At 51.8% G+C, this 69,903-nt stretch overlaps 3 protein-coding genes and 2 long non-coding RNA genes across 6 annotated transcripts in view; 4 read left to right on the top strand and 1 right to left on the bottom strand.

Moving 5' to 3' along the window:
• The first annotated feature begins 7,636 nt into the window (after positions 1-7,636).
• Positions 7,637-21,501, top strand: Scrt2 (scratch family transcriptional repressor 2). Its single transcript, XM_052723742.1, has 2 exons — positions 7,637-7,931; positions 18,812-21,501. The coding sequence occupies exons 1-2, from the start codon at positions 7,799-7,801 to the stop codon at positions 19,618-19,620; spliced, it is 942 nt and encodes a 313-aa protein (XP_052579702.1). The 5' UTR covers positions 7,637-7,798; the 3' UTR covers positions 19,621-21,501.
• A 7,676-nt stretch (positions 21,502-29,177) lies between these two features.
• On the bottom strand, positions 29,178-31,355 carry LOC128101036 (uncharacterized). 2 transcript variants are annotated; one of them, XR_008214978.1, is made up of 2 exons: positions 30,749-31,355; positions 29,178-29,437 (listed from the first exon to the last, which is right to left on the bottom strand). It is a non-coding gene; the product is annotated as an uncharacterized LOC128101036 (long non-coding RNA). The 2 variants fall into 2 exon arrangements; XR_008214979.1 differs by having other exon boundaries at positions 29,803-31,355.
• Positions 31,356-31,361: 6 nt separating this feature from the next.
• Positions 31,362-36,509, top strand: Srxn1 (sulfiredoxin 1). Its single transcript, XM_052723743.1, has 2 exons — positions 31,362-31,689; positions 34,335-36,509. Exons 1-2 carry the CDS (start codon positions 31,483-31,485, stop codon positions 34,536-34,538), a joined length of 411 nt encoding a protein of 136 aa, XP_052579703.1. The 5' UTR covers positions 31,362-31,482; the 3' UTR covers positions 34,539-36,509.
• Positions 36,510-42,561: 6,052 nt separating this feature from the next.
• Positions 42,562-60,620, top strand: LOC128102016 (uncharacterized). Its single transcript, XR_008215299.1, has 3 exons — positions 42,562-46,223; positions 48,942-49,139; positions 55,479-60,620. It is a non-coding gene; the product is annotated as an uncharacterized LOC128102016 (long non-coding RNA).
• A 7,859-nt stretch (positions 60,621-68,479) lies between these two features.
• Tcf15 (transcription factor 15) overlaps positions 68,480-69,903 on the top strand; it is a 5,750-nt gene continuing 4,326 nt past the window's right edge. Inside the window, exon 1 of the mRNA XM_052724324.1 lies at positions 68,480-69,050. Within this exon, the coding sequence (XP_052580284.1) occupies positions 68,538-69,050 (513 nt within the window). The 5' untranslated portion in view covers positions 68,480-68,537. The remainder of the gene's footprint in view (positions 69,051-69,903) is intronic.

Genomic DNA, 69,903 nt, shown 5'->3' on the forward strand with positions numbered 1-69,903 from the left:
CGAGGCCAGCCTGGGCTACAGGGTGAGTTCCAGGAAAGGCTCCAAAGCTATACAGAGAAACCCTGCCTCAAAAGGAAAAAAAAGTGGGTTTGGGATTCACAAGGGTAAAGTAACAGAGATGTTCCTGTCTGGGGGCAGAAGTGAGGTACAAAGAGGCAGGTCCCTGGCCGGGGTAGTTGGTTTGTTAGTAGTGGCAGAACAGATTTGAGCCCAGACCGCCATGCCTTTAGCCCCTGTGTGCCCATCCCTCTGCTTCTGGTGTAGATAACAGGAAGGCTGGAAGGTGAACCATGGGGACATGTGAGGGGGTCCTGACACCTTAGGAGTCATCTGCCCCACCAAGTTTGGGGTCAAGTACAGGTGAATATTGGTAATCTCCAGAAACTGGTGGAGTCCAGCTGGTGTGTGAGCAAAGTGGAAAGCAGGAGGCAGAGCCAGAGGTGCTGAGCAGGGTTGATTCCTCTGTGCCAGGAATCCTGGGAGTTCAGAAATGCCGACTCTGCAGCCCTGGCAGCCGCCTTCACATCTGCCAGGGATGGTTCTGAGCTCAGCTAGTGGGGAAATGAGGGAGGCAGGAGAGGCCATCCCTGGTGAGAGCCAGCCTTGGCCTGGCAGGGAGCCCAGGTAATCCGGAGAAAGCATGCCGCTGCCCTGTGCCTCAGTTTCTCCAGCTGTCAAATGGGGATGAGAGGAGACGATGTCAAGATCTGTGAGAGTGCTGAGGCAATGACCTGATTTACTTTCAGGCTGACCCTTCTCTAAGTCTGACAAAGCAACGGCGACCCTGGGCCTCAGTCTCCCAACGTGCAAAAGCTAGCAGCTCAGTCACACAGCTTGAAGAGGCAGTACTGGGGTTAACATTCGGCTTGCAATGCCCCAGGCCCATGCTTTGAGCCTCCAAACCAGCTCACTTGCTTTCATGTGAAACTCTCAGAGTTAAGTCTCACACACTCATCCCAGCTGGTGCAGAGGCCTGTCCCAGGTCCCTTGGCCCCCAGAGCCCGGCGATTAGCCTCCTACCAGCCAGTCCCTTCCAAAAGACCTCGGCAAGGTGCTGAAATGTGAGCATTTCAGGAACAGAAGAAGAAAAGGCACTTTGCGGGGGAGAGTGGGGGGTGTCTCTGATCCAGTGATCTCCCAACGCTAAGGGCAGCATAAGCGTGCAAAGCACAACCTGGCCTTGGCTGAGGGTGAGTGGGGGCGTGGTCACAGGAGGGAGTCTTTCATTGGTTTGTTTGTTCACTGAGCTCCCATCCCTTGCCCAGCACTGGGCCAGTGGTGGGGATATGGTGAGGGGGAGGGGGAGGGGCAATCTTTGCAGGAGTCCACCCACTCACCCAGCACTGGCGTTTTGAGACTTTCACAGAGAGGCTCTGGTGATTTCTGTCAGCGAGGCTTTGCAGCTAGGCAAACACACGGCAGGTTCTCTGCTGGGTCAACTTGGGCAAGTTTTGTCACCTCTCTGAGCCTTGGTCCCTTCATCTGCAAAATGGGGAGAGTGATAGAATGATAGAGTAAGATAAGCAGCACGGAGGGCTAGTTTGGGCTCCTGGAGTACAGTAAGTGCCCGGGAAACATCTGTTTGTATTATTAGCCATGTTCTTCCCTCCCATGTCACTCAGCAAAGAGGAAAGAGAAGAGGGCTCTAGGCAGTGGAAACAGAATGCATAGGGTCTTGAGGTGGGAGACACAGGAGCTTGGGGGACACAGGAGCTTAGGGGACATGGGAGCTTCAGGGAGTCTAGGACCCTGTCATACCCAGAGCCACCCTAGTCAGCTCTTTCCTAAAGTCTGTGAGGAATCTGAAGGTCTGAGCCAGTATGAGTGAAAACGAAAGAAGTTCCCAGAAATCTCTGTCCATGTCTTTACAGCTGGAGAGGAGGCAGCGTGGTGGAGAGGTGAGGGCCCAATGTCTAGAGTAGACTGCCTGGGGAGAATCGTGAATCACCATGTATCGGCCATGAAGCCTAGGGCAAGTTATTTACTCTCTCTGAACTCAATTTTCCTTGCTGTAAAACGGGCCCAGTGATATCGTCTGCCTTCCAGGGTAAGTGTAAGGATTAAGTACCATTTGCAAAGTGCATAGGTCTGTCCCTGGCATGCAGCCTAGAACTCTGTGTTTACAAAATGAATTAAGGAAAGCATGAGGTCGCTGTAAGGTGATGCCCTTGGCTTTTTCTCTGGTGTCAGCTCTCTGAGACCCTCCATTCGCAGCCCCTTCAACATCCACCATAGTGTCCAGTGGGGGCCTGGACTCAGGACTGACCTCTCAGTCCCAAGTGGGATTCCTCCTCCAGAAGTCAGGCTTGCAGGACTTCCTCTGAGCTGCCCCAGCCGGAGCTGCTCCGCTCTGGTTTTTCTTTCTTCCTCTTCTGGCTTCCCAGGGCCAGACCACCACCACCCTGTGGGATGCTCTTCTCCCGTAGTCACAGATGCTACTCCAGCACCTCTCCTTGGCTTCCCCTCCACCCTCACATCTGTTCCTGGGAAGACCCAGAGAGACACAAGCAGGAATAGATAGCATCTATCAGCTCTTCAAAGCTGGGAGGTCTGACTTCGAGATACTTCCAGTCTCATCCTTCTCCTCCTCTAAGGAGCAGGGTCTGGATAAAATGCACTTGAGACATGGGGCAGAGTACACGGAGCTTCCTGGAGAAAGCGCCATCAGTGCAGGGCGGATGCTTCTGTGGCCACTCTCCTCCTTGGAATTCATACAGAATTCCATTATCAGCTCTGGACAGCAGCTCAGGGACCATGTTGTCCCTTTCCCATTCAGCAGACAAGAAAGCTGGGGCCCAGAAGGGAGAAAGGATGGAGAAGAGTGTGGCAGGGGCCAGGCTCCCAACCCCCATGACTATTCCTTCTGACCCCTAGAGTGACAGGTGCAAACTCCCCAATGCCCACCCCCTTGTCACAGCTATGCAGGGTGACCTCAGAACATACTGCCAGCCATCTAAGGTCACACAGCTGAGACTCCCGTCCAGATGCAAGGCAGGACAGAGGGAGATGCTGGGAGGACAGAGCAGGCTGGGCAGGCAGCTTGAAGCTAGATTTATACCAAGCCTGAGAAGGAAGTGGGTAGTGAACCACATAGACATGGAACACCCTGCCCCCAGCTTCTCTGCATAGAGACCAGGAGACCTTAAGCCAGTCATTCACCCAAGTGTGCAGAACAGGCCAGGAACAGGGCCTTCCCCCAGGAAGGTGTGCCAAGGCTCAGATAAGTGAAAGTGAGCAAAGCCCAGATAGACTGTGCCATCAATCACTGTGGGCCAGGCTTTGTTTGCTCTGAGCGCTGCACCCGTGTGCTGACATTTGGTTATCACGGCAACCTTGCAACAATGCCATTGTGTCCAAGGCAAAAGGACAGTAGGCTATACTTTACTGAACTTCACTTCTTTAATTTGGAAGTAAATAGAAATGCTCAAGAGGAGTGTTTGCTGAACTGAACAGTCTTTTCAGTCTTTGGAGAAAACACAACAAGGATCATGAAAATGACCTGAGTTCCCGCAGCCACCTTCCTTTCTGTGCCTGTTTGTTTGGTCTTGGGCTCATTTCCGAGAGAGTTCTGGATTCTGCATCCTTCACGTAACATAAAGCCATGTGCTTCCCAATATGGTCATCCCCATCCATAGAGGATGTCTTCTTGGAAACCCCTCTCCACTCAGGCCAACTGGGATTTTCACCCTGACTTTAATACTGCAGCAGCTGCCCTTGGGAACAGAGCACTTTTTCATTCTATGTGATATGGGGACAAACCTAGGAAGCTTGTATTGGGAAACCCAAGGTGGAAGGCCCTTCTTGGTGTCCTAGTGGTGAAGCTACGCCACCACAGTGTAGTTCAGTATATTCCATCATCCTGAAGAGGCACTTTGCACCTCAGGTCCTCAGCTGGTTTCTTCTTAGCTGCTCTCGTAGCTTCATCTCTGTTGCTATGATAGAATATCCTGATAAAAAGCAAGTAGGGGGAACTGGAGAGCTGGCCCCACAGTTAAGAGCACTTACTGCTCTTGCAGAGGATCTGGGTTCAGTTCTAGGGGATCCAATGCCCTCTTCTGAGGGCATACACACAGGCAAAACACTCATACACATAGAGTTGAAAACAGTAACAACAAAAGAAAGTTAGGGAGACAGGGGGTTTTATTTCAGCTCAAAATTCCAAGTTACAGTTCATCATTACAGGGAAGTCAAGGCAGGGATTTGAAGTAGCTAGTTATACCCAGAGTCAAGAGCAGAGAAAGAATCGAGTGTGTGAATGCTTCTCTTCAGCTTACTTTTTCTGCTAGTACATGGTCCAGGACTCAAACCTCCAGCGGGCTGGATTTTCCCACATCAATTAATGCAATTGAGGAAATCCTTCATAGGCACTATCAAGGCCCAAGATGATCTAGACAGCTCCTTACAGAGACTCTCTCCAGGTGGTTCTAGAGCACACCAAGTTGACAATAAAACTAACCATCACACCTGCTAAAGATGTGTGTGTCACCTTCCAAGTGGGATCTTAGCCTCAGCTGGATTCTAGTGGACTGAGATGCATCACTTCCATGGGGGTTCTACTGGTCAGTGAATGGATGGGCCACTCTATGGCCTGTCCAATTTGAAATCCTGATGAAGGAGAATTCAGTTCCAGCTCCTTCCAGACTTTGTGGACCCTTAGAGCTTTGGTAAGCAATCTGGGTTCTGTTCTGCCATCTCTGAGACAGAAGGCTGGAGTGGCATGGGTGAGCCTGTTGGCACCCACTTGTTTTATGTATCCTCGGTGCCCTGGACACTCATAGAGGAGATTAAGTCCAAGACCCAGCACAGAAAAAGAATACAGCTATACCGCAAATAAGGGCCACACCATACAGATAGTTTCTTCTATCTGTTTCTTCTATCTGCAGAGTAGCCAATGCTACTCTGCAACCAACAGGGCCATCCCGTCTCAGGCTCAATGTCATACCGCTGTGCACTCATTCAGCACTCATTCTGGGCTTCTTGAGAACCCTCTGCAATCTGGCCTTATCACCTCCCACTTCTTGTCATCCCTCATCAAGTCCAAGCTTGTTGTCCCAGAGCCTTTGAACATGGGATAGCTCCTGGCCCTGTCATTGCCTGGTTTTCCTATGGCTGGCTTGCCTCTTGGCTTAAGAGGTACCTCTCCTATGAGATCTTTGCTGGCTCCTTGTCTAAAGGACCCACCAGCCTCCATCATCTCTTGTTAGGTCCCTCCCAGCACCAAACACCTCTTTGAAAGGACAGTTTTGACTTAAGCACTCCCTGTTCAGTGTTCTTTCACTGTCCTTTAGATATCAGCTCCAAGACAGTGGGGACTAGGAATACCTACCTCTGAGTGCTAGGTCCTTCAGGCACAGCTGTATAAACAGAACCTGACTGTACCGAGCACTTCCTATATTCCAGTCTAACACATCACCAGTCTAATTCCTTCATAGGTGACAGCTCCTACAATGCTCCTAGCAACACCTGAGCCAGCAACAAGTATTGTTTCCACTTATAAATGCAGAAACTGAGGCACATATCAGCTGGGCAACTTGCCCAAGACTCTACAGCTATATGGAGGGCTGGGAACCTGGGCACACGTTGTTGAAAGTATGCTGTGTCATAGATGGGCCGTCCTTGTCTTCACAGGCTCAGAGACTGGTGGGCAAGCAGGTTTTGTCCACAATAAAGGAAATCAAGGCCATCATCTATAGGATATGCCACCTCAGCTAAGTCATGAGAACAAGTAGGGTTAGCTGGGGCAAAAGACACTCTGTCATCCTGCACAAAGACCAAGAGGGTAGCCAGGCTGAAGAGCTGGAAGCAAGCTCCTTAAGTCTGGAGCACAAGATGATAATGAGGACCATGAGTTGAGGTTTGTGGTTATCTGAGGGTGAAAAGTAATAAATAAATAACAACAACAAAAATAATAAAATAAAGTCCCAAGGGACAAAACAGAAAGCAGTATGACTAGGAAAATAAACAGGGACTCCCAGATTATGCAGAATCTTGGCAAGACCAGGTACCCAAATGTTACTGGGAGATTTCTTAGCCACACTTCCAGGACTGCCATAGCCCTTGACTTCGTGGTGCCAGAGGACAGTTTGGAAACTGCTGCTGACTCGCTGGCTGTGTGACCTGGTCTTTCACTCCCAACTGGCACTGGAGGACCCAGTCCCCAAGGACATCCCCACTCCATCAGCTTTGCATCCATAATAGATGATATCGGCCAGGAAGAGCCCGGCATTCCCAGAGGCCGATGCTGGGACTCCGGCACACTGACCTTACCCCACATTTGCTCTGCCTGATCCACCACCCCCGGGTTTGCCTGGCTGCCTCTGAACAAGAGACTGAGCTCCCCAGCTCCTTAGTCCTTCCAAGGCATGAGTGCTCCCCCAGGTTAGGATTGGATTGCCGGGTGGGGTGGGGGGGTCTGCTTAGATCCTTCCAGAGACAAAGGAGCTGACCTGCAAAGAGTTCCAGCAGGAGCCCCGCTTCCCCTCCCTTCCCCCCTCTCCCTTCTCAGTCCACGTGTCTCTATTGTCTGCTCCCCCGCTTCAGGGAAAGACACAGCCTCGGATGTGTCAAAACCACCACCCCCCGGCAGCAGGGAAATTAATTACTGGGCGATTTTCACTTCCTCTCACAGCGCTCGCTTGAGCTAGGCACTGGAACAGGACCGGCTGAGTGAGGCCCGCATCGGCATGGGGGACCCGCTCCTTCCACCAGTTCTGGAAAAGAAAGTTGAATCCCAAACCCAACAGGGGGCTCTAGTAGAAGCCCAAGCTGGGGGCAGGGAGACTTCTAGTTAAATCTGGGCATCCACACTGCCACTTTGGAACTGGGGCAGAGGGAGCCGGCTACAGACAGAGGGTGGTGGCTGGCGGACTCACTCTTTTCATCCCCCTCCCCGAGGCCCCCTGGGCCTGATCCCACCTGCGCGGGGCGCTTACCCTTCAATCTCCTTGTCTTCTCCCTCTATTTCGCACCTTTCTTTCCCTTTCTTCGCATCCCCCAGAGGGTGTGTGCGGGGGGGGGGGGGGGGGGTGACTTCCTTTTTATGTGTCCTGACCTCTCTTTTTCTCCTGCGGGTGCCTGAGTGTGTGTTGCCACTTTCTCCCTGTGCCTTTCTTGTCTGTTTCTCTCTCCTGTCTTTTTGTCCTTCTCTTAGTCTCTCTCTCTCTCTCTCTCTCTCTCTCTCTCTCTCTCTCTCTCTCTCTCTCTCTCTCACACACACACACACACACACACACACACACACACACACACACACACACACTCGCGCACACATTCTGATTCATCTGATTCATATTCCCTCTCTCTCTCTCTCTCTCTCTCTCTCTCTCTCTCCCCCGCCCCCCCCCCCCGCCTGTGTCCCTCTCACTTTCTCCCCTCCTGCCTGTTCGTTCCTCTCCGCGCCTGGTCTGCCCCCACCGCCGGTTCAGGGGAACGTGTGCGGAGCGATTGTCCTGGGGGACATTTGATGGATTAGAGCGCTGAACAGTTCTATTGCTGGGGGACCACCTGATCTCCTCCAGCCTGCGTCCCATATAAAGCCGGCAGCCGGAGTGCTGAGCACAGCTCCAGCGACCGCCAGTGTGCGCGCCGCCGCCGCCGCCGCCGCCGCCGCCGCCGCCGCCGCCGCGCCCGAGCGGCACCCGAGCCGGAGCCGCGGCCGTCGCCACCCAGCCGGCTCCGCGGCCGCCCGCCCGCTGGGAGCTGTCCAGTGCTGAAGCCCGCGCCGACAGCCAATCGCGCCGGCCGGCCGCCTCCCCCACCGGGCCGCCAGTGCCCCGCGAGCCCCCCGCCCGGCGGCACCATGCCGCGTTCCTTCCTGGTGAAGAAGATCAAAGCGGATGGCTTCCAGTGCAGCGGGGTGCCAGCCCCCATCTACCACCCCCTGGAGACTGCCTACGTGCTGCCCGGCGCCCGCGGGCCTCCAGGGGACAACGGTGAGTGGGCCCTAGGGGAGAGGGGGGGGAGCTCCCCAACTTGGGCCGCAGAAGGGAACCCCGGAGGAGACGTCCCTGGCCGAGTGCGCCCCTGGGACTTACTGAAGGCCTGCCGGGCGGGGCTGGGGCTAGGTCGTACAAAGGAAAGTGGCAGGGTCGGCGGATCCCGCAGCCACGCGCCAGCCGGGACTTTGAAAGTTGTGGCCCTAGAATACGGCTGGAGTGAGGGGGTGACAGAGAGAGGACGCCCCTGAAAAGCTAGTAGGGGCGGCTTGGAGTGCCCTCTCACTGTTGAAGGAGAGAGACTGGGGGCCTGTGTGATCCCTGATGGGAAGGTAAGGGACCAGGACTGCGGGTCCCTGGGGAGAGGAGATTGGCTCTCTGGGGAAAGTGGGAGCACCCCGCCTCCCTTCAACCATACTCCCCCTGGCAATGCCAGACAAGTGCTCTCCAGCCCTCTTCTCTCCAACTCTTTTGTTACCCTCTGCCACATGCCTGCCAAAGGCTGGGCCTGTCCTAGGGACTCAGAGGATGAGATTATTGGAAGAGGTTCCCCCAACGTGTCTCCTGGTCCACTGGACTGCACTCCTCCTCTCCGGCTTCTCACCCCCAACAACCAAACCTGCTGCTCCTCTGAAACCCTCCCCGTCCTACCCCACCCCCACTCCGCATCTCTTCTTAGAGCAAGTTCTTATAAAGGCGAAGGATTCGGGGGACAAGAGAGGTCATTCAAGCCCCAACGGGGGTGACATTCTGATGTCAGGAGAAGGGTGCTTCTGTGAGCCAAGGGGCTCGCCAAGGGGGCGATGGTAATAGCACTCAACAGCCCCACCAGGACAGGTGTCTGGGAAGGAGGAGTCACTTCGGTAGTGAGACATCTGACATCACAGGGGTGGGAGAAGAAGAGAGAAGAGCAAGGCACTAAGAATGAGTCTGAACTGGGAACTGAAGTGGCAGGCAGGAACCCGGGAGGTTGGGAGCATCTCCTAGAGGACTTCCAGGCACTCAGCCACATGCCAGCACTCTGCCAAGCCAGGTAGAGAAGGTGCTGAGCCAAGGGCTCTGTGACCTCATCAAGGTCACAGAAGTTAGGCAGCAATCGGAGCGCTTCTTAGAGCCCCTCAGCCTCTGGCCCCACTCAGCTACCCGTAGAACCCTCCACTCCTTTGCCCACATCTTCCACTCTGCTGTCCTCTTTTCATGACCTCCAGGACCTTGGGGTGGAAGGCAGAAGCTCAGGGAGATGTCTGGGCTGAGGGCTGGCAGGACCGCGGGTGGACCTGGCGTTGTGCCAAGGCTGGGGACCATGTGCTGGGAGCCGGTAGGAAGTGAAGTCTCCAAGGGTCTGGGATCCATAGGATCCCTTAGGAGACTGACATAAAACTCTCCTGAGGCCCCTCTTGATCCTGTCCCTGAGCCAGCTGAGGAAACCCAGAGAATTTCACAGCCAAACTGCAGGCTGTTCCTCAGGAGGGAGGCAAGAAATGCCTTGCATTGAATTTGGTCCAAGCAGGCTTTGTAAAGAACCTCTGCGTGAATGATGTGGAGTACAGATGGAGATGGAGGTGTTTTACAGAGGTCCCGTTAGGTTTAGCAGCCTAGAACCACTCCTGCCTTTGTCCCTTTCCTAAAGGGATCTACTCCCTGGCCTCTGGGAGACACTGGAGCTGCTCTAACCACATGCCTGGCTTGGGACTCAATACAACAGCTCTGGTCTGTGACTTGCACCGTGACCTTGGGCAAGTGCCTTCCTTTCTCTGGTCCTCGGCCTCCCCAGCAGTGCAAGAGTTTCGATGTTATGAACTGAACATCCTTCCAACTTTGACAAGCTCGGTTTCTGTGGAAGGTTAGCTGATGGGGGGAGACACTGGCTCTAAGGGAATGCTGGAGTCCACTGTCACTGTTTTCTTGAGGCTCTCTTCACCTCTATGAGAGGGGAAGTTTTCCCAGATCTGGTCTCTGCCAGCTGCCTCGTGGTAGAATAGGGTACCCATCTTGCCCTGTCTGCTGTGAATGGCCAGTGTGGAAATCAGGAAGGATGGCCCTCTAGCCTTTCAACTAGAAAACATAAGGTCTATTCGGTCTTGTTTTTCAAGGGCCTCTTCCCTCGATGGGGTGTGGCCAGACTGGGCAATGAGGGCTCCCTGAGTGGGTAAGTGTTCTGAGGGTCCTCAGAGAGCCTGCTGGCTCCTGGTGGCCCGTTGTCTCTCCGCTCTGCCGGAAATAACCTTGCTGAGCATTTGAGGGAAGTGTGAAAAATTGCTGAGCTGACGATTTTCCCCCTCTCTCCCAGCGTGTGTAAGTGTGCTGGGTAAACAAGGAGAAAGAAAGGAGGAGGGAGATGAGGAGAAAGAGGGAGGGATGGAGAGAGAAGGAGGAAGGAGGAGGGAGGGCCCGGGGCTGGAGGTAGTTCCAGTTATTAGAAAGATCCTCTTACAAGCCATTTCTGCAGCCTGGGCTGCAGGGTCAGGTTGAGGCTGGGGGGTGGGGGCCAGGAGGGAGGGAACTGAATGTAAAAGTCAGAGGAACAGGCTTCCTCATAAAGGCATAGGACCCCAACTGAGGTGGATCCCAGCTCTGGGAGTGCCTAAAAATTCTAGAGAATTCCTGAAGAATCCCACACACATCACATACATGCACAAGCTCCCTCCCCCTCCCCACTCTCTTTTTAGCCTCTAAAGGTAAACATCATGTGTACATGGTTCCAGACCGACTCCAGGCCTACAGAACCTCAATAGAGAAGGGACACCCCCTCCAAGTTGGAAGAACTCAAGAGAAAGTCTTTCAGAGCTCCCAGAAGAAAAGAGACAAGGTCCTAATTCCCCCAGCTTTCATCAAGATGCACCTTCCCCTTGGTCCTGTGTCCCCTCTACAGTTGGTTTTCTCCAGGGAGCCTTCTCCTTTCTCTGTTCCCAGGGTGACTCTGAGCATAGATTTATCTCTCTGAGAAGTGCCAACCCCTATTCTCCTTCCTCCTCACAAAAACGTAGCCTCCAACTCTACCAAGCCCACCCTCTTAGCCCCAGAGCCCATTGCTCTGTGCTGGGACTCTGCAGTTAGGAGAAGGCAGCTGCTTACTGTCTGCGTATCAGTGGTCTCTGTGGACCCCTGCCAAGGACGTCCCCTCTAGTGCCCACCTCCCTTCATGCTTGTCTCTGACCTCCAGCTGGGAGCCAGGGCCCCTCCCGCTCTACCCCAGCCTTGTCCTCCCCACACCCTGTCAGAGTGTACCCTCCCCGGCAGACAGGGATCAATGCCGATCCAATAACACTGTTGTCTGCCCTCTGCAGCTACATTAAGCCTCCCCTAGCAGGCTGAAGAGCGCTCCTATCCTACCCATGGGCTTATCTAGCTGACCACATTAGACTGGCTTCCACTTCCTTTCACTGCCTCCGATGGCGCCGAGTAGTCGCTCCAGAGCTAGGCTTGGGAGCCCGGCTAAATAGACCCATCCTTCCCACACCTCAGAAAGTCCATCTGGGGATGCAGGGGGCTATCCCAATCCCTCAGCAGAGGGAACCCAGAGAAGGCTGGGTAGGTGCCCAAGAACACACAGCAGGCCCATGTGTTTGTAACCACATAGCCTTTGGCATATTGATCTTGGTCTAGAGTTGAGGTCCAGATTAAAGACATGTACACGTCCAAGTCCAATGTTTATATCCAACTTCAGGTTGACCAGGCCCAAACTCTAGGTCCAAGGTGAGTGTCTAAGGTTATAGAACCAGGTCTGATATCCAGAACACATTCAATGCCTAGAAACTGGTCCAGCTCAAGATTCTGGGTCCAGAACTAAGATCTAGGTTCAATTTCCAGTTCAAGGTCATTCTAGATCATCTCAAGCTTGGCCAGGATAGAATTTTTTGGATAGCTTTAGCTCATCTTCCTCAGCCTCAGTTTCTCTCTCACGAAAGAGTAGCTGAGCATGACCTAGTTCAGCTCTGACTGGGGACTCAAGAGTCAGTTTACCTATCAGGGCTCAGTGGGAGTATGGAAAAGCAGGGCCCTCACAGAATATGTGATCTGGGTCCTCTAGGAAGTTGGGAGCTGGCAGTGATTCCTGAGAGGGGGCAGGAGAGTACTCAAGGCCCTTATGCCAGTCACAGCACACAGTCTCTGGGGCCACACACGTGTGCACACATACTCACTCTGCTAAGAAAGAACAGCTCAGGAGAATTGCTGCAATCTACAGAGCAGAAGAGGTAGGGAGGGGGCCTGGAATCTGAAGAGCATAGATGATGGAGCCTGTCACACACCACAGCCTGGGGGCCCTACTGGGAATAGGCTGAGACGCTGCTGAGAGAGCTGGAGGCCCCAGGCCTCTGGGCCTGCTTTCCGGTGTTTCCTCCTGGAGTGGGTGTCTGCTGCCGGTCTCTGGGTAAGGGGCTTTGGAAGGGGATCTTTTGATTGCACCCTTCCGAGGCAGAGAAAGGGAAGGGCAGGAACCAGAAACACTGAGAAGGTAGGCTGTGTGCAGTGCACCTGTGTTCAGGAAGCCCAGAACCAGCCAGGCATAATGCCTTCCAGCGGGTAGTAGGACATGGTCTCACCAGCCAGGGCTAACTCCAAACCTGGAGCCACATACTCCCATCACCACAGCCCCTCACAAAGTCCTTCCTATTGATTCCCACAGAGCTGTGGGCCTCCCTACGAGACACAGGAACTGGGTCACTGTCAGGAAAGCCCAGAACATAGGGAATTTCAGGAGTCAGGGTGGGGAAGGAGAGCTGGAATTCTCTAGAAGCCCCTTGGGCCTGGGTCAGTGGGCATCAGCCCCAGGCTCTGCAGCCCTGGTTGTGTTCAGCCAGACCCCTCACTCTGCCCCCTGCACCCCTGTGGGCAGATGTACAGATGTACCAGCTGCCAGGCCTTTGGAGAAGGTGGGTGTCATTCTGGTCCAGTGCCCAGGGAACAGCTAACAAAGATGCTCTAATAGGGGAGGGGGAGGTACCCAGCCCCTTTGCCCAGCTCTCTGAGCAGACAGGAGAAACTATTTTTATCCTGCTTTGCTGCTGACAGACCTGGCTTTCTGCTCAGCTGGCTGGCGCTGATTCTTGAGGCCTGAGGCCCTGGCACAGCAAGGGATAGCTCTAAATATACCCACGCAGCATCCCCGTGCGGCCCCCACTGCAGCAGGAGGAGTCCTGTCCAGGAACCCAGCAGCCCCCTCTTCTGCCCATCTCAGAACAGGGAGGTGGGATTGGGGCTAGAGATTCCCTGGGGAAACTTGGCACCTTGGGAATCTTGGGAGACACTGGGGAGAAGAGCTTTGGGCTGGATCCATTAAGAAAAGGAGGCCAACCAGGCAGGCTCCCATGAGAGCTGGTTGTGTGACCAGGGAAGAAGGTTCAAGGCCCCTCTCCAGGTTCCAGCTTCTGCAGGAAGGTGTAGGAGGGTATGACCTCAGACTTGAGCTAATGTCATCAAGCCTCAGCAAGGGCCTCACACGCAGTAAATGCTCAGTAAGGGTGAGTCACTACTCTTGAGTGCCATTTACAAAAATGAACAGGGTGTTGGACCTTTTTCCAGGGTAACAGCTTCTCCCCAGCCCATCACATCAATACCCCATGAGGCACAGGCCAACTGTCATTGGAAGACACCCCCCCAGCTGCTTCTCTTCCCTCCCCCACAGGCCTCCAGTCTCTCTCTGGTGCTCTGGAGGAAATGCTGGCTATGGATCCTCAAGCCTGACCCCCCATCTAGTGACCTTGGGCGAGTCCTCTGCCCTCACCAGGCCTCTGGCAGACTGTCGCACCTGTTCCCAGGGCTGGCTGGTGCTGATTTCAAGGCTAGCGGACATAGAAGGACTTGTAAGAGCCCTCCTCTCCGACCCCAGGGTCAGGCAGGTGCCTGAGGTAGTGTGCAGGGGTCCCAGAATGTTACTCTTCATAATTTCTCTTCCTATCCCTCCTGTGGCACCAGAACTTTTTTGAAATGGATGCTGCTGTGTAACGCATGCAGACGCTTGGGCATTCTCAGGTGGCATGCACACCACCTGAGCCCTCCCCACAATCATGGAAGAGGCTCTTCTGGTCCCTGTCCCCGGGATTTCAGCCTCAGGACTTAACTGAGGTCACACAGCTAGAGTCTGTGTACAGGAGTCGGGGTGAGAGAGCCAAGTGTCTTCCCCTTGGGTCCTACTTCAGCAGGACCCACTCAAAAGAGACCTTTCTCTTCTTGTCAACTGTAGGACAATCTTCCACAGCCTAACCCTGAGTGAGTCCTATGCTAAGGTTGGAAACCTGATGTACAGGGTTATAAAGGATCTTCCAGGGTTCAGGCCAAAGAAGCAAGGTGGCTTTCCCAAGGTTACACAGCAGCCTGAGATACTACGTCTCTGGACATCATCAGAAAATACAGGAATAATAATGGCAATGGCTTGAGAGGCTGGATGCTATGTGCCTGGTGCTGGCCTGAGCGGGGTCCATACATTAGCTCATCCACTTCTGTTAGGAAGTCCCTTGTGCGGATGGGGTGGACTGATCCTGAATCCTTTGCCCAGTGTCACACAGTGGGGAGACATCTATGGATCTGAAGAGAATGGGGAGTAATGAGGGAGTAAGATGTAGAAGGGACAAAGAGCATCACATAGGGATTGATTCCACCATGATACAGGAAAGTCTTTCATGCATCCTCGTCAACGTTCTTCCTGTGCATGCTGAACCCAGAGGTTAAGCTACCTGGCTAGCATCACAAAGTAAGACCCACCCAATCCTAACATGACGAAGCAAAGTGTCATCATATGATGTTCCAAATTGATGCTAAATCTCATACACACTGGACATCAGGCTTGGGCCAGTGGAGCTGGCCCTGAAGGCAATCTCATATGCATCCCTAGGCAAATGAGCGGCTGTTGTTTGAGGAACCCGTTTCCATAGGGAGAGCTCTGTATCAGGATACGATGCTGCAGTGCTGCAAGACGACAGCAGAGGGCACCACAGGCAGCACACGCGTCTGAGCCAGGGCTGAGGGAAAGATCCTTGAGCTCCCACTGCTCACTAGTTTTTTTTTTTCATCAGAACATGATGGGGAAATTATACAACCCAAAGGGTGAAAGAGAGGCCCAGAGAAGCAGCAAGATGCTCCCAGATGAATGCCAAGGAAACCATATACAGAAATCCAGCTGGGGAGACTCCAGACCGTGAACCGGCGTTAGAACACTCTAGTATCACTTAACTTCCTTGGGGCTGGGTGCTGATTAATCACACTGTTGTGAGGATAGAATGCAGCCACACATGCAAAACACTTCAAACAGAGCCTAACATCTCAATGAGGGTCCTTTACTGACGCTGTAGAGGCACAGAGGAGTCATGTATTTTGTCCAAGGGCACACAGCTATGGCCGGGAACGTAACTCAGTATCAGAGTGCTTGTCTAGCATGCACAAGGCCCCGAACTCAATTCCAAAGTTGGGGGGTGGGACTGAGGTACGATCTGATGGACCAAGGTCACTGTATTAGTTACTTTTCTATTGCTATGTGCTATGATAATGATAAAACACAGTGAACAAGAAAACTTACAAAAGAGTTTAAGTGGACTTATGGCTCCAGAGAGACACAGGTCCATGATGGCAGAGTGGAGGTATGTGGCTGGAGTAGGAAGCTGAGAACTTACATGTTCAATGGCAAGCACAAAACAGAGAGCATACTGGGAATGGCATGAGCAAAGCCTGTCCTCCAGTGACATATTTCCTCCATCAAGCCACACCTCCTAAACCTGCCCAAACACTGCCACCAACTGGGACCAAATATCCAAACATCTAAACCTATGGGACACATCTCATTCAAACCACCACAGCCACACAGTTGGGACCGGTAAGAGGAGAGCCCCATGCAGGCTGACTGCTTCCAAAGCTATGCTTTTAACCAGTATGTCGCCATCTATGAATACGAGTATACAAAGTGGTGGTTACTGCGTAGCATGGTGGTGAACACCTTTTTTTTTTAAGAAAAATTTTTTATTCATTTTACATACCAAAGATTCCCCCTCTTCCCTCCTCCCACCCCTCCAGCCTCCCCCTCCCACCCCACCCCTCATTCCCTCCTCCAAAAAGGTAAGACCTTCCATGCGGAGGTACATTTAGTAGAGGTACATTTAATCCCATCACTTGGGAGGCAGAGGCAAGTGGGTATCTGTGAGTTCAAGGCTAGTCTGGATGAGCCAGAGCTACACAGTATGACTGTCTCAAAAATAATAAATAAATAAATGATGCTGGCCACATGATCAGATCAAATCACATGACCACTCCCAATAGATATCATCTCATACCTCATTTACAGAGACCCAAGGCACAGAAGGACAGATGACTAGCCCAAGGTCATTCTGCTAGTACCTGTGTTCTGGCATCAGACTGCCCTCCCCTTTCCATGGCTGGGGTCCTGGGAGGTGCGGACCTGTCCCAAGAACAGGTGGACAGGACTGCAGACAGCTGCTGGGATGGTAAGCCAGGCTATCTGGCACATCTCTGAATCCATTCCACAAGCACTTACTAGGTGCCACTGTCGGGGCCCTGGAGATGGGAGGGGCCCAGCCATTACCTGTTCTTGGGGGCTCCCTAGGATACAGGGAACAAGCAGAGTGGTACAGTGGGTTCCCCTCTTTGTTCCATCCCATGAGCAGGTCCCACCACTCTGTACCTCAGTTTCCTTATCTGTCAGAAGATGTTTTTGTAAGGATTCAGAAGTGGCAGTAGAGCTCTTAGCAGAGAACCTGGCACCCAGGATGTGCTCGGCAAACAGCACAGTAGCCACGCCATGTGGGGAGGCTGAAGGAGAGGGTCTGGGAGTACCCACCAAATAAAATAACGCAGCCCTTGTCAAAAGTGACAGACTGGCTCCCGGCATGGGCAGTCCTGGCCTTCCAAACCGAAAGCAGATGGGAGGGGAGATGAGTGGTTCCAGGCTAATCACCCCTACCTCTTTAATTAAAAAAGTCACCACCACTGCCCTTTGTCCTGACCACAGAGTCTCTTACTGTTGAGTCACCCACCCTGATTCCCCAGTCAGTTCTGTGTGCAGTGGGTCCTGTGCAGGCCACACACAGGATAGACACATACAGACACAGACTAGCGGTGTTGAAAGGTAGTTTGTCCAGATTCCAACCTGGGATCATCCCAGATGCCAGAAAAGGCAGAAGCCTGGAGGATAGTCAGCCAGGCCCTCTAAGGGAAACAAAGCTTGCCAAAGTGCCCAGCCTGCCAGACATGGCTGGAATCGTGCTTACAAAGCCCTCTTCCAGCTGCTCCTTCATGGGGGAAGCCGTGGGCAGAGGGGCGTTACAGGTCCCAGAGGTCAGTTGGAGAGGGGCAAATGGGAATGCCCCTCCTCAGCTGTGAAAGCGGGGAAGGGCCTAACCTCTATTGTTCTCTGGAATCCAAGGACAATGGGAACACTTGGTAATTAAGTGCTGGATGATAAGTTTGCTCAGTGTCTGCCAGGAACTCTCTGAGGAGCCCAGCCCCCAGAGTCCCCAGGGAAAGGACTAAGATCAGAAGAGGCCATGGGAGTCAGAGACAAATGGTGTGGCCCCTGCTCCCAGAAGTCCCCTGAGAGAGCATCAGCCTGCCCACACAGCAGTCACTCAAACACATGACAGACAGGATTTCTCATCCAAACTCCAGTAGAACAGGTGGAGAGTGAGTGTCTATCTGTTTGTCTCTCTCTGTCACACACACACACACACACACACACACACACACACACACACACACACACACACCAGGGGTTCAGGGAGACTTCTAAAGGAATACTAGGAGCTTTCTATCCTGGAGTAGTTACTACAGGCCACACTCTTGACTGCTAAGTCCTCCAGAAACTGGGGCAGGCAGGTCTAGCTGGGCTCTGATTTCTTTACCGCAGCATTCACGCATGGCACACCTGCAGGGCAGAGTCCAAGCAGGGCGGAGTCCACAGACCCAAGCCTAGTACTGTAGTGTAGTGGGAGAGGCAGACAATTCATCTTCATCGAACAAACAAAAAGTATAATTATAACACTAACATTGTACTGCAATTATTGTGCATTCTCTCAGTTTCTTTACGTGTGAAATGGGAACTAGAATAATATTTCCTATGATGACTAAGTGAGATAACCTTTGTAAAGCATGAAGTTCAGGTTGACATACATGTAAGTGCTTAATACTTACATGTTTATCATCCATCACTTTATATTGGGGTCTACCAAAGACCTGGAGCTGGGTGTCTAATTACAAGCTCCATTCAAAGCAAACATTTTTAAAGATGCAGTCCTCGCTGCGTGGCCCAGACTAGCCTCAAACTCCTAACCTCAAAAGATCCTCCTGCCTCAGCCTCCTTCATGTACCACCTACAAGCTCCATTTCGAAGATAAGAAATACGATGAAGGCAAAGGCTGTTTTGTAGTATCGAATGCCTTTAATCCCAGCACTTGGGAGGCAGAGACGGGAGGATCTCCATGAGTTCGATGACAGTTTAATTAACTACATAGCAAGTTCCAGGCATAGACTCAAAAAAAAAAAAAAAAAAAGAAAAGAAAAAGGCTGAGATTTGCGCATGTTACAGAGGTGGAAAGGCAAAATGCTCTTGGGGTGGGGGAGGGCATCTTTGCATTGCAGAACTTCTGCATGCTTAGATCGCTTGCTGTCCCTCTGTGCCTCAGTCTCTCCACCTACAGAGAGTAAAAGGCTACTTCCACCGCGCTGTTGAGCACACTTGTGACAATGAAGGCCAAATGGGCAGAACCGAGCCAACCTCTGCACCCATAAAGGTTCACCCAGGGAGGCTCGGGTGGGCAGGCCGCAGAGGCGCCGCCACCGGGCAGACTGTCTGGGCGCGCATGGGAGCAGGGCGGCCTGCGGGGACACCTCCCCGCACTGCCCCGCGACCTCACGCCCCTCCTTGTCACCCGCAGGTTATGTGGCGCACTGCCTGCCCCCCAACGGCTACGATGGCGAGCAGAAGCCTGGGCTGGAGCTGGCGCCCGCCGAGCCCGCATACCCGGCCGCGGCGTCGGAGGAGTACAGCGACCCCGAGAGCCCGCAGTCCAGCCTGTCGGCGCGCTACTTCCGCGGGGAGGCGGCCGTGACCGACAGCTACTCCATGGACGCCTTCTTCATCTCCGACGGGCGCTCGCGGAGGCGCCGGGCCGGGGCTAGTGGGGACGTGGCGGGCGCGGGCGACGCAGGCGGCGGCGGCGGCGGCGGCGGCGGCGGCGGCGGGGAGCGGGCGGGTCGCTCGGGGGCGACCGCCGGCGGCGGGCACCGGCACGCATGCGCGGAGTGCGGCAAGACGTACGCCACGTCGTCGAACCTGAGCCGCCACAAGCAGACGCACCGCAGCCTGGACAGCCAGCTGGCGCGCAAGTGCCCGACGTGCGGCAAGGCCTACGTGTCCATGCCCGCGCTCGCCATGCACGTGCTCACGCACAACCTGCGCCACAAGTGCGGCGTGTGCGGCAAGGCCTTCTCCCGGCCCTGGCTGCTGCAGGGCCACATGCGCTCGCACACCGGCGAGAAGCCCTTCGGCTGCGCGCACTGCGGCAAGGCCTTCGCCGACCGCTCCAACCTGCGCGCGCACATGCAGACGCACTCGGCCTTCAAGCACTACCGCTGCCGCCAGTGCGACAAGAGCTTCGCGCTCAAGTCCTACCTCCACAAGCACTGCGAGGCCGCGTGCGTGAAGGCTGCCGAGCCGCCGCCCCCCGCCGGCCCGGCCAGCTGAGCCTCCGCCTGGCGGGGCGCCCGCCTGCAGAGGCCTCTCCCACCCCTCAGTCTGCCTCGCCCCTGCCTGCGCCCTCGGCGGGGTGGGGGTGAACCCCATCTTGGCCCAGAACTTTCTTTTCAACCCCGACCAAGCCCACCACTCACTTCCTGCACCAGATTCCCCCATCGCACCCACCCACATTGTCCATTCTGGCCACCACTCGGACCTTGACCCCCCCCCCCCCCATGTCTGGCCTTTAAGGCTCCCAACTCAGGCACCAGGTCCGTACTTCTTCGGGTCTCGGCGCTGGAAGTTTCTCCGGCCCCGACTCTAGGCTGTGCTCCTTACTAGATGTTTCTTCTCATTTTTTCAGCTGAGTCATTGGCCATTCCTCTATCAGAGCCCTCACTCTAAACCCGAATGTACCCTTGACTTCCTGTCTGCCTCAGTTTCCCTGTCCACCCAGTCCCATCCCTTGGGTCTCTCTGCCAAGTTTCCGTGTGTATGTGTGTGTCCATCCAGGAAGCTAATCTTCATTCCTGGAGTCCCCTGCCTGTCCATCCCTGATCCCCTCGATACGTACGATCCCACCTGACATCTCCACCCTCCTCGGTCTTCCTGGATCTCATCAGTCATCCTAATCCCTGCTCTCTCAAGCTCCTTCCCTCTTGTAGCTCTCCATCCCTCAGTTTTCCTAGACTTGGGAGGCAGCCCAGGGCTCTGCCTTCTCAGGTGACCCTTCTTACCCCAGGACAGTTCCTGCCTAGGCCTCAGGCCTGGAGCTGCGCCTTTCCCGGATTATCTGAGCACTTTCCCTCACCCCAGGACTACAGGTTCGCCTCTGCACCTCACCCATGGACCCAACCCATCGTCTGGCAGGGCCCCTTCGGCTATTTATTTGTGTATTTATTTATTTATCTATTTATTATTCTATTTAATCTCTTGGCTTTACCCACCCAGGGACTGTCTGGCTTCCCCAGCTGGACTGGGAAGTCGAGGAGCAGGGTCAGCAAGGCCGTAGCTCGCTGCTCCTCCCCTATGGGTCTGGGGAGAAGCCCACCCTTATCAGAGCCTGAACTCCCTAGGAAGAGGCCTGGAGAAATGGGGGAGGCGGAGCCTGCTGATCCTCAGCTGGCGGGGGAGGAGCCATCAGAAGGTCCTATTTCGGGGCAGGTCCCCGGCCTCCTGAGCCTTCCACTCTTGTCCCAGGAAGCCCTTCTGGACCCTCCTCTTTTGTTTCTTATTTATTCCTCTTTCAGAGGGACCCCAGGTTCCAGGGACCGACTGAGCCCCGGACCCCGCTGGGGCCTCTGGCCTGCTTCCGGGAGGAGTGCTCTCTCCCGGCCACGACTATGCAACTCTCCCGGGCAGAAGGGCCGGGACTGCCAGCCAGGCGCCTATTGGCCACCACTACCTCCTCCACCGCGCTTTTGCATGCCCGGGCGAGGACCGAAGCACACACCTCCGCGCGCACCGGCCCGGCCCCCTCTGCTTTAAGCACACGCCTCTGCCCGCATCCTTCTGTGTCCCCTTTGTGGACGAGAGTCCTGGACACTCAGACCTCCTCGCCCTCCCCCTAGCCACAAAAGAGGGAGGAGACTGCAGACCCCTCCAGGCCCCTCTCTGGGGCTTGTGAGGAGTGGAGCTTCATTCTGCCCCAGGCTCCTGGAAGGGAGGCTGCAGAGATGGTGGGAGAGAGAGGGGTCACCAGAAGCAATTACGGAGGGTGCTGACCCTGTAAATAGGAACTTCTGACAGCAATAATTTCCCATGCATGCTAAGCCTTTGGCCCCTCCCTTGCTGTACCCCCAACTCATCCCCCACCCCTATTCCTTCCCCATCTTCAGCAGTATTACTTGTAACGCAATTCAGGGATATTAAAGGGACTTTGGCCACTCACCAGTGCCTCCAGACCTTTGACGGGGACCCGTGTTTAGAACTTCCCCCCAGTGTCCCTAGATACCCTATGAGCAGTTGAGAGTGGAACGGTGTGCTAATGCTCCAGCCATGACAGCAGTTGCGCGACAGCCTACCCCTCACCACTCACAGTCTCCAGTGGGGTCTGAGGAGCACAGGCAGCGGTAACCTTCGTCATCGCCTCACCTGCAGCCTCTGGGACTACACACTGCCCTGGTCTGCTGTGGTATCCAGTTTGGGAACAAGCTCCATGCTAGACCAGGGGCTTATTATACTCTGGTTAAATCTTTATGAAGCAGAAAGGCAGTTAATGCAAAGAATTGGCGGCTGAAAAGAGGCACAGGAAAAGATGGAGGGGGTCCTCAGCTGGCCCCCAGAACTCCATCCCAGAACCTTCACCAGGACAGCTACTTCTTCCACAGTTAGGCGGTGGTGGTCAAGAACCCACACTGAGGCCAAAGGAGGGCAAATCTCTTGTGAGTTCAACCCAGTCTAACCTGGTCTACATAGTAAGTTCTAGGCCAGCTAAGGCTACATAGTGAGAACTTGTCAAAAACAAAACAAAAAGCACCATGGACACTGTCCAGGGGTCAGAAGGCCACTGTCACTGCCTTGATTGATACCTCCATCTCTGATATGCTGGTAGCCTGTTCTGTAATGCCACCTCAGAGCTCAGCTCCACCAAGGCCATCTTGACAGCAACCAGAGCCAAATAAGAAAGTGGTCCCTGCCCACTTCTACGATCCAGAACCCAAGCAAGTGCATTCCACTGGCAGAATTTAATTTATGGTCAACACTGAGAAGAGGTTTTAACGTCTCAGCCCCACAATAGAGCCAATGCTCTAAGGGAGGTGGGAATGGATATTGGTGCCCATCAGGCTTCTCCAACCCCATCACAGTGGTCCAGCACCCACCTCACTTTTTCCTCCTTAATTAGTAGCTTAAGGGATATCTGTAGCCGGGTTTCTTTTGGGCCACCAATCAGCTCCCAAATCATGACACAGAGACTTATTATTAGTTGTGGATGCTCAGCCTTAATTGAGCTCTTATTTTAATCTGTTTCTCTTTACCTTTTGCCTCAGGGCTTTTTACCCCTCCCCCCCACACCTCTTTCTTTCTTACTTACTTTCCTGCTGTCTCCATGTCTGGCTGGTGGCTGCCTGGCTTCTCTTCCGGCACCAGGCATGCCCTCTCCTTCTCCCTCACTCCCTCCTCCTTCTCCTTTGGCTAGATTTCTCCTACTTATTCTCTCTGCCCACCAGCCCCGCCTATCCCCCTCCTGCCTAGCTATTGGCCATTCAGCTTTTTAATTAGACCAATCAGGTGCCTTAGGCAGTCAAGATGAAACAAATGCAATACATCTTTACATAAGTAAGCACACATCCTTCCTTACATTGTTAAACAAATGCAACATAAACAAATGTGACATACCTTTACACGATTAAAGTAATATTCCACAGCATAAACAAATGCAACATATCTTTGCATGGTTAAAGTAATTTCCACAACAGATATCTTCATTAAAGTAGTAACATTACCCAGGAGGTTAAGAAAGTAATAGACGAACCAGTCCTGGCCAATGAGATTTAAGGGAAGGGCGCTGGAAGCTTGCGGAATTCTTCACTACCTCCCCCATCTTAAAAGTTATAGGCAGTCTCTCTCCTCTGTACATATGAGCAGAGGGTCACGTTTGGCTGTGAAGGGAACCAGAGCTTGCATGAAGCCACGCCACAGTGCAAAACAGGAACAGAAAAAGCCCCTGTCCTTGAGGACCCTGAAAATTGACAAAAAGGCCACTCGGCAACTTCATGGTTGGTAGACTGTTTCAGTTGAATAAGGCTCTTTACCCACAGCTCACGGCCCCTGACTGGCATATGGATATAGCCTGCTTGTCTTTGTCCCCCAGAGGCCTTCAAGACTGATGTCACCGGTTCTCTATCGTCTGGCTGCCTACCCAGCAACTGTGCTGCCACACCTAACAGTCAACGGAGGAGCCCAGGTCCTGTTCCTGTAGTCACTTACCCCTGAGTCTTAATTTCCACCCACATGCACATGGCCCCCAGCTTATTGTTTGAGTTCCCACCTCCTCTCTGAACTGCAAGTCCATATCAGCCTGCAGGATTCCTCCACTTGAGACCCAAAGCACCAGAGACCAGCCAGAGTCTACAGCCAGAACTCAGTCCCCCTCCATAGTTTCCCGCCTCTACAAGTGGCTGTCCCGCCCATCTAGCTGCAGACACAAAGCCCAGAAGTTGCTCTACCCTACCGTCCAGTCCACTACTGGCTCCTGAGCCTTTTTCCTCTCCATGTTCTCAGTCTCTACCTTAGTTGATAACCACCATCATCTCCTAACTGGGCCACTGGACCAGCTTCTCATTGATCTCCTGGGATCCACTGTGCCTCCTTAACTGCCCCTCCTCGACACAACAGCCATGGAAATGTTTCCCAAAGTGCAGGTCTCCTATCTACCTGTCTTTGTTTGGGCAAATAAACTACACAGTTGTTTATTTCCCTAGGTGGGCATGGTAGCTGATGCTGGTAATCCCAACACTTGGGAGGCTGAGGTAGGAGGACTGTGAAATTCAAGGCCAGCCTACACTATAGTGAGTTCTAGGTCATCCCAAGCGATAAAATAAGGGCATGGCAGCGTGTGCCTGTACCCCAGTGCTGGTGTTCGTGGAGGAGGTAAGACAGGGACTCGCTGCTCAGCCAGTCCACCCAAAATAGATACAAGTTCAGTGAGACAGTCTCAAAACAGTAAGGTGAAGAAGAATAAAAGAAAAAAGCTCGAAGTTGGCCTCCGGCCTCCACTCATATACTCACAGGTGAGCCCAATTGCCCACATACAATTTTGGGAGTCTAGAAGTCCTAGATTGAAGTTCCAGAAAATTCTGTGTCTGGTGTGGTTCTGCTTCCTGCTGCACAGATGGCCATCCTCTGTCTCAGTCACATGGTGCAGGGACAGTGGAGCTTTCCAGGGACTTAGTGTGTGTGTATGCACAAGCATACATGTAGGTGTGAGAGCATTAGGGATGGAGCCCAGGGCCTCAAACATGCTTGCCTTACAGGCAATCTCTGCCCTCAGCTCCCAGCGGGCTCTCATAAGGGCACTGATCCCATCAGCGAGGGCTCTGTTGTTATGATCTATTCCTCTTCTAAAGTTATCACCTCCTAAAACCACGCATTAGGGGTCCGACATATGAAAATGGAGAGACAAAAAAAAATGATCCCTTTGGGGAAACATTCTGCCTCTGCCTCTCAATTCCGGTCGTCCTCACTATGCAGAGATTAGGCTGCTGCAGAACAGCTAGCCCACCTGCCTCAGCCTCCTCTGTGCTAAATTCATGGTCTGAGCTCTGAATAAGTGTCCTATCAGCATAAGCCTGGCCTGTGCCCTCAGTGTTATCCCATATACCTGCTCTCTATTTGCAGCTGGATAGGCTGGGTATTTTTCCATTTGATATTTTTGTTTCTTTTCTGTTTAATACATCTCATCTCTGCATCAGTTTTTTTTTTTTTGGGGGGGGGGCTGGGTTTTGGGAGTTTCCAGACAGGGTTTCTCTGTGTAACTAGCCCTGGCTATCCTGGAACTTGCTCTGTACACCAGGCTGGCCTCGAACTCACAGAGATCTGCCTGCCTCTGCCTCCCGAGTGCTGGGATTAAAGGCCTGCGTCACAATTGCCCAGCAAAATGTGTAGCCCAGGCTGACCTCAAATTTGTGATCCTCCTGCCTCTGCCTCCTTCAGCAAATCCTACCAGTGTGTACCACCACAACTGGAGTCTGCATCATTTCTTGCTGCCAGAATTTTACTATGAAGAGTCCTGCAGCCCCCCAAGCCTTTTGCTTAGAAAGAGCTTCACTAAATATAAGGTCTTTGCTCCCAACATCTACGGCCCACAGAACATCACTGAAACCATGCAGCCAAGTACCAAAGATGGTCTTTTCACTTCTGTCTAAAAACATGCTCCTGTTTCTGAATGACACCTCACCAGTGTCTTAGGAGGCTTGTTCCAACCAGCACGATGTCCAGGGCTCCCTAGGTATCCTCCTGAGGGCTCCTTACAGCCTCTTCGCTTTGAACCTTCATCAAAATCACCTGTGAAGGCATCGCCAAGTCCTTGCCTCTCTTGTTACTAGGTCCAAAGCCATTTCCATATTTTCAGATATTTTAGTATTGCCTCCCTTCTCCCAGTACCAATTTCTGACTACCACAGACTGCTTACAAATGGCTGAAAGTTGTTTTTGCTTTGCTTGTTTTTTGTTTGTTTGTTTGTTTTTGTTTTTTGTGGGTTTTTTTTTTTTTTTTTTTTTTTTTTTGCCTCTAAGTTTCAGAAGATGGAAGGGCCAGCACATTCTTGGTGAACAGCAAGGGCCTACTTACTAGTTTGTAGACAGCTGGGGTTTTTTTTGTTTTGTTTTGTTTAGTCTTTTGTTTGCTTGTTTTTGCTGTCTCCTCTCACAGTGGAAGGTGAGAACACCCCCAAAGTCTCTCTTATGGCATGCTCATTGCTCATCCAACTTCTGACCCCTCTACCCTCATTACTCATTCACCCACTAACCTCCCAAGGGCTCCTGATACCATTATATGGAGGATCAGGATTCGGAAGCTGTTTTTTTGTTGTTGTTGTTTTATTTTTTGAGACAAGTTTTCATGTAGCCCAGGCTAGCCTCAACTCTATATACAGTCAAGGCTGGCCTTGAAATCCCAACCTTCCTGCCTCTGCTCATCAAATGCTAAGATTTCAGCACAGCCAGTGAAGGCCAGTGGAGCCCCCTGGAGGTGGGGTGATGCAAAGGCACCCTGTGCTTGGTCTCAGCCTCCAGGACAGTAATAAAATCCTGAGGTTTACAGCTGTGCCATGTATGGTGTGCTTGGATAGTTGCCAAGCCAAAGGTTGTGCTACACCCACCGGCACCATTCTTTTTTTTTTTTTTTCTTTCAGAGCTGAGGACCGAACCCAGGGCCTTGTGCTTGCTAGGCAAGCGCTCTACCACTGAGCTAAATCTCCAACCCCATCCAGCACCATTCTTCCCCAAGAATTGATGAGCTATTCAGTCCATCCCCTCTCTTCCCCTACTAGATCGGAAGCTCCATAAAATGCACTGGCAGTGTCCTTTTGCACATCATTAAACCCTTTGGGTCTAGCACAATGCCTAGACAATAGCAACCAGTAGTTGTTCTTGGATGAACTCCACACATTTAAGTCATTCATGATTAATGACAATGGCTCCTGCTTTTAAGAGTAGTTGATTTTTTTTTTCAGATGCAAGCATCTAAGTAGAACCTGCAAATGTCCCCTCTCTCCCTCTCTCTATACCATGAAACATGCAACTCAGAAGCTATGGCTTATATTGCCGGCTACTTACTGGCATCTATTCACTCCTTGCTTAGTGAGAGAACCCCCACTGCAGCTGAGCAGATTGTCATTATGAATAAAGACTACATATCCCAGCTGCCCTAGCAGTCAGGGTGACCAAGTTGTAGAGACCCAAGGAAGGTATTACATGGAACTTTTGGAACAGCATCCAAGGAAGGAAAGGTTTACTTTTCACAATTTCTACCTCCTTTCAGGCTCAAATTCACATGAGGTGATTGACACTTCAGCAGCAATATTAAACCAAGAGGTGATCTAGAGAATTTAAAACCTTTCTTTAAAACAATGAGGCAGAGCCAGGCACACACCTATAATCCCAGCAGGGACAAGAGAATCATACAAGTTCTAGGCCAGTCTGATTAGGCCGCAAGTTCTAAGTCGGCAAGGGCCATATACTTAGACCTTGCTCCAAAAATAAACAATAAACAAAATTGTAGAGCAGAAAGATAGGCCTGCGTCCACTTAGTAACCATAAAGCAGCCATCCCGGCCCTAGACTTCCAACTTGCAGATGATGATGACCCCTTTTCCTCTTCCTTCTCCTTCTATGAGAGAAGACACCAGCCTCTATGATTAGGTCTCTTTTATAAGACGCCAACACCATCACTGTTGGCAGCCATGTTCTTGCCACAGAGAGTTAATCCCTCCACTGAGTGAGGAAGAGCGGTTCAACCTCACCCACAGTCAGGGAAGTGACCACATACCCCTAGGTTCATTATACTGATTCACACCAGCTTTCTGCCACACAAAGGAGAGTCCAGACTAAGCCTGGGCTGGCAGTGCACATCTGTAATCCCTGTACTCGGGAGGCTGAGGCAGGAGGTTCTCAATAGTGAGACCCTGTTTTGAAAACCAACTGAGGAGTCTGGCCTAAGACATGGCTACAAGGAGACCAGTATGGAAATGCAGAACTGGACAGACCTTCAAGACAAGTTACTAACCTAAAATGCAAACAGCCAATATTTACTGAGCCCTTACAAGGTGTTGGACCATGTCTAGCAATATTACCTAATGTATCTCTTTTTATCTCCCAGTAATCCCACAGGTTGGTACTACTATGCCCATTTTGCAGATTAAGAACTGAGGCACAAATGGTGACTGCCTCCAGACCACACATCTCATACTGTGTAATTTTAAACCAGGTGGGGTATAAACTATAGGCCCTCTTAGCTGAAGTTCTGGTTCCCCACCAGCAAAGGCTGAGGCTCCAGGCTCCCTTGCAAGTTTACGTGGGGGCCCCAGCGGCAGAGTGAGCAGCAGGAAGCATGAGTCTGGGCTATGCCTGCCCCTGCTAGAGCAACAGGCCAGTTACCACTGATCTCTGAGAACAGTCCAGAAAGGCCCAAATGATCAGCATTGCCAACCCCTGCTGGTGGAAGATTGGCATGTTCTGTTCCCACGGTAAATATGACACCACCGGCATGTGCTATGTGTGGGCAGATGTGGGAGCTCAGGGCACCTGGGTTAAGGGCTGGTGAGTCAGCGGCTGAACTTTCTGGCAGAACTGCAGCTAACATCATCGGGGGAGGGGGGGGCTAAAGGGACAGAGCACTGATACTCAGGCATCCGCTGCATCTTTCTCTTGTCAACATCCATCTCTCACCCACTAGCCTCATATTCACCCAGCGTGGGCCCACATCCAGGTGACTCAGAGGAGGCTGTACCCCAGGTGGGTGGCTGATTGTCCCCTCTAAATTCATCACAGTCATCCCCTTTGGTTAAACAGCTCAGTACATGGCATCTCCCTGGAGGATGCCAGTCATCCTGGGTGACTCAAGCTAGCCCAATCAGACTGAGTAGAGAAAGCACTTCATGTCACCACTGCTGATGTAGTCTCTCCCTCTCTCTCCTGGATGTGAACAGAGGTGAGTCGCACGTCATACTGGCAGCCGTCTTGAGACTGTGAGGAGAAGCAGATGGAGGCCAAAGCTGCCTCTGCACCCCCAAAGAAATGCTCAACAGACACCAAAGAATGAGGTACCCTTCTACGTGAAATAAAACAGGAACCAAGAGGCTGGTGGGACTGGGGGGTGGGGTAAGCAACATGGAAAGCCAGCCCTGGTACCTAAGCTGCAGAAATGGCCAAGCAGGTTGGGGAGGGGCTTCAAACCGAAGGACCCCATAATCCTTTCACCTTCCAAACACGTGGGAAAAGTCATCTGCATGTCCAAATGTTTCACAAATAGGATTCTCTGTCTGCATCACCTCCAAGTTCCTCAGCTGACGGGGAGCAGAAGGAATCGGGGAGTAGAGCCTATGGCGACATAAAGAACACACAGCTCTCACCTCCAAGGGGATACGAGTTTATTCTGGAGCACTTAGGTCACCCCAAAGTCCATGTTCCAACATGATAACAGTTTTGGTGGTTCTTTGTTTTGTTTTGTTGTTGCTGTTGTTGTTTTTTTTCAAGACAGGGTTTCTCTGTGTAGTTTTGGTGCCTGTACTGGATCTCGCTCTGTAGACCAGGCTGGCCTCGAACTCACAGAGATTCGCCTCTCTCTGCCTCCCGAATACTGGAATTAAAGGCATGTGCCACTGCCACCTGGCATGATAACAATTTTATGAATTATTAGCATTAACAGAACAAAGAAAGTAGATAAATTAACATGCTTAAAATACATTCGTAGAGGGGCTGGAGAGATGGCTCAGCAGTTAAAAGCACTGGCTATCCTTCCAGAGGAACCAGGTTCAATTCCTGGCACCCACAAGAGGCTCACAGTCTTCTGTAACTCCAGTTCCTAGTGATCTGATGCCCTCTTCTGGCCTCCACAGACACCAGGCATACATGTAGCATGCAGACACCAACATAAAATAAATAAACACAAAGTTTTTAAGTTAGCCAATGGCTTAAAACATACATCTGTGGAAGCACCAGGTAAGGGAGTTACATCAGAGCCAGGTAAGTACCTCTGATGCTGTCTGTGACATCCTGAACTTGTGGGTTTGTGGAAGCTAGTTGTCTATCAGTATTCATAAACAGGTTCACACCATAGTCACAGGAAGTTAGGTCACACAGCGGATGGGCAATAAACAGCTATGGGCAGACGGTTAGAGATAGTGTAAGATAGTTGGCTCTGGACCTGCAACATTCCAACCTCTCCACAATCACTAAGTTTTGATCAGCCTAGAATGTTCAATGTGGATGTTTTTTTTTTTTCTGGGAACTTCACTTCACACCTGTACTCCAGTCAGCCAGCTGGGGCAGGAGTGTAATTTATTGATGTCCTGCTTTGTGATCCCTTAATCACCTCTCAGGACAGCCTAGGCAGACAGCTGTATGCTTCTGGGTCCCTAAGACGCCCGCTCCATTCAAGAGCAGGGTAGCCATGAAAGGCTAAGCTCAGCAGCTACAGCCGCCCTTGCCCAGAGAAGAGCAGGGGGCAGGGTCTCCGTTCCCAGGGTGATTCAGGATGGCTATTCCGAGTCCTCAGCGGGAACCCCGCCCTGAGTCTATCTTCTCACTGGTGACCCACGTCCGCAGCTCTATCTCCTAACAGAGGTTACCACACCAGGTTCTTTCAGAACCTTCCTGTCCTCTTCCTTCCCTTGGGCTTGGGAAGGCTTGTATCAGCTTCTGGAATAGAATGTTGCAGAGACGATCCTGTACCGCATCCAGGTTGACTTGGAATAGGCCCAGCCTCTCTAGGGACACTCATTGTTGGACACCAGGAGCCACGCTGGGAGGAAGTGCAAGCCACCAGAGAAGGAATGCGCAGCTGTTCCGGGCTGACACCCCACCACAGCTCCTGCTGTGTAGTCGGGTGGCCTGACTTTGGTTTCTTTTCCTCGCTCCCCCCTCACCCCCCCAGCGGACCTACTTTGGGGAGGTCTTTCTGTAACCAACCACACCTACTTCTACTTCCTGGATATACTTTGAGGCTAGGAGACACGAGGAACTTCATGGCAGAACCGTACAGAATCAGCACAATCCAGAAGGCGCTGTGGCTAATTCTTGTCCCTGAGCCCAGGGGAGCCCGCGGTGGAATCCAGAGCGATCCGTGGAGCAAAGCTGTCCGGATTTGGGCCTCAGCTCACCCACTCATTAGCTCCAAACCTGATGTATGTGTAGGGGCGGGGGTGACATAACTTCTCTGTGCCTCAGCCTCCTCCTCTGTAAAATGGGATTGACATCGTTCCCAGCTAACAGGGTGGCTCTGAAGTGTAAGTCATCACACTCCGGCTTTACCCTGTGGGGGCCACTGTTCCCAGCTCCCACTCAGAGCCAACTCATCCTTGCTGGGCAGGTCCAACCGCCCGCGCGCGTCCTTGCCTCTCAGGGCCTGAGTCACCGCTCTGTGCGTCACTCGCGACTCTGCTCCGCGACTTGCAGACTCACCCTGAGTCAGCGGCCGGGCGCGTCCACTGCGTGCATCGCGAGGGGGTGGCGGGGCGCCGCAGCAGGAAGTCGGCAGCTGGGTCGACGTGGGACACCGGGCTCCGGTCGGGCGGCGTGGAGGCGGGTACGGTCACCTTGCGGGCCGAGCCACTTGGACCGGGAAAGCGCAGCTCCGTCGCCCCCCGCGGCCGCCGATGGTACAGCCCGGTCGGGTTAAGCGGGCGGACTGAGCTAACCACCAAGGAGACAGTATGGGGCTGCGCGCGGGTGGAGCGCTCCGCAGGGTGGGCACCGGGCCCGGGGCTTCCGAGGGCCGGGACCCCGGCGGTGCTCAGGGAGGCAGCATCCACTCGGGCTGCATCGCCGCGGTGCACAACGTGCCAATCAGCGTGCTCATCCGGCCGCTGCCGTCCGTACTGGACCCGGCCAAGGTGCAGAGCCTCGTGGACACGATCCTGGTGAGCCCGCGGAGCCTGCTGGCCCGCGCGAGGAAGAGAGGGCGCGAGGGTCGGGGTCCAGGATCTGCGGGAGCTCAGCTTCGGCTGTGTGACCTTGACCGACTGACTGAGCCTCCCTGGGCCTCAGGTTCCGTACTTGGACTTGGCCATGAAAGTAATGATCCGTGACGCACATACTCGAAAGTGCTGCAGTCGCCCCGGATCTGATTTCAGCTTCTCGGATCAGCTCTATGAAGTAGCTGCCGTTCCTCCTGTACGGAGGAGAAACTGAGGCACAGGAAACTTGGGTTGTCTTGTTTTGTTTTGTTTTTTAAGCAACTTTCCCTCGGTCAAGCACTTTCAAGATAATACAATGAGACTTTTTACCTAGACAACCTGGGTATCCTCATGTCTCTTCTGGCCAGGAGAGTCGTGGCAGTGGCCTGGGTGTGTCATGTCTGTTGGGAGGATCTTGTCCAAATGGGAAGTGGGAGAGGATCAAGGTCAGTCTATCATGGAGGGAGAGTCCCGGTAGAAACTAGGACATTTGTGTCAGGTTAGCCCTACGTGGCTTACTATCTCTTCTTCCAGATTCTTGAGCAGTGAGCCCTGAGACTCAGGAGGATGTTTTAGTCCTAAAACTTGCACCCTGTCTTCCTGTATGAATTTCACAAGAGCAGGAATTTTGCCACCTTGACGGTTGCCTTCAAGCTGACAGTTTGTGGGAAGGGGACTTAGCCCAGGATGCTCTCTGAGTACCACTGGGCCTTTGCATAGACTTCCCTCACCCCCGGGAAGGCTGCCATGCCCTCCTTTTTCGTCATTGTTAGAGTTTTTGTGTGCACATGATGCTAGGAATTGCACTCAGGAGCTTTGGCACATTCAGCAGGAGCACCACCAGTGCGCTGCATCCCTAGTTTTTTGTTTTTTGTTTTTTAATCTCTTTGTTGCTTCTAACTCCTTAGTCTTTCCTCACAGCCAGCCACCTGGATGCCCCCTAGCACAGCTGGGATCCTGATGGGTTTCAATGACCAGTTTAGACACCTCTGTCCCGTACTGGAGCCACAGGCTCTGTGGAGACAAGGACTTGTCTGCCTTGGCCACCTAACCATGTGGCCACAAGCATGGTGGCTTAAAACAAGACACGGGTCCAAAGCTGTGTTTTGTTGTTGCCGTTTTTTAAGACAGGGTGTGTCCCTGTGTGGCCTGTGCTGGCCTGAAACTCATCATCCTGTTTCAGTCTCCGGAGTGCTGGGGTCACAGGTGCCCTCCACCAGGCCCAGCTCAAAGTGTGGTTTATTGAGCTAATCAATATAAGGCGGGTTTCTTGAGGCCCTGAGGGAAAATGCATTTCCTGAAGTCTTAGTTGCTTTTCCCTTTCCTGTGACAAAACACCCTGACAAATGCAACTCAAAGGCGACAAGGTTTACATTGGCTCTCAGTTCCGAGATAGAGCCCATCATGTCAGGGAAGTCATGATGGCAGGGGCTGGAGACATTGTATCTCTACATTGTATCTATGTAGCTCACTTTCTTCTCTTTATACAGTTCAGGATCGTAAGCCTAGGGAATGATGCCGCTTAAAGTGGGTGGATCTTCCCATCGCAGTTAACCTAACCAAAACAATCTCCTACAGGCATGCCCAAAGAGGCCGCCTCCAAAATGATTCTGGATTTCATCGAGTTGACAATTGAACCCTTTAGCTGAGGACTTCCTCTTCCTCATCTTCAAATCAGCAGCAGCTGGTGGTTCCCACCTCAGGTCACTGTGACCTCTTTTGCCACAGCCTTCTTCTGCTTTCAAAGAACCTGGTGGTTACATTCTGCCTGCCTGGGCAACCCAGGACAATCTCTCAATTTCAGGAGCCTTAAAGTCTACTCCTATTAGCAGATTTCCACCATGTAAGGTGGGTTTCACAGGTCCTAAAGACTAGGAAATGAGCATCCAGAGGGACCATTCTTGAACCCACCCCCTATCATACCTTCAACACAAGGCCTGCCAAATGCAGCTGTCCAGGGCCACCCCTCCAGGGAGTCCTCCCGTGTATCAGCTCCCTGACTTGGCCCACTGCCCTGCTCTGTTGAACATGGGAGGTTACCTGTACAGCACAGGTCCCTAGCTGTTCTGCAGAGGAGCCACAGTTCAGCATTTGGGCTCTAAACTAATCCATATCTGCAGCTTCTCCAGTGGTTCTGTGCCCCTTGTCACTCCAGAGAGACCTGTGGCCTCCTTCCTGGCTTGTCATTTGTGAGACTGTCTTCATAGTATATGTCACGCCATTATTCACTTCCTCCTTCAATCTGTTCCTGGGACAGAAATCGTATCAGGGTGAGACCGTCCTCACCTCCTGGCTGTGCTGTGTCCCCCAAGTGTGGACAAGTGGGTACAGGGTAGATCGTTCACATGGATATAAATACTCCACACCTAGTGTTTGGGGGAAGCCCCTCACTTACGGCATCTGCCATTACTCTGCTGGAAATACTCTCGGGGCTGATTTTCAAGCTGCCAAGGCGCCACCCGCCAGCTTGCAGAGCCCCTAGGTGGCGGAGAGCCTGCTGCTCCCGCCAGCATGAGCCCTTTACAAGAGCTCCGCTTGGCTCAACAAAACATTTTGCCGGTTCTCCAGCACAGTGCCATGCTCACTCACCCTGTGACCTTTCTCTCTAGGAGGACCCTGACAGCGTGCCCCCCATCGATGTCCTCTGGATCAAAGGGGCCCAGGGTGGTGACTACTACTACTCCTTCGGGGGCTGCCACCGCTATGCTGCCTACCAGCAGCTACAGAGAGAGACCATCCCTGCCAAGCTCGTGCAGTCCACCCTTTCAGACCTGAGGGTGTACCTGGGTGCATCCACACCAGATTTGCAGTAGAAACCTCCTGCTCACCCCACCCCCTGCACACCAGCACCACCTTCCAGAGCCTAGAAGATACACGTGGCCCCCAGCGGGCGGAAGCTGTAGCAGGGATATGTTCTCTCTATTCCTAAGGAGGGAGGTCTGCCTCTTAGTGCCTCTGCGCTAGTCCCCAGGCCCGAGAATAAGGGAGCCCAGCTCCCCTGTATGTGAAAAGATGTCATGGCCTTGACTCTGAAGGAGTACCAAGAGGAGGAAGTGAGAAAGGAGATGGACATGGAGACAAGGACTTGTTCCATTCTTATCTTTATGATAGCCTATCACTTCATGAACTGGGAAGTAGAGGAAAACTTAGGTCACCAAGGCTTAAGTGAGAGAGGCTTGTTTTCCCCATAGATTGAGTCCCGGAACAGATGACTCACACAGTACTGGGTCAACAGCTCAGTGAAGGTGGGGCCTCCCTCTAGGTAATCCTTTGGCCTTGCCCTCATGGCCCCTTACTTCGTGGTCACAAGATGGCTGCCGTATCTCTAGGAATCTTATCTGTGCTCAAGGAAGAAACCCACTAGACCTACTTCTATCAGAAAGGAAAACCTTCAGAACATCTGCACAGAATCCTTGGTCAGAGCTAGCCATCATTGGCACCCACAGTTGCAAAGGGAACGCTGTCACAGCTGAGCATGACTGCCTTGTTCATCCCTTGGAAGTGGCACTGTGTCTCCTGCAACCAAACTGGGATCCCATTAGCAGGAGAGGAAGAAGGATGTATCAGTTAGCCCTTGCTGCATAACAAGCCGTTCCCAAACTTAACGGCTAAAAAAAAGTATTCATTTACCCATGATTCTGTGGGTGAGCACTTGGGGCTAGGCTCCCTTGGGCAGCTCTGCTGGTATGGCCTGGTTCTGCTCATGAGCCCACCATCAAGCTGTCACCTCAGCTGGGGCTGGCTGGGCTGGGATCACCTTACTCCTTCTGTGGCACATGTTGACTGGATTGGCTTGGTCATCCTTGTTGCCTCTAGAGGGTCAGCTCAGGCTTACTCTCAAGATGGCCCCAGAGTTCCAATGAGAGTCAATAGTGACGAGGCAGGTACTGGCTCGCTGTTAAGAGCACCTACATGGTTACTCGTGACTGTAACCCCAGCTCCAGAGGACCTGACACCCTCTTCCAGCCTCTGTGGGTACTAGACACATGGTCTATGGACATACATATGCAAGCAAAGCACCCACATACATAGTTTTTGTGGTTTTTGTTTGTTTTGTTTTGTTTTAAGGTGACAAGGTATCGTCAGCCCTTGTCTAGGACAATGTCACTGCTGCTGAGTTCAGATTCAAGGGGTGCAAATGGACCCCAGCTCTCAATAGGAGGAACTGTAAAGAACACAGGGCTATTGTTCGTTCAGCACAGATGAATCTTGGTGGGCAAGTGACAGTATGTCTCGCTCCCACCCATAAGCAGTCTTAAGTTACTGTTCTTGGAACCTAGAAGAAGTCATGGCATGGTGTCTCCAAGAGCTGGGTACCCCATCCTCAAGGATGACTCACTAGCAGAAAGGGGTGGGCAATGGGGCATTCAAGAGGTCTTCTGCAAACCGAGAGCCCTGGAGGCTGAGGGAAGGCTGAGGAAGCGGCAGAGAGAGGTGGCACTTGCTGCTTCTCTCCCAGAGAGCTCAGTCAAGTGTCACTTTCTGCTCTCCCAGCTCTAGCGAAGACAACGGCTTTCCCACCCACCGAGTGTCCCAGCAAATGAAACTGAAAGGGAATAAATGCAACATGGTGCTTGGGTTGAATCTTAAGACCAAAAAGGGATGGGGGAGCATTAGCAGGTCAACCAGGAACTCATTCTGTCTAGATTTAGTTACCTTCCAGTTTGGGCAATCAAACTGCTGGGGTGGGCTGAGTGGAGAATGTATGGGAACTCTTTAGTCTGCAATTTTTCTGTAAATCTGAAGTCATTCCAAAATAAAAGTTTATTTAATTTAAGAAAACACACACAACAATGTGGTAGCTTTGCCCAGTATTTTTGGTTGGGTTTGATGGGCCTTGCCCCTGAAGCTGAAGCCCCTGGGTCTGGGGCCCAGGAACATATATTTCTAGAAGGTTTTCAGGAGCAGCTGCTGCTAAGGGAACGCAGCCAGGACTCTGTAACCTGATGACGCAGCTTGCTTTTTGTGCTGGGCCCTTGGGCTGTGTTCAGGATGCTTGGGCTCTGGAGCAGCTTGAACAAGTACTCCCCACCCCTGGCAGGAGGCTTCTCCAAGCGGCCAGAGGGGCTCTGCAGCCCTAACTTTGTGACCAGGGTCAGGCGAGTAGAAGGTGTTCTTGCAAAGTGCTGTCTTGAAGTACCACTGTCACCGGTGAAGAAACTTCGGCACCTGCTGGGCGGAGGTAACTGCATTGTAGTCAATACCCCAGGTACCGACTCCATTCGGAGGAACCCAACCAACAGGCCCCAGGAGGATGGGGTGGAGGCACAGACCATTTAAGAAAGGCAACTGGAAGCCAAGCATGGCCGGTGTCTGTAATCTCCGCACTGGAGAGGCTGAGACCAGATGACAGGTTCAGGATCAAGACCCTTGCGGGCAGCACAGCAGATTCCAGGCCACCCTGAACAATTTAATGAAACCCTGACTCCACATAAAAATAGAAAGGGGGAGGGGATGTAGCTTGGCAATAGAGCATTTGGCTGACATACTGGTTCAATAAGAGAGGGGCGGGACAGGGAGAGAGGGGAGCTGTGTGGCTGTCAATTGGTACTGAGCTGCATTTCTCACTTGCACCAGCAAGTGGCGCTGCTTTCCCGTCCCTAGAACAGAGCGGCGTTTCGAGGAAGGCACTGTGTCCATGGTTGAGGGAGGGATTGTTGGACTGAAAGAAGCCTGGGTCCCGTCCTCAGTTGCTGCTCATCCTGCCTCCCCTATACTTGTACGTACCTTGGGTGTGCTGGGTTCCTTTACAGAGGGGGCACCTCCAAGAAGCTTTGGGGCCCTCCAAGCTGGGCCGTGAGCTTCTGGATTCTCATATCACGTGTTCCTTCCCCTGCACTCAGAAAGGGTAGTTTGTAGGTGTCCTTGGGGCTCCTTAAGGCCCTGGAACTTTTACTAAGACTAGACATTAATGGGTGCATGCCTGTGATCCCAGCACCTCGGAGGGTGAGGCAGGAGCATTGCAAGTTTAGGGTAAGCCTGGGCTACATTATGAGACGGTCCCAAAAAAGCTCCAAAAGCTTAAATAACTAAATATTTTCAGTTAAAACACTAGGAGCAGGCTCAAGTCCATCATGGATCCTAGACCTGGCTGGCTTTGAATTTTAATGCAATGAGTTTTGGCCCTTCCAGAAGTCTGCCTGACTGCAGAATACACATTTGTATACATTTGTGCATGTCTAGAACATTTTTGTGGTGTGTGTGTGTGTGTGTGTGTGTGTGTGTGTGTGTGTGTATCAGGTGTGAGGCCAGGGGTCAATGTTAGGTATCTTCCTTAGTCACTCCCTGTTTTTTCTTTTTTAAGGTTTTTCTTTTATTTTTTTAAATTATGTATATGTGTATCTGTGTGTGCATGTGAGTGCAGGTGTCTGCAGATCCCTCAGGAGCTGGTGTCGTCAGTGATTGTAAGCCTCCTGGTGTGGATATGGAGGAGTGAACTCCAGGCCTTTGGAAGAGCAGTACGTGTTCTTAAGGGCTGAGCCATCTCTCCAGCCCCTTCCACCTTATTTTCTGAAACAGAGTCTCACCAGGTAACTGTTCAAATGTTGTCCCAGTAGGGTCTCTCCCTGAACCTGGAGCTCACCCACTCAGCTAGGCCAGCTAGCCAGCAAGTTCCAGCGATCTGCCTCTACCTCCCCAACACTGGGATTACAGGTGTGCACAACCACACCCAGCTTTTCAGATGACATCTTGGGGAATCTAACTCAGGTCCTCACGCTTCCACAGCAAGCACTCTCCTGACTGAGCCATCTCCCCAGCCCCACTCTTCCCCCCAAGATTAACTTTTATTATGTGTATAGGTGTTCTGCCTACGTGCATGTCTGTGCATCACACGTGTGCCTGGTGCCCACGGAGGCTAGAAGAAGTCATCGGTCCTCTGGAACTGGACATAAACAGTTGTGAGCTGCTGTGAAGGTGCTGGGAATTGAACCCTGGTCCTCCGTAAGAGCAGCCAGTGCTCTTAACCACTGAGCCATCTCTCCAGCCACCCACCCCTTTTCAAAACACTATTTTCAGATTGACATCTCTTGGCACTGGCCACTGCCTTCACTGGCAGCTGAACTCCTCTCCAGAACTCAGGCTGGTGTCTGCTCCATGGCCTCTTTTTCCGAAGGCCTTCCCCCATATGTTCTTCTCTTTCCACTCGATTTTCTTCGTTACTTTCCATGGTTCTCTTCGGTCTCCACTGATGTCTTCCCTGCCCACCAGAAGGTAGATCCCGGCAGGTCTTCCCTGCCTACCATCCTGAGCCCAGCGCTGAGAACAGCTCCCAGCACTTAGGTGTTCCTCAGACAGCTGTTGAGCAAGTCCATCCCACGGGAGGGAGATCTGTTTTATCGCTGCCTGGTGTTCCAGGGTATGAATGTACGATGTATCAGCCATTCTCCTGTTAGTGGACATTTGGGAGTCCACTGGCTGCTTGTTCAACGTGTGATTCCCACGTCCCCTCTTGTGTTCTACCAGCTGGACACCTAGAAACCTAAGAGCCTGGTGACACACAGCCTCCTACCTAGCTTCTCCTTATTGGTGACCTAGCCGGAGGAGATGATCCAAATGCTACCCAGGCAGAACTTGGAGACTATTCTTCCTAACTCCAGCCCCCTTTTTTTGGGACCAGGATCATGGTTGAGAACAAAAGAAAGCTATGAGCCCTTTCCCCTAGCAAGGCATCTCACAACCACCTGTAACCCCAACTCCGGGGATCTGATGTCCCCTTCTGGCCTCCAAGGGCACCTGTACTCAAGTGCGCATACTCACATACAAATGAACATATAATTAAGAAGAAAATACAATATTTAAAAAAGAAAATACATACACTTTGGGCACTTTTTGGGCCTTCCTAAGCTTGACAGACAGCTTGCAGGGTCATTGTGCTCAGCACTAACAGCATGTCTCAGAGGGAGGTACCTGCCCATGCAGAGGTGGGATGAGAGACTGAATGGACTCTGGTTGCCAACTGCTGGTGAGGATCCTCAACCCCCATCAGCCTGCAGTTAGAATAGCCTCCCTGGGTGGTCCCTGCACGACTACCCTGCTCCCCAGAGCACCAGGCTTCGCCTGGATCCTAGTCTGGGTCAGAGGGGATCCTAGGAGAGGCTATGACTGCCCTGGCCTGGAAGGGACCTGGAAGACCTCCAAACTTCGTGGTGGGTATACCCACCACACCTGCTTCCAGGTTCGCCCTTCCGTAGAATAAAGGATCCAGCCCCACAGCCAGTCCTAGAAGTGGGCAGGGCAGACATGGTTTTCCTTGTTGCTCAGATCGTAAACTGAGTCCCCAAACAAGCAGCCACCTGCCTGGGTGCTCCAGCCGGCTCCGCCCCATAAGGCGGCCCATGGAGACTCTTGCCCCGGGGCCCCATCCTGAGCCCGACCCCCGGCTTTGCCTGGCAGATGACCTCAGCTGCCGCCAATCCATTGGTTCCAGCTCCGGGGGGAGGGTAGAACAAAGCACGCTTTGTGGCCGGCTGTCCCCTCCCCGGCGCGGCCGCCTCCGGGACCCCCTCCGGAACTCCCGGCGACGCCCCCCGGCCGACAGCCGTGTAATGTCTTCCAGGCGCGGACTCTGCACACAGCCGCGGGGCCGCCTGCGGGCCGCCTCCCTGGCCCCTAGCCATCTCTGCGCTGAAAGCTGGCCCTGGGTGCCAGGCAGGTGTAGCCACCTGACAACTCAGTGCACCACCTTGGGGTTACCAGCTTTGGGGTGAGAAACACTGACGTTGTTCATGGTGTCGCTGTGGCCGCTGTTTTGTTTTGTGACTAGTCACTTCAGATTGACAGCCCTGGGTTCCGATGTCCGTGCCACTGACTAGCGTCATCCGGTTCAGAACAGTAAGAACCACCGACTGAGGGCCTACTGTGTGTCAGTGGTAGTGTGGGGTTCTAAGGAGAAAGAAAGAGCAGAAAACCCAGTTCCCAGCTGCCCTGGACATAGAAGAACCTCTCCAAGTCTCAGTTTCCTTGTCTATAAGGGAAGGCCGTGTGTAGGACGTTCCCCTCTCCCCACAGGGTGCTCCTGTGTAGCCCATGCTGGCCCTCTGGCTCCTCCCCCCTCAGCCTCCTCGGCGGTGCTGGGATTACAGGCATGGACTACCATCCCCAGGCTCTCCTGGGTTTTTAGAACTGTATTTCTTCCTCTGTCTTAGCCCTGCTCAGATGAGCACTCAGCTGGAAGCACGGCTGAATGGGTCTATCCAGAAGCCCGACACTTTTAGGACTACAAAGAGGGGGCTGCAGCAGCCCGCGGGCTTACAGAAAATTGAGAGATTCTGCCCTGACCCGAAGACCTCTCCCCTAAGAAGCAAGTTCCCAGCCTTTTTGTGGCTCTAAACTGTGGATGGAGGTGGCCTGCCTAAGGCCACTGAGAGGAATTCAAAGAGAGGCCAAGGCTTAATCCTGAGGAAACACCATCATAACTGCCCAGGTGATGCCCAGCCCTTTGTGCCCACAGGTAATGGAGTATGATCAGGATCTAGGTGTTTTTCAAGGTGGAGCCAGGGTCTTGCCCGTGGCTGGAACTAGATCAAAGGAATATCAAGGCATGATCCTCACTCAGCAGCTAGTGCCTTAAGAGACTCAACCAAGCATAGGACATACAGTGGGGCCCAGTTCCCAGGAGTCCAAAGGGTAGGGAAGGAAAGAAATACAGTTCTAAAAATCCGAGAGAAACTGGGTATGGTAGGCCATCTCTGTAGTCCCAGCTGAGGAGGCTGGGACAGGAGAATCAAGAGGCCAGCATGGGCTACATGGAAACACCTCATCGAAAAATACCAACCAACCAACCAACTAATCACACAAACAAATAAGAACATCAAGTGTCACCTTCAAGAGAAAGCCACAGGGACTTGGAGGGCTGGCTGGTGCTCTGGGGGATCACTGATCCTGAATTTCTGAATTTGTTTGCTTTTGTCTTAGATAAAAGGAAAGAGAACCGAGGAATGGCTGAGTGCTATCCTGGGGTGTGGGTGGGTATCCAGTGGCCACTCCCTCCCTCCAGATCCAGCTGTGGCTGCCCTCCATTTGTTAACAAGTATCTCACTGGACCCCTGGCCTTTCCTGCAGGAATCTGACTGGACAGCGGGGTTGCAAAGGGAGCCTCTGCCTCCTTGTCTTGTGCCCTCTCCTGTTTTTCTGTATGTAAGCACACACAGTCTCCTGCATTTCTTCTCCAAATGCAATCTTTTGCTCCTCACAACACTGTGAGGCAGGTGCAATGGCCACCTCAGCCTCGAAGATGAAAACTCAAGGCTCATATAGGTGAGGTCCAGGGGCCTGTCCTGGAAGATACCCCCGGAAGCTCATCTGATCCAACCACGGGCTGTGTCTCTTGAAGGCCTATTGCTCTAGGAAATGCCCAATGATTAAAGTAGGGGGCCTTCCACTTAATTCAGTACATATGGAGTACCTACTAAAATTTTAGTTATTTCATATGGCCCCTTGCCTGAAAGTGTTTGAAGATCACATTTAGAAACCGTTCCTAGGGCTGGAGAGATGGCTCAGAGGTTAAGAGCACCGACTGCTCTTCCAGAGGTTCTGAGTTCAATTCCCAGCAACCACATGGTGGCTCACAACCATCTGTAATGAGATCTGACGCCCTCTTCTGGCCTGCAGGGATACACGAAGGCAGAACACAAGAAAGAGAGAGAGAGAGAGAGAGAGAGAGAGAGAGAGAGAGAGAGAGAGAGAGAGAGAGAGAGAGAGAGAGAAAGAGGAAGGAAGGAAGGAAGGAAGGGAGAAAGAGAGAAAGAAAGAAAGAAAAGAGCCAAGTGTTGGTGGCGCACGCCTTTAATCCCAAAATTCATGAGGCAGAGGCAGGCGGATCTCTGTGAGTTCAAGGCCAGCCTGGTCTACAAAGCGAGTTCCAGGACAGGCTCCAAAGCTACACAGAGAAACCCTGTCTTAAAAAATTTTTTTAAAAAAGAAAGAACCCCCAAAATGCCCTTCCTTGGGGTAGCTCAGCTCATTGGCATCTTTCAGTTCTCAGCTGGACTATCTCCTCCCTGAAGAGGTCTCCCTTACCCCCAACCCTCTCTACCTCCCCAGCAGTCACCTCACCCCCGCCATCCCCTCCATTTCTTTCCCTTCCTTTTTAAAGTAGCTAGTTTGTTCCTAAGCTTGTGTTCTTGTTTTCTTTCTTGCTGTTCCTCCAGGATACAAGCTCTGTGCAGTCGGAGCCTGGTGGGCAGAGTGGCTAAGCAGAAGCGGCTGGGGCGGAGCAGCCTAGGGAGAGAGCAGGTCAGAGAGTGGACATCCAGGTGGAGGGCTGGAAAAGCTAATCATGGTAGTCAACTTGACACACCCACGAAGAGGGAAACTCAGGTGAGGCATTGCCTCCATGAGACTGGCCTGTGAGCATGTCTGGGGGGCATTTTCTGATTGTTGGGTGATGTAGAATGGCACTGCCCACTGTGGGTGGCACCATCCCCAGGCAGGTGGGCTGCGTAAGAAAGGTAGCTGAATGTGAGCCAGAAGCAAGCCAGCGAGTAAGCTGAGTGAGTCATGTTTGTTCCTCTGGGGTTTCTGCTTCAAGCTCCTGCCTTGGTTTCCTTGGTGGGCTGTAACTTGTAAGATGAAATGAACTTTTTCCTAAGTTGCTTTTGGTTATGGTGCTTAACACAGAGACAGAAAGCATACTAGGACTAGGGCAGGTAAAGGCGCTTGCCACCGAGCGTGGGGGCTTACGTCAGATCCTGGGCAGCCACGGAATGCAAGGAGAGAACAGACTCCAACACGTGTGGACCGAGGCATATCCGTGAGTGGGCTGTCACATGCAGTCACTCATGGTTATTATGCACACACGCATAGTAGAAAAACATTTAAAAACAAATATTCTAAAACAGCCACACACGGCTTGCATGTAGCATTCCTTCTCTATGTAGGCATGAGATAAATTTGGGCTTCTATTACTGGGTCCATCTAGAAGACACAGGCTTTGTGCATCTTAATTTTGTTTTAAAGATTCTCTTTTCTGTCTATCCATTTATTCATTAACTACAAATTTCACTGTGTGGTAGACATTCTTTGGGAGTTCGGCTACCTCCTCAGGACATCTGTACTGCTGCTTAACATTGAAATGGGAGTCTGACTTCTAAATTTATTTTTTAAATTATCTTTTCGTGTGTGTGTGTGTGTGTGTGTGTGTGTGTGTGTGTGTGTGTGTGTGTAAGTGTGTGTAAGAGAGAGAGAGGGAGAGAAAGAGAGAGAGCGTTTATGTACCCCACATGCATGCAGAATCCTGAGGAGCAGAAGAGGGCATCAGATATCCTTGATCTGCAGTTACAGACAATGGTGAGTTGCCATGTGGGTGCTGGGGATTGAACCCTGGTCCTCTGGAAGAGCAGCCAGTGTCCTTAACCCCTGAGCTGTCTCTCCAGCCCCCTGACTTCTAAATTCAAATGCATATATTTTAAAGTCACTTTTGAGGTACAATTTATACGCAACAAAATGATCTCATTTTAAGTGTCAGAAAATTTGGTTTTTGTTTTAATTTTGTTTATTTAGTTTATTAGTTTATGTATGTGGGTATTTTGCCTCCATGTATGTCTGTACACCATGTGCTTGCCTACTGCCCATGGGAGGACAGAAGGTGACAGATTCTCTGGAACTGGAGGTACAGATGCTTGTAAGCTGCCATGTGGGTGCTGGGAATTGAACCAGGCCCTCTGGAAAAGCAGCCAGTGCTCTTGACTGATGAGCTGTCTGTCCAGCTCCAAACATTTTGACAGACATACACAGTCATAGAACCACAGCGGCAGTCAAATGCAGAGCATAGAGGTTACCCCCTGAGTCTGTACTGAAGGCCCCAAATCCCTTCAACATAATGTATGGAGGGATGTAGCTCAGTGGTAGAGCATTTGCCCAGCATGTGTGAGGTTCAGGGTTCAGTCCCCAGCACCACACAGAGCAAGAGGACAGCTGAAAAGCCAATGGAAGGGGGAAGTCAGAATCCTCATCACATCCCACAGAAACTGAGCACAGGATTGGCGTGGAAACGAGATGCACACGCATCAGGATCAGATCCTAACAAGACAATATCTGCAGAAGCTGAGAGCCCGGATGAGAGAGCACGAAAGCTTGAGAGATGGTGGCCCCCTGGGTAAAAACTGCACAAGCCTGATGACCTGAGTGGCCTGGTGACAGGCACACAGCAGACCCCCAACAATGATCTATTGACATTGAGTGGAGAGCTAGAAAAATGAAACAGAAGGCGGACTGGTAAAATACAGCCACACACGCATGAAGACCTGAGTTCGATTCCCTAGAACCCACTTTAAAAAGCTGGGTGGCACACACTTGTAACCCTGGTGCTAGGGATGAAGGGACAAGCAGATTCCTGGGGCTTGCTGGCTAGCCAGCCTAGTCAAATTGTCAACGCCAAGCCAGTGAGAAACTGCATCCAAAAAACAAGGTTAATGGTTCCTGAGGAATAACACTCCAGGTTTACCTCAGACCTCCACATGAAAATGCACACACATGTGCATGATACTCCCAACTCACATACACATATACATGCATGCACGCGCGCGCGCGCGCGCACACACACACACACACACACACACACAAAAAAAAAAAAAAACACATGCACACAAAATACTCAAACACCCATGTCTTCCTCAGGTTACTGAACTGTTGCTCTAACAATCTGCCCATGTTAATCAAGGAAGGCTTTCCAGAGGAGGCGACCCGTGAACAGGAACTTGACAGAGTGCATTCTCCTACTTACCAGACAGATAGGGAAAGAGAAGCACAGAGAAGTAATGAAATTTGTTCAAGGACACACAGGAGGAAGAGAGAAACAGGGGCTAGACAGAACCCAGCACTTGGGGTCCCAACCCATTCCTCCCAAGCGCCAGGTGGGTCCTAGAGCAGCAGGCAAGAGGGAACCTGGGGAGAGACTCCCAGCCAGAGTCTGGAATCCATTTGCCAGGCCAGCAGTGTTTTCCCAGGGAGAAGTGGGAGGCCCTGGCCTGTCCCCTCCCCAACACCATCTGTTCCCTGTTTATTTATTTATACTTAAGTCTCACCCTCCAGCCCTGCTGGGGGCACCAAACATACCAGCGTCCCTGCAGAGACAGCTAAGGGGCCAGAGGGACTGTCAGACCGGTAGGATCGGGCCTAAAGGGCTCATGCCCCAGCATGGCTGTCCCTACTGTGAAGCTGCCTTACCTTAGTTCATACTAGAGGCTCCCGTGTGAGCTTGGAAGGGCAGAGCCAGCACAGCATGGTGGCCTGAGCCCAGCACGGCCACCATCAGCCAAAGACTGCTGCCCAGTTCAGTGACGCTGCTCCATTCCATATCTGCAGGGTCAGCTCACACATCATTGAAGGCCCACCAAGACACAGCCCCTGTGCCCTCTCCAGGACCCTCCCCCCAGGCCCTGGCCTTGTGGAGGTTAGTGATGCTGGTGCTCCTGGAGTCAAGATTGTCTGCTCATCTGCAGGGAAGGCACAGCGGCATGAAGCAGCGATTTCACCTCTGTTCCCCAGAGGCCGCCCTGGTACGGCTGCCTGCCACAGTGGTACCAAATGCAAACTTTGGGAAGCTGGGTCCCACGGTTCACTAACCCCAGTGCACTGAAAGTCTAGCTGGGAAGAAAGCCCAGGCTGCCCCAGGGCTTCTCAGTAGTCACCCACTCCAGCCCTCTACATACAACCTTCCTCCTCTTGATCTATAAAGCCAGGGTGCCTTCTGCCTTTCCCAGAGACCTTCCCCGTGGTCCTTTCCTGGTTTGAGCCTTACTCTATTTTGAGTGCAGTCCCCTCTGTCCCCATTGTCCTCTCTGAGACGTGGCCTGCTACACAACCTCCCCTGGAGCCCACAGGAGTCCCTGCTCATTTCCCTGAAGCCTAGGTCTCCTCTCTTGCTCACATCGCCTGTTTGAGACTTCCTCCCTCATTGAGGTCCTTATCTTCAGGCAACCCCGTCTCAGTGTCCCCTCTGGGCTCAGGCCCCTTTGCATGGCACACAGGGCTAGACTCCCATGGTACCCTCAAAAGGCTTCTTGGAGTGTCATGGGGCGTCTGGGCAGACCCCTCATTCTGAGGTCCGTACTGCCCTTTTGAAGCTACGGGAGCAAGGGAGCAAACGTCTGCAAGGCCAGGGAGAACTGGATGGGTTCACTGTGTCTGGGGGCTTCCACAGCTGGACAGGAAACTGCAATAGGAGTCCTAAGAAGCCAGCGAAGCGGGAGGGGACATGTGCTGGCCACACCCCTCTGCCTGCTGGACCTTGTGGAGGCTGTTTTCTTCCTCATTGTCCTGGGGAAACTGAGGCTTATGAAGAGCTTCCACCCACCAGTCTTGCAGAAAATCTGCACTGGTTTTGAACTCAGGTTAACCCCATATCCCAGCTACTCTCAGCTACACACCCAGGTCTTCCAAAGCAATACTGGCTAAGTCCACTCACTTCAGGTCCTGCATTGTCCAGGCCTGGTGAGAGGGGGAACCAGGAATCTCAGGAAGGATGTGAATTGTTCGGGGAGCAGGCAGGTGTCCAGGGTGCTCTGTCTTACCCTCCTCGGTGCTCGATCTCCCACCACAGTGGGCCCCTGGACCCCGCAGTGCCTCCTCATCTGGCTTCCATGTGCGTATGCTGCACCTGAGTACACAGGCTGGCCAATCTGTCTTGGACTGTCAGAGGATCAATGGGGCTCCCAAGACCCACACAGCAGGGCGCTGGAGGGGAGTCCCTAATGAAAGGCAAGAAGGGGACCTGGCAGGCATAGCCAGGCAGAAGAGAACAGCCAGGCTGAGGGTGGGCTCCAAGGTGGAGCCGGTAGCAAGGGAGCCCCCACCCCCAAAGGCCCAGATCTCAGTGCTAAGACCTGTGGGCTCCCTGTGTGAGGAGGTGGGAGGTAGGGAAGCAAGCTGGTTTCCAGGCTCACGTGCTCTCTGACCTTGAGGACCGTCATTTACTCTCTCTGAACCTCAGGTTCTTTACTCTTGGAAGTGAAGGGCTGTAGCTATAGCTTAGTGGTGGAATATTTGTTTACATGTGTGAAGGCCTGGACTTCATGCCCAGTAAGGAGGACCAGGGCAGAGGCTGCACTACCTGGTATGGTACCACAGGGAGTCCTGAAGGCCTATGCCAAATAAGAGGTCTCTTTTTAGGTACAAAAAGGACTCCAAAATTTGAGCAAAATAAAGCAAGGTATAGGAAAATGCTGCATTCAGCTGAGCCTTACAAGCAGACCTATGGATATTTTAGTTTGCCTGTGTATCTAGAGACAGGGGTGGGAGGTGGGGGGGGGGGATAGGGGTGTTGGAAGGGGTCTGGCTGGGCATGGCAGTGCCTAGCTGCACTCTGCTGAATTCTTGCTCCCTGCTGGCACTTTCTTTGCTCAGATCACAATGACATCTGGTGTCATTGAGGCAGGAAGTATGAGAGCCGCCAGGCAGATGCCACCTTCGTCACTGACCAAACTGAATAGACGAAAAATGGGACAAAGCAGCACCATGTGCCCCTCCCCCCACAGGCTTCCTGCTCTGAACCTAATCATGAACAAATAACAGAAGAATCAACTGATTTGTAGTCTCCAAATATTGTCAAGCAGGGTGTGTCTGAAATCCCAGTCCTGGGGAGGCAGAGACTGGAGGGCCAGCCTGGGCTTCATACCAAGGTACTGCCTCAAAACCAAACAAATGACTGAATCAAGGTTGTAAAAGTCAAAGAAAAGTTAAGAGACTGTTCCAGAGAAAGGAGACAAAAAAGATGTTAAAAACTAAATGAAAAAAAAATTAAAATAGTCAGGCAGTGGTGCGCACGCCTTTAATCCCAGCACACGGGAGGCAGAGGCAGGAGGATCTCTGTGAGTTCGAGGCCAGCCTGGTCTACAGAGCGAGATCCAGGACAGCCAGGGCTACACAGAGAAACCCTGTCCCAAAAAACAGAACAACAACAAAAAAGAAAGAAGCCCTCTACCACTGGATCTGGATCGGATGTGTCACTGGTTTGCTGTGAGGACATGGGCGGACAAACTGGTATAGGGTCACATCAGTGTGTCAGTGCCCAGGCTTTTGTGTCTGTGGTGTGATTTTGTAAGAGTACATTTTTGCTTTCTAGAAAACAGGATGCATGAGTTAACTTAGGGCTGGGAGGAACTGTGCCGGCAACTGCTGGCCATTCGGCAAAAGCATGGGCATTTAAGGAGTCTGAGGCCAGGGCACACAATGCTTTGGGCAGTCTTCTAGCCTGTCTGTATATCCGACATTGCCAGGTAAAAGCCAGTTGTGGATATGTCCAATTGATGCAACGACAATTCAGTATGCCTGGGTGACATCCTGAGTTCTTGGCACATGTGACTGCATCCCATCCTGACAACCACCCCAGAAGGTGTGACTACCTCCCGCTTTGTGTGGATGACAGACAGAGGCTGAGTATCTTGCCCAAAGTCACACAGCTGACTGTGACGGAGGTAATGCTCACAGATGATGATGGTGGTGGTGGTGGTGGCGGCGGCGGCGGCGGCGGCGGCGGCGTTGGTGATGGTGGTGATGGTGGTGATGGTGGTGGTGGTGTGGTGGTGGTGGTGGTGGTGGTAGTGGTGGTGGCGATGGTGGCGGTGGTTGATGGTGGTGATGGCGGTGGCGGCGGTGGCGGTGGTTGACGGTAGTGCTGATGCTTGTTAGCAGCATGGTTCCTGGAATGAGACTCTCACAGATGGGCTTATTTGTAATCCCTCATAAAAGTGCTGGGGAGTCATCAAAACCTCACCTGACCACACTCCCTCGCGTCACCCCAGCCACACATGGCCTCAGTAGCAGCTGAAACAGAGAAGGAGGGGAAGGCTCACAGAAGAGAGGACTCCAACAAGGCAGCTTTTGGTGGTTATCACCTATGCCATTGCGGGTCTTTCTGTGATGCAGCTTCCAGAGCCACCTGTGAGGAAAGTAACCCTCCACGTGCCCCACCCCCACCCCAACTGCTTGGGTAAGCAGGACTTGAATGGAATTGTTTCTCTGGTTTGTGGCTGCCTTCTCTTTTGTATGTTAACAAAAAATTCAATTTAAAATGCTACCTGCATAAAAAAGATGAGAAAAATGAGAGGAATCCTTGTTCTAATAGTCAGCCTACCATAGGTCAGGCTCTGCACTCACATGGGGACGAAAGCGATAAGCCAGAGCAGTGGTTCTCAACCTTCCTAAGGCAGCGACCCTTTAATACACTTCCTCATGTTGTGTGACCCCCAACCAGAAAACTGTTTCACTGCTACTTCATAACTGTAATTTTGCCACTGTTATGAATTGTAATGTAAATATCTGATATGCAGGACATTTGACCCTACGAAAGGTCGTTAAAACTCAAGGGGTCACAACCCATAGGTTGAGGACTCCTGAGCAAGACTCAATTCCTACCTCCAGAACCAACCAGAAAGGAAGTCCAAAGCCATGGCTGCCTGGAAAAGGTTTCACTGAGATTGGAGGCTCTAGGCTGTGTTTTGATGAATGTGTAGGAGCCCCTAAAATGATGAAAAGAGAAAAGGACTCTCCCTGGGAAGAGCAAAGCCTCGAAGGTAGGACCAGTGGGTTTCTGGGGTAGCAGCAGCACTATTCAAAGGGTTAGGACAGGAGATGGCGAGGTTTCATAACTCATGCCTGTAACCCCAGAACTTGGGAGAGTGAGGTCCAAGGTTGGCCACAAGTTCAAGGCCATACTGGGCTATGGAGTAAAACCCTATTTCATAAAAATGATGAGGAACTTGAGAAGCGGGCAAGAGCACAGGGGGAAAGGACTGAGACGCAGAGTTCACGGCACTGTTCCTAGAGAGCACAGCTAAGGCCACCTCTCTCCAGTGTGGTCTCCCCTCCACTCGCTCTCTGCTTCGGCCGTAGAGAGCTGAGTTCGGCTCCTTTTTCAGGTCCTTCTCATCTTACCTTACACCTGGTTTCATTGTCCTTTTCCATCAGTTTCTACTCTCTTCCTATGCCCTTAAGCATTGTGGGAAGCCACCTGTGCTCCACCGACACAGGGTAGGAATGGTGGCAATGGTCGTGGCAATGGTGGCAAAGCCTGAGATTTTGGAATGGGTCTGGCCCTTGCTCCCCTGATGGTCCTTGCCTTAGGGTTTCTATTGCCTCTGCTAGCACCTGAACTCACATACACAACACCCCCCTCCATACACACATAATTAAAAGTAAAATTGTTGTAGAATGCTATTTTAAGATGTGTTACATTCATTTTTGCTGTGAAACATTTGTTTAATGATGCAAAGATGTGTTACATTCTTTTATGCTGCATTTGTTTAACTCTGTGAAGCTGTGTTACTTTGCCTGTCTAAAACATCTGACTGGTCTAATAAAGAGGCGAACAGCCAATGGCAAGGCAGGAGAAAGGATAGGCGGGGCTGGCAGGCAGAGAGAATAAATGGGAGGAGAAATCTGAGAGGATCTAGAAGCCAGCCACCCAGCTACACAGCAAGCCACAGAATAAGAAGTAAAGAAAGGTATACAAGATAAAGACAAAAGCCCAGAGGCAAAAGGTAGACAGGATAATTTAAGTTAAGAAAAGCTGGCTAGAAATAAGTCAAGCTAAGGCCAGGCATTTATAAGTAAGGATAAGCCTCTGTGTATATTTATTTGGGAGCTGGGTGGGGGGCCCCCCAAAAGAACAAAGAGTAAAAAACAAACAACTACATAAAATGATTTTATTTTATAGACAGGGTCTCACTATGTAGCTTTGGCTGTCTTGGAACTCACTATGTAGATCAAGTTGGCATCAAACTCACAGAGATCCTCCTGCCTCTGCCTCCTAAGTCCTGGGATTAATGGCATGAGCCACTACACCCTAAAATAAATCTTTAAAAGAAAGAGAAAAAAATTAAATGTAGACACTTGAGTTTTGTTTTTTGTTTGTTTGTTTGTTTGTTTGTTTTGGTTTTTCGAGACAGGGTTTCTCTGTGTAGCTTTGCGCCTTTTCCTGGAACTCACTCGGTAGCCCAGGCTGGCCTTGAACTCACAGAGATCCGCCTGGCTCTGCCTCCCGAGTGCTGGGATTAAAGGCGTGCGCCACCACCGCCCGGCAGTTTGTTTGTTTGTTTGTTTGTTTGTTTGTTTTGGTTTTTCGAGACAGGGTTTCTCTGTGTAGCTTTGTGCCTTTTCCTGGAACTCACTTGGTAGCCCAGGCTGGCCTCGAACTCACAGAAATCCGCCTGGCTCTGCCTCCCGAGTGCTGGGATTAAAGGCGTGCGCCACCACCGCCCAGCCATGTTTGTTTGTTTTTTGAGACAAGGTTTCTCTGTGTCGTTTTGGTACCTTTCCTGGAATTCACTCTATAGCCCATGCTGGCTTTGAACTCACAGAGATCTGCCTGGCTCTGCCTCTCAAGTGCTGGGCTTAAAGATGTGCGCCACCACTGCCCAGCTTGACACTTGAGTTTTAAAAAGAAACTTAGTTCCTGACAGATAATCACTGTTGGATCCTGCATGTCCCTGCTATGCTGGGTTTCTCTCTCTTTATCTTGACAGTTGCTCCTGGGTTTCTATAAGAGACAATTTCAGATGCCTTGGGGTGGCTTAGATGAGATGCCCCTCATAAATCGCATGCATTGAATACTCAGTTGTTAGCTGGTGGCTGTTTGGGGAGGATTAAGAGGCCTTGCTGGGCTGGGCGGTGGTGGCGCACGCCTTTAATCCCAGCACTCGGGAGGCAGAGGCAGGCGGATCTCTGTGAGTTCGAGGCCAGCCTGGTCTACAGCGCGAGATCCAGGAAAGGCGCAAAGCTACACAGAGAAACCCTGTCTCGAAAAACCAAAAAAAAAAAAAAAAAAAAAGAGGCCTTGCTGGAAGAAGTGTGTCGCTGATGTGGGTCTCCAGTCCTACCACATTTGTTCCTACCTAGCTCCCTTCCCATTTTCTGGGTCTCTGTGGACCCACTCTGCAGGGGTCCTTAGGCACATTTTGGTGGCATACAACATCCTGCTGCGTGTCCTGTTGCTCTCTATGTTTATAGTTTGTATGTGTATAGCCATAAGTTTTCCTGTGTCCCGCCTGGTCCCGCAGCCACTCAGACCCAAGTAAACACACAGAGGCTTATATTATTTATGAACTGGATGGCCTATGGCTCAAGATTCTAGCTAACTAGATCTTTCTTCTTAAATTAACCCATTCCTATTAATCTATGTTTTGCCACGTGTTCGTGGCTTACCAGTCTGCTGGCAGTTGCTTCTCCTGGTGGCGGCTGGCGTCTCTCCTGGCTCTCTTTTCTCCTTTCACTATCTCTCTTGGATCTTCCTGCCTGGCTCCATCCTGCCCTGCCATAGACCAATAAAGCTTTATTCATCAACCAATCAGAGCCACACATATTCACAGCATACAGAAAGATATCCCACAGCATATATGTGCTCATGTTCATGTTATCAATGAATGCATACAGTTGTTCCAACACTGCACTTCACTCATGCCCCAGGTATGGGCTTGCTGGGGGCATGGAAGTAAGTTTCTATGGCTATACTGAAATATATACAAATATCCTTGTTCCCTCAGGAGCATATAAACTGAGGTTTCCAGTCCCCCTCTCCCAGAGGTCTTTCGTAAACATCTGATTCAACCTCTGTGATGCTTACTGTTAATTAACTGGCACCTACTGTTTGCTCTCTGGGCACCAAGAATTTTGTGGTTCCTATCCCTCAACAGCACTCATTGTTGGTGGCCTGTGTAAGATCCCCAGCTGGGCTTTGTCCCTTGTGCCTCTTCCCACACACAGGTTCCCGGAGCCTTTCTGTTTACAAAGATTTTGGTGTTTCCGACTCTGCAGCCTACCTTGCAGCCTACACTCCTGTCAGCCCCATTTCTCCAAGAAGCAACAGAGACATGGCACTCTGCTCCAGGCCAGGCACAGCTCTTCCCTACAGATCTGTCTGCCTCACTCCATCGGTAACTCCCGGATGTTGCAGTTATAAGAAAACTAATTTACAACACAGGAAGGAGCCAGCCCAGGCCCATTGGAGCATTGGAAGGGCTCTCAGGCAGTTGCCTGGAAATCCTGTTTATGGGCAAGGCTGGAGACAGAGCAGGAAGGAGGGCAGCATGGGAGATGCCTGGGTGTGCAGCTTCAAAGGCTTCCTGGCCTTTCCCATCCTCAGGGCCCTCAATTCTGCCTCTTCCATGGAGTGTTCTTCAATCCTGGCGATATCAGGCAAGCCCAGCCTCTCTATTGTACCCTTTTCAAAGCTCCATCCACCTCCCCAGACAGAGAGCAGAAAAGACACCAACATCCCTCGGGCTCCTGTAGTTCATCTTTTACTCAGGGGAGGGTAAGACATGAATAGGTGAAGATTCCCACCATGTATGGCTGGCTTTCTGGGATGGAGAGGATGATGCAGAGCAGAGAGAAGGAATAATGGATGTGTAAATACAGAGTGCCGTGTCTTAGGCAATTAAGGGCCATGGGGTTAGATACAACAAATAGAAAGCAACATGGATACTTGAAAGATGAGGGACTGGGCCAGGAAGAGTCTCCATGCCATGGAGCACTGTCCAGCACAAGTGCATGGGCCTTTAGCAGAGCATCTGGTGATTGAGGAGCAGCAAAGAGACCAGTGTGGCTGGTGAACACCAGCAAGCAGAGAGAGTGGGACCCAGGAAAGAGGTGCAGGACCCAGGAGAGAGGTGCAGGACCCAGGAGAGAGGTGCAGGACCCAGGAGAGAGGTGCAGGACCCAGGAGAGAGGTGCAGGACCCAGGAGAGAGGTGCAGGACACAAGAGAGAGGTGCAGGACCCAGGAAAGGAGACCACTGCACCTGGTCAGGAGACTTGCGAGGTCATGATCTGGTTGTTGCTCCAGTGAGCTGGGAACCAAAGGAGGGTTTCGTTGGGGGGGGGCATCCAGAGGATTTCTGTGGCCCCCAAGTCAGCAACACACTGCACAGTGAACAGAGTGCAATGGGGGAGCATGGACCAACTAGGCTATAGGAATCCTCCCAGGAGAGGCAGGAGCAGGTCCCCATGGTAGCAGTGACTTCATACAAAGCATCTCAACATGACACCAATTTCATCAGCTCATGTGTTCAAGCTGGGCATAGCAGGGATGGAGCTGTCGTAACCTTAAGGGATCTTGGACCTCAAAGGCTGGATAAGAGTCTATGGGTGACAGTTACAATTGTCAGGGGCCTCAGGACCAGATGATTTAGCAAACAAGACTAATGACAGGGATACTTCCATGCAGCCGTGCCAGTGGTCTGGGCACCCTCAGAACACTTGGCCTTTCTATAGCTCTGTACTCTGAGAACTGGACAGCCAGGGAACCACCTCTAATGTCATGGAGTCACCTCTGCCCCTTTGTGTTGGTCAAAGGCAACAAAGCCACCCAGACTCGAGTAGAGTAGACACAGATCCCCCCCTCACTTCTCTAGGGGGACCACCTTCTAAAAGCTTCACAAACACTTGGCATCTTTGAGACAGTTGAAGGCGGCTGTGTGGGATGGTGCTGGAGGTATGGCATGGACTTAAAACTGTTTCTGCTCCCAGGGGCTCAGAGCCCAGTGGCCAATCCATAGTCACATCTCAGGTGTGTAGGCAGCCCACCTGGTGAGCCAAGGCAGGCTTCTTGGAGGAGGTAAGCACAAGCTGCATCTTAAATGACAATGTCCTTGGGTACAGAGACTGGGGCTGCACATGCGCAGAAATGAGTGAGGGAAAGGTGGTAAGGTAGGCCCTGGTACCTGTTGTCTAGGTTGGAACTCTGCATTGCTCTTTACAGTGGGTGACGTGGAGCAGATCACCTCGTCCACGTGCCATAGGCTGACATTGTCTTTCCAGGTGGGAAATGCCTGTGAGATACCTGCTAGACAGAAAGAGTACTGCTGTTGGCTCTGCACAGAAGAGGGCATGGGGCAGAGATGCTTGTGGTTTTGAAGAGGGACCCGAGGCACAGGCCAGTGACTGGTAACAACTCTTCCCTGTCTCCGCTCACTTGAGAACAGGTAAGGAAGGGGTCACTTCTTCCTTGCACCCTCTTGCTCTGTCTCCTCAGGAATCCTAGGTGGTCTGTGGAAGAGATCACTGGCCAAGAATTGGGACCTCAAAGATAGTCTGTTAGATCCCTGCTGGCTCTACCCCACCCCCAGCCTGGGCTCTCCACAGCCCCTTCAGCGGGAATTCCTCAGTCCAGCATGGAGTTCCGGTGGATTTTATGGGCCAGCCACAAGCAGACAAACGGAGAAGAAAAACATCCCCCTGGAGCCCACTGGCCTCTCAGAACCTCACTTCCGCTCAGCCGGAAGGATGCTGAGCTGTTTTAACCCTGTGTGGGAGGTGACCTCGGAGATGGATTCAAGATCCTCCCTGCCCCCACCCTGAATTGACACTGGTCTTTCCCAAGACTCTACTTTCCCCCAAGCATTCGGCAAAGCTGTTTCAAAGGTTGGTGAGATGTCGGAGGATGAGGAAACCTGCCACCAAGCCCGACAACCTGAGTGTGATCCTTGGATCACATATGGTGAAGGAGAGAACTGACCCCTTCAGTTGTCTTCCGACCTCCACACAGGCATGATGGCATGCATGCCCCAATTCCCCAGTAAATAAAAAAAACAAACAAACAAAAACATAAAGGCACCTGATACCTGTTTGTGATCACGGCGAATCGACTTATTGGGTAGTACAGTATGGCAGACTCGCAGCCAACTGTCCTGTGAGAATGGGCCCAAGACAAGTGTAGGAAATAGGCAGTAAGGTGGGCCAGCATGGGTTTGCACGCATGGGAGCTGGAGATCCAGCTGGGCCTGTCTGGTTGGAAAGATCTTAATCCTGGCTGTGCAGATGGAACTGTCTCTCTGAAACCGGCTTCGTGAGACAGTTGTGTGCCATCGGGGGAAGGGAGCAGGGAAGGATGCCAAGCAGACACACTGTTGGGACTTGACACGTCACAGCCACTGTTACTGTTGCTGTCCCTTGCGTCCTTCCTCAAACCTGGCAGGGAGACCCCAGTGCCCACATTTCGTAAGTGGCACAAGCTCCCTTACTTGCCCTGTGCCCCACTTTCCCACTTACCAACCCGGATTTTGAGGACTGAGCATATTAAACTCCAGTCAGTCCCTACAGGTTCTGTGCGGGTAAAATTTGTCTGAACTCCACATGGACAGTAACGAGAGTGTGAATGGGGAGACTAGGCAAGAGGTGGTGATAACATGAGTCACCTGAGCACAAGTTCCCAGCTAAGGCCGGACAGATCAGCACTGCCTCCCGCTCAGCCTGTCACAGTGTCTATTTCAGACCACGTTTCCCAACCTGTTGTGCTTTTGGGTGGTGACTTGACTGTTTAAAATGATCCTTTGTGTTGCATGGCATCCCATCTAATGTTCCTTACTACAAAAAGATATGTGTGTTAAATCAGTTTTGTTGAAGTGTGAGGCATGATGTCACAGTGAACTCAAAGTGAGTGACAAGGACTCACATTGCAAAAGGGGTCCCTCAGCAGAGGTCCCCCATCACCAAGGAATTGACTATTGATAAAAATGTGACTAGCAGGCTCCTGGGAGCAAGTGCTGAACATCACTGCTTCAGGGGAGATGCATCTGAAGCGACCGAACAGCCTAGAGTCACAGAGCGTAGTGAACCCCACAGTACTGACAGGCTTGGGGGATCTGCAGGCATGGTCGTGAGTCACAGTACAACCACTGTCACCAGCTGGTGCGTCCACCACAGCGAGGGCTTGTTCTGTGGTGTCTACAGCTTCACCTGGGAAGCTGTCATCTGTCAGGACTGGCTACAGTTGATGGCTCTGGACTCATGAGAATTCATTTACAGACCTGCTCCCTGGACCTGGCCAACAGAGAGAACAGAGCAGTCAGAAGCACTTCATCCAGTCTCTACAGCCATACCTTCCTCTCAGCGTGGTAGCCCCAGGACACCAAAATTCTTTCAGTTGCAACTCTGAGCCCCAAAAGCGAGAGGGACCCAGAGAGCAAGCCAGAAGCTGCTGCACCTGTGGCCCAGTGTCTAAGGTCACAGAAGGTCAGCTCTGCCACGTGACTGGAGCTGCCCCTTTGCCCGCCCAGACTCACTGAACAGGGACAGAGAGCTGGGATTTCATTTCATTTCCTCTCATGAGACAGAGTTGTACTAGGTAGCTCAGTTAACCTCAAACTTGTGGTCCCTCTGCCTCAGCCTCATGTGTGCTGCAAGCCTCATTCCTGGCTCAGACCCTAGGTCTCTTTTTTTAATAATTTATTTTTATTTTATGTATATTGGTGTATTGCCTGCATATATGTCTGTGTGAGGGTATTAGACCCCCTGGAATGAGTTTACAGACAGTTGTGAGCTGCCATGTGGGTGCTGGGAATTGAATCCGGGTCATCTGGAAGAGCAGCCAATGCTCTTAACCATTGAGCCATCTCTCCAGCCCCTCAGATCCTAGATCTTTAAAAAAAAAAGTTATTAGTATATAGTGATTATACATGGTAGCAGTCTTTGTTATGATATTGTCACATATGTCTATAATATAATTTTATTATAGTTACCCCTGTTCCCTTCTCTTGTCTCATTCCTACTGGTGCCCTTCCCCTTCCCAGTTAGTCCTTCTTCTGAACACAGGCTCCATCCTGCAGGGAAGCTCCTTAAACAGGAAGGTAAACAACTCAAAACAGCTTCAGGAAGTCCCTGAAACTGACTGGATTCACTAGTCCCCTCCCTGCCAGAGAAAGCAATGAAAGCTCAGAGTCCCTCAGTAGCTGAACTGAGCTGAGCTACAAAGAAGATCCTCAGCCAAGCTGAGGTAAAAGAAGCAGAAACCAGCGGAGCTGCCTGAAAGACATTTAGACCAACTGAACTACATGCAAGGACACTTTTCAACCAGTTGAGCTGCCTGCAGGCTGTGCAGTGTGCTCCAGATTCCCACCCAACTTTGTGAGCTGTCACCCATGCTGGGGTGGGCTTTGGTGATACAGCTGTCTTTGAGACATTTCTGCTCCTATAAGCAACCCCCACCCATACTCCTGTAAGTAACCCCTTAAAACTCATTGGTTCACCAAGTTGGACCGGGATAGTACCTGTACTTTGGTCTGTCACGGGTTCCCTACCTGGGTGAGTAGACGTGTGTTACATCTCCTCAGGAAAAGTTTTGTTACAGAACAGTGGTGTGTGTGTGTGTGTGTGTGTGTGTGTGTGTGTGTGTGTGTGTGTGTATACATGTGTGCTGTGGGATGTAAATATGTGTTGCTCTGATTGGTTGATAAAGAAAATGCTGATTGACCAGTAGCCAGGCAGAAAGTATAGGCGGGAAAAGCAGACAATGAGAATTCTGGGAAGAGGAAGGCTGGGTCAGGAGTCACCATCCAGACACAGAGGAAACAAGATGACAAGACAGAACTGAGAAAAGGCACCAAGCCACATGGCTAAACATAGGTAAGAATTATGGGTTAAATTAAGTATAAGAGCTAGTCAGTAATAAGCCTGAGCTAATGGCCAAGCAGTTATAATTAATATAAGCCTCTGTGTGCTTACTTGAGGGACGCAAGTGGGAGAGATTTGTCCTGACTGCCGGCCAGCCGGGACACAGGAAAACTTCCAACTACACATGTGTACATGTGCATGCAGTGGTTTCATCAGGGTTGCTTGCAGAGCGTATGTAAGAGGCTGTCTACCCAAGTACAACAGCTTATGAATAGCTCCACCATGGAGGAAAGTGTCCCTCCCTTCCCCAACAACCATTAGCTGTCAGGAGAAGTGGGGCTTCATATGATGGACTGGTTGGTTGGCCCCATCTTGTACTTGTATGCAAGTGACCACAGCTGCTGTGGATTCAAGAGTGTAATGGCCATGTCAGGCTTAGAAGACATCCTTCTACAACATTCCATGCCTTCCTCTGGCCCTTAGCATTCTTTCTGCCACCCCTCTTCCATGATGTTCTCTGGGCTTTAGAGGGCAGACCCCAGATCTTGATAGGCAGAGTGGGGGTGTCATGTTTTTAAGCTACTACACCTGTCAACAGACAAGAAAATGAGAGGTGTGGGCATCTACCTGTACCTCTCCCCCAGCTGGAATCCTGCATGAGCTCTCCCTAACACCTCCAAGACCAAATTCCTATTCTGGAGCACAATGGTGATTATTACCACACCCAGTTTCCAGGATGTTGGGGATGGAGTAAGACAGAGTATTCAGCGTTTAGTTCAGTGCCTGGTGCACAGTATGCTGTGGGTGGTAATGGCATTGACATTCTTCCTAATAACACCTGAATATACCAGTAATGGCTTGCTTTTGGCTACATGTAACAGAAACCTCCATAACTGGTTCACCAAATAGGAACTTCTGATTTTTTTGTGAAGCTGGAAACTACTATGACTGTTTAAAGAATCACCAGAGGCCCAACTACCCCATTCTTGGCATGGGACTTCTGTTTTCCCAGCTTTGAGCTGGCGCCTGTGGCCCCAGGAATTCATCTCCGTTCCAGGCAGGAAGACATGAAGGGTAAAAGCCAGAAGCCTTCTCAGGAATCTCTATAATTTCATCTGGGGAAGTGGTCCTCCCTAGGAATCTCTATCCTCATCTCACTGGCCACCCCTAGCCACACGGCCACCCCTAGCTGTGAGGTAGGCTGACAAGTATTTCCAGCTAGGCTGACCGGCACCCTAGACACACTGGGGTTCTGAAGATGCATTTCTAAGGTAAGGCAGAGAGCAGCGTCAGTGCGCCTAACCTGACCAAGCCCACAAACATACCTTTCGTGCCAGGACTACCGTGGACCACATGGGGTAGATTGATGTTTTTTTTTGTATCAATAAGCACTCTCACTTAGTATAAACCCCTAAACTGCACTCAGACCACTTTTCCCAGGAAGCTAAAATCTCACCCATGTAAGCTTTCCTTTCTATGACAAAATGCCTGGAATCAACTGAGAAGGATGAAGGATTTATTTGGACACTGGGTTTTGAAAGTTTCTGTCTCTCTATGCCGACTGGATCTATCTTTTTTTTTTTTTAACCTAGGTCGAGGGTGAAACATTGTGGCCAGCCAGAATCACTCATTCCATGGCAGCTAAGAAGAAGAGAAAGACCAGAAAAGGACAGGGTCACAGACATCCTTTTCTGGCATGCTTGAAGTCACCAACTTCCTCCAGTCTGGCCCCACCTGTTAGTTTCTGCATCCTCCCAACAACACCATCAAGTTATAGATCTTCAATGGTGTCAGAGTTCTCATGAGCCAAGCATCTCCCCAAAGGCCCATAGCTGGCACCAAGGTCTTTATGTAGGAACCTTTAAGGGACATTGAAACTGTAACCCTCTCTGAAATCCTCCTGCCCAAGCTGGACAAACTCTCGACCACTGCTCTACCACCAAGCCACACCCCAGCCTTTACTATCTCCTTGACCTCTCACATCATCTTGGTGCCTCCATCTCATTTGTAACCGTGTCAAAGCCAACTCCAGCCAGCTAGGCAGCTAGGTGGGCTAAACCATTGGGTGCTCGCTTCTCCTGGACAGCCTTTAGCAACAGCCTGGCATTTCCCATGGTGGCACCAGCCTTCTCCCTATTCCTGTGAAGTTCTATTCTGTCCCCAAACTTGCATCTTCTGCAGGACAAAATCGAATCATTACAGATGATGATCAGGCCCACTCTCCCTGGGCAGAGCTTTGTGAGCATCTGAGCTTGAATTTGCCTGTGCCCTCTGTGAGCAACATACTGATGGTAATGCCAGTCATTCTTAGATGTACAGCCCCAGCAAGTTCACAGCCTCCTGGTTCTCTAGTCTACTCATTTGCAAGGTTGGCATGCTAAGATTCAGCTCACAAGGCCACTCTGAGGAATGAAGGAGAGAACACATCATTGCTAAGGAGAGTGCCTGGCATGTAACAAGCTCTTCATAATATTATTTAAGGGCTGAGGATATGGCTCACTTGGTAGAATGCTTGCCTGGAACGCACGATCCCCAGAACCATATGAAACTGGGTGCAGTGGTATACGTCTATAATCTTGGCTCTTGGATGATGGAAGCAGGAGGATCAGAAGTTCAAGGTCACCTTGGCTACATAGAAAGTTCGAGGCTATAATAAACTGTATGTATTAAACCAGCTATGGCTATATTAAACTGTATCAAGTATATATGCTACTCCAATGTACAAAGCAAGAGAATAAGATCCCCCTTTGTCTGGGTTCCTCATTTGTCCACTTTCTGGCTGTGTGACTTTGAAGAAACCCCTTGTGGGGACTAAATAATGCACAGGGAGTCACTGGAGTCTGGCCGTTGCAAACATCGTATTCCTAAACTCACATAACCTTGAGGTGGCTTTACTGAGGTCCCTAGTCTACAGGTGGAAAAACTGAGATGCAGACTTCTAAGCTCACTCAGTGGTATGTTTCAGTGACAACAGTGAACCTGACCGTGTGAAGCCATGCCATCTCAGGAGTGGGCATGTCTTCTGGCCGGCTACATCCTTGTTTCCCACAAGTCAGTCTTGCCTTCTTTACAATAGCAACCCAGTACTCGGTTGCATGTGTGGTCCCCAGCAATAAGGATGATTTTTATCTAAGTTTAGTCAAACCACAAGATTAAGCTAGTGGGGTGTGAGCAGAAGTGAGGCCGTAACTCCCAGACAAGTATCCTTGAAGGGTGGGGGGGGTGTCCTCCACCTTCTGCCTTTTGCTACCCCTGCCCCTGCCTCCCACACACACCCTAGCTGGAAGGCAGACAGCATGGATTCAGCAGTCTTTCTGGTCCATGAAGCAACCTAGGGAGTGGAAGTCACATAAAATAGAGCAGAGAGGTGCAACATGGCCTGCTTTATTGACTGAGCACTACACAAGAACACACCTTAAACCCACAGGCCTGCAGCACCAGTCCTGCTTTTCATCTGTGCACTGGGCCTGGGCGCGGCCAGGTTGTGTAGTTATAAAACTTCCAGGCTGTTCACATGGGCACCCTGCACCCCGATGCTGCTGTGTTCTGTGATAGCTATGACCTCCCAGTCACATATACCAGGAGGAAGGATTAAAATATGCAGCTAAAATGGTTGTTGTTATTAATTCTCTCTCCTTCTAGCCTTTGTTGATTATCTTCATTGTTCATTAGGATTTCTGCAGCTAAGGACTTCAGGATCCAGGTTGGGGAGATGGCTCAGTTGATAAGAAGCTCAATGTGATCCCCCAAGCCCACATTTGAAAGGCTAGATGTGGGTCTGGAAATTAGCTTATTAGTTAAGAGCACAGGCTGTGGTGGCGCACGCCTTTAATCCCAGCACTCAGGAGGCTCTAGAGGCAGGTGGATCTCTGTGAGTTCGAGGACAGCGTGGTCTACAGAGTGAGTTCCAGGATAGTCAGAGCTGTTACACAGAGAAACCCTGTCTTGAAAAACAAAGCAAAACACACACAAAAAAGGCTGCTCTAGCAGAAGACCTGGGTTTTATTTCTAGCACCTACAACCACCTGTAACTCCACTCCCAGGGTATCCGATGCCCTCTTCTAGCCTCTGAGAGCACCAGGTATGTACGTGGTACAGACATGCATGCAGACAAACACCCATATATATATAAAATTAAAATAAAAAGTTGAGTGTGATGCCGCACTTGAAATCCCAGTGTTGAGAACAAAGACAGGAAGATCCCAGTGGCAATCAAGCTGATGGTCAAGATTAACCACCACAGCAACCATGTAGGTTGGAATTTGTAGCCTCTTCATCCATTAGTTCATTCATTAATATGCTCATTATTGCTCACAATGTGCCAGGCTCCAGCCTAGCGTGCTATGCTCTTATGCATTCCCTGCCTTGACAATGCACCATCTGCTGAGGAAGACAGCCAGAGATGGAGAACAAGCATGTCTGGCACCCATTTCTCTCTCACGAGGAAATCGGCTAATTCTAAGAGCCAGGGGTGAAGTGGACGCCACATTTTGCTGAGGGATGTGTGGATTGAGGCAGGCATCATATGGTAGAGTTCACGGTCCTGAGGCTCAGTGTGTGGGCCCCCAGCCATGCTGTCCTGGTGTGAACACCCCAGAATCACACACATGAACACAGTCATATATATACATGTACAAACATATGTGCATACGCACATATAAACACATGTACATAAGTACACATATATGTACACACACCCTCACACACACACATACAGGAGTCGCTGAGTCATGTGCCAGAAATTCACTTCCCTTTGCTTCAGGAGAAGCCAGAGGAAGCCAGGGTCTACCTCTAAGGATGGAGGCCTGGTGATGAATACTCACCACACGTGCCTAGCAGCAATGAACATGTATGAGACTCCACACACAGAACAGTGGCAAGGAAACAAAACCAAACAAAATGAAATCCTCCAAGGATCTGGTCTGTGGAAAGTACCATCTGTGGTTTGACCTACTCACACGAATCAGCACCATAAGTAATTGATAAGGACACGTATGTATGCAGAGCACACTTCAAAAATATCAGTGTGGGGCTTGGTGGGTTATACTAAGAGAGTGGGGGGGGACAAAGTTTGGAGTGGGTGGGGGTGGATCTGGCAGGAATTGGGGGAAGGTGGAAAGTGTATAGGCTTAAAAAACATCGGCTGCACGTATGAAAGTCTAAAATAATATATATGTGGTTTGTTCTGGAACTTGCTCTGTAGACCAGACTGACCTGGAACTCAGAGATCTGCCTGCCTCTGCCTCCTGAATTCTGGGATTAAAGGTGTGCACCACCACCACCCAACAAAACATTATATTTAATAAAAATAATCAAGTGGGCATCTAGGTGGGGATCAGGATGAAGAAAGAACTCACGAGGGACCAGAAGATGCTGCACCAGGGTGGGGTTGGAGTTGCAAAACAGAATAATAATAATGAGAGTCTACACTAAATCCAGGCACAGGCTTGTCTGGTCCCATCTAGAGAGACACGCCCTCCAACCAAGAAGGAAGGTGGGACAAAGACCCAGAGGTACGTAGTTGGTGCCTCTGAACAAATGCAAGAGCTTCCATGGCTCAGAAAGCCAGGCTGTGCTCAGGCAGGGAGACAGGGGCCAGTTGCTGCTCCCCTGGCCTGGAACCTTCCTTCTCTTGCTGAGTGGTCTCCAGTCAGCCCTCACAACCACTGGACTGCCTCAGATGCCAGGTGATGTGAAAGGAGGGCTCTAGAGTCAGACCAACATGAGCTCCTGCTCTGGGCGACTGGTTGATCCCAGGCAAGTCACCTATTCTTCCTTGATGAACCTCAGTTTCTCTGTCTATACAATGGGAAGAGTGGTAATACTGTGGCAGCAATGGGCAAGAAGTAAAATGAGCAAAATCTGCAAAGCCCCTCTCCTATGGAGGTTTTATTCCAGCGGAGACAGATGGTGTGGAGAGAGGGGGAGAATGTGTTTACAGCTACATTCCCAGCTTCCAAAACCACCAAAAACACATAGCAGGGCTGTTGTGGTGTCTTCTCATCACTAGGATAAAAAAAAAAAATATCCTATGAAGGCAACTTAGGGGGAAAGGGTTGATTTCGGCTTACAGTTCAAGGGAACTGGCTGTCATTGCAGCGGATAACAGCAACAGGAGCTTGAGCAGCCAATCACATTGTATCCATAGTAAAGAAGCAGAGAGCAAGCCGGGCAGTGGTGGCGCACGCCTTTAATCCCAGCACTTGGGAGGCAGAGCCAGGCGGATCTCTGTAAGTTCGAGGCCAGCCTGGTCTCCAAAGCGAGTTCCAGGAAAGGCGCAAAGCTACACAGAGAAACCCTGTCTCGAAAAAAAACCAAAAAAAAAAAAAAAAAAAAAAAACAAAACACAAGAAGCAGAGAGCAGAGGATGGACGCATGCTTGCGGGTGCTCAGCTCCCTCCTTTCCCTTGGTCCAGAGCCCAGCCCAGGAAATGGTGTCACTCACATTCTTCACACTTCAATACACCCAATTAAGAAAAATGATCGGGCTGGGAGGATGGCTCAGTTAATAAAGTGTTTGCCACCCAAGCACGAAGACCGGAGTTCGAGCCTCAAATCCATGTAATCCTAATGCTGGGGAGGCGGAGAGAGAGTCCCTGGGATTCACTGGCTAGATGGTTTAGCCTAATCAGTGAGCTCCAGGCCAATGAGAGACTCCATCTCCAAAACCAGGGTAGGACAGGTGAGATGGCTTAGTGGATAAAGGTGCTTTCTACATACACAGCAATAAATAAGGGTGAAAAATGATCACAGGCATCCTCAGAGGTCCATTTCTAAGTTGACCATCAACAGCAGCATCCGTCACTCAGTTAATATCTGTAGACTATGATTTCCATAGCATTGGAAGATAAGGTAGACAGGAGCGTTGGGGTACTGGCAGATGAAAGGGACAGTTACTGCTCTAGCCCTGGCAGTCAGTGAAGGCCTCTGACAGAGATGAGATTTGGAGGAAGTGAGGAGATCATTTACAGGTATGTCTGGAGACAGTTGTGTTCCCAGAAGTGGGCTCCGGGAATAGATAGAAACGTCAGTGTGGCCAGAGCAGAGCGAGGGACGAGGACTGAAAGGAGTTGAGGCTGCCACATAGATGGCCAAGAATGCAGCTGATGCTCTGGCCCACTCCTGGTGACAAGTTTTGGAAGAGCAGACACCACTTGGTCCTTCCAAGCCACAGGCAAAATAATACAAACTCACTTCTGGTATGTAGCTCTTGCTGTGTGCCAGGCCCTGATTTCTTGGCATAAGACCTAGGGACTGTCCCTGGTCCTAAGAATGGGAGATATTCTTAACGCCATTTTCCAGAGCAGCAAAAATGAGACCCCAAGAAGCCACTGGCCTTGAACTGAAGCCAGATTTCTTTGATGCCAGACCCTGGCTGGCTCTGACCGTATTGTCCTGAAATTCTTTGTTTACAGCTCTTTTTCCTCTGCTGCAGCCAGCCACTCGGTCTCATTCATGGTTTTATTTTACTTCCAAGGTCCCTTGTGTCCAAACCTGCCCAAAGAGCAACTGAATGAATGAGCCTTCGGGGGCGGGACCCTCCGGCCTAGCAGGCATCCCCAGTTTGGATCTGGAATTGGGAGGGGGCTGGACAGGAATTCCAAGCCTCCAGAGGGTCAGGAGCAGAGGGGAGGGGAAAACCGGGAGAAAGCGAAAGTGAAGGGAGCAGGGAGCCCCTGTGAGGAGGCGCAGACAGGGAAGGAAATCTCCCGGTCAGTAATAATTCATGGTCTCAGGAAGCAGCCGCGGCTGGAGCGCTGGAGCTGCGTATGAGGCTGGCCCTGTGGGGAGGGGCCCGAGGAGGCTCCTCACTAAAGCCCAGCCTGACTGGGTCACGGTCAAATGGTATGGGGGTGGGGGAACCAGGTGTAGGGACAGACTACCCCTACAGACCTTGGGCTCTGAAGACTTAAGGGTTTCCTCTCCCAGCGGCTCAGTCCTGGGCCCCTTCTGGGCTAGATCAGGGGCTGGAGAAACACAGCCCTCGGAGCTGGAAGAGGGCTTTAGAAAACCAAGAAGCTCCTGCAAGCCTTTCGCTCCTTGCAGCTCTAGTCAGCATTTGAGAGGACAAGAACAACATTTTCAAGGCCAAGTGGATGCTGATTTTACCTGGGATGGGATGGCACTGGGACCCCAGTGGCCATCATCTGCTCAGTTATTCTTCCCAGGTCCTCTAAAGAAGGGAACACCCAGACTGCATCCTGAAATTTCTGAAAGAAGAGGGGGGGGGGGGCAGCGCTGACAGGACATGAACGAAGCCTGTGAGGATTAGGAGAGTAGTGAAGCCAGATCTGCACCGGGGGCACTGTCCTATAACTTTAGCTGACACAAAACTGTCCCATTGGCTCCACTAGGCTCCAGGGTCTGAGAAGGCAAAAATGATTATGTTCTGATCTTTATCTTCCAACTAAAACCATGCCTGGCATAGAGTAGAGCCCCGTCAAATAGTTAAGTAACTGAATGGGACTTGGGTGTTTGTTTTGCTGGGAAGGGGGCGTCTTAATTAGGGTTTCTATTGCTGTGATGAAACACCATGACCATTTAGCAAGTTGGGGAGGAAAGGGTGTATTTGGCTTACACTTCAACATTGCTGTTCATCACTGAAGGAAGTCAGGACAAGAACTCTAACAAGGCAGGATCCCAGAGGCAGGAGCTGATGCAGAGGCTTTGGAGGGGAGCTGCTTACTGGCTTGCTTCCCCTGGCTTGCGAAGTCTGTTTTCTTCGAACCCAGGACCATCTGCCCAGGGATGGTACCACCCACCATGGGCTGGGCCCTCCCCCATTGATCACTAGTTGAGAAAATGCCTGATAGCTGGATCTCATGGAGGCATTTCCTCAACTGAGGCTCCTTCCTCTCTGATGACTCTACTAGCTTGTGTCAAGTTGACACACAAAACCGACCAGTACAGGGGGAGAGAAAAGAAAAAATGTTTGTCAGCAAGAGAGGTGACTTCGCTCCCCTCGGACAGCTCCAGCATCACAGTGCACACTGGTGAGCTCGTATCAAATGCAGTGTCCCGGGCCACACTCCGAGCTGCTGAATGGAACTTAGTCTGAGAAGCTTAGTCCAAAGCCCCTGGCCGCGGTTCTGACCGTACACCGAAGTTGCTAGGACACTGGATTCGACTTTTAAGCGCGGGGATATTCTCACAATGGGAAGGAGGAAACAGGCCATGCTAACAGAGACCTGACAGTGGTCTCCCAGAAATCCGTATCTGAGCGCCTGACCCGCTCAAGCCCAGAGCCTTCGGGGAGGGCCAAGAGCTCGGGGCTCCTCTCAACTTGGGGGGGACCCAGAAGCAGGCGCATCGTCATTGGCCGGGGCGGGACGGGGGGCGTCCCATTGGTCCCGCCGGGACCGCCTCGGGATTGGCTCCTCCCCCGGCTATAAGGCGGCGTCCGGCCGGTCCGTGGGAGCGCGCGGGAGCGCACTGCGGGGGCGGCGGCTCGGGGAACCAGGCGAGCGGAGGCCCGCGGCCGGGCGCCCCATGGCGTTCGCGCTGCTGCGCCCGGTCGGCGCGCACGTGCTGTACCCGGACGTGCGGCTGCTGAGCGAGGACGAGGAGAACCGCAGCGAGAGCGACGCGTCGGACCAGTCGTTCGGGTGCTGCGAAGGGCTGGAGGCGGCGCGGCGCGGCCCGGGTCCCGGGGGCGGGCGGCGGGCAAGCGGCGGCGCGGGCCCGGTGGTGGTGGTGCGGCAGCGACAAGCGGCCAACGCGCGCGAGCGGGACCGCACGCAGAGCGTGAACACGGCCTTCACCGCCCTGCGTACGCTCATTCCCACCGAGCCGGTGGACCGAAAGCTGTCCAAGATCGAGACGCTGCGTCTGGCGTCCAGCTACATCGCGCACCTGGCCAACGTGCTGCTGCTGGGCGACGCGGCCGACGACGGGCAGCCGTGTTTCCGCGCGGCGGGCGGTGGCAAGAGCGCGGTCCCCGCCGCCGACGGCCGTCAGCCGCGCTCCATCTGCACCTTCTGTCTCAGCAACCAGCGCAAAGGGGTGAGTGCACCGCACGCCTGCTGCAGCCCGGCCGTCAGGGTACAGGGACCCCCTTTGGAGGCGACCTCGGAGCAGCGGCGGGGGCCATGTCTCATGTCCTAGGATTGAAGTGGAGCAGAGCCTCTTGCTTAACCCTCAAACAGAAAGCGTAGAGGGGAGTCCAGTAAGCTCTGGTCTGACTTAATTGTACCTTGAGAGGTGCCCGCACACTGGGACCTTAATCTTTGCCTGATGCTCGCCCTCTGGGCAGGTAGCTGGTTGTCCGCTCAGTTATCTCTGAGGCGCTTCAGATAAAAGCACTGCACACATTTACAGGAAGTAGGCTCTGGGCTTACTAGGTGGTAGCAGGCATCACTCTGAGCTAACATCGTCCCTAATAAATTGTTCCAGGTCCTAAGACCTGACCCAACAGCAGGAGACTGAGAAGAAAATGGGGACATATACCTCCTCAACTCGAGAAAGCCGCAGGTCCTCAACACTTGTGCAGGAAGGGGTCCTTGAAGAGCGCCGGCCTCAGAAGGACATAGGGTTAGGAGGGAACACTGTTGTCTGCTTCCGTCTAAGCTAAGAGGCTGGCTGGGCACTGGGAAGCAGTAGAAGTGTCTGGGGCCTCTTAGCCGAAGTTGCCCAGGCCTGCTTGGCCCCCAGGCCCTCACCCTTTCCAGCCTGAGCTTGTCTTACAGCGAGGAAGCTTGCCTGTGTGACTTGAGCTAGGTCAGCAGTTACTGTTTACATCTGGAGAAACTGAGGCTCAGAGAATCCTGCCTTGCTTTCCATGGCCAATGAGAGAAAAATCATGGGGATTATAGTCAGTCTCCTTCAACTCAGCACACTGGTTCTCATAGCTCTACCC

Source organism: Peromyscus californicus, unplaced genomic scaffold, assembly GCF_007827085.1.
Source record: "Peromyscus californicus insignis strain IS unplaced genomic scaffold, ASM782708v3 Scaffold_7__1_contigs__length_154581171, whole genome shotgun sequence".
Lineage (NCBI taxonomy): Eukaryota > Metazoa > Chordata > Mammalia > Rodentia > Cricetidae > Peromyscus > Peromyscus californicus.

Excerpts from the sequence above, each read along its gene's own strand:
- Scrt2 (XM_052723742.1), top strand. The coding sequence starts at position 7,799 with ATGCCGCGTTCCTTCCTGGTGAAGAAGATCAAAGCGGATGGCTTCCAG. Across the intron at positions 7,932-18,811 it reads CGGGCCTCCAGGGGACAACG|GTTATGTGGCGCACTGCCTG; the intron begins GTGAGTGGGCCC and ends TGTCACCCGCAG.
- Srxn1 (XM_052723743.1), top strand. The coding sequence starts at position 31,483 with ATGGGGCTGCGCGCGGGTGGAGCGCTCCGCAGGGTGGGCACCGGGCCC. Across the intron at positions 31,690-34,334 it reads GCCTCGTGGACACGATCCTG|GAGGACCCTGACAGCGTGCC; the intron begins GTGAGCCCGCGG and ends CTTTCTCTCTAG.